Here is a 67,908-nt window from a genome sequence, read left to right as displayed (position 1 = left end):
AAAAAAAAAAAAAAAAAAAGAGTGGCGAAACCAGTCCTTGTGTTTACCATCACCCAAACCTTGACCAAGGAGGTGCCTGTGTGTGCAAGGCGCCCTTCTGAACACTGGAGACACAGTGGTGTATTCTTGCTGGGCCCAGCATTGTTGGGAAGTGAAAATGTACCCATGGGAAGAGAGCAAAAATACAAGGCTCCCTGTGGGGTGAGACCTAGAAGAAGAGGTCATAAAAAGGGATGAGTTGATCACTGAGGGATAGAGTTCTGAAGTGGAAGACCTTGGGATGGGGCCAAGCAGTGTGGGAGAAAGGGGGCAACCCAGGCTGGGGACACAGCCCAAACAAAGGCATAGGGGCAGGCACCGACAGGGCCTGTAATGACCCAGTGGTCACATTGTCCAACTGTAGTGGAGGGTCTGGGCTGAGAGAAGTTCTAACAGCCCAGGCAGGAACAGGTCAGACTTGCAGGCCCGGTCATGGAATTTAGGCTGTGCCACGTGGGTAATGGAGAGCTCTTGGTGAGTTCCGAGCAGGAGAGAAATAGGGGGGTGACGTGTGCACGGCCGTGTTTTAGGAAGATAAATCTTGTTCCTTACATCTTTGTGTATGTCAACCAGAATTAGGAAGAACAAATGTCTGATGGGGATGTATCCTCCCAATGGTATACAGTTGGTTCCTGCACTCACCTACAGTGTCTCCAGTTGGGGACATTTTCTGGCCACAGGTGAGGCAGGCCAGAAGTCATCCCAGAAGCAACCCTGATGCATTTAAGGGACAGGAGTTGATGGTAGAGCCCGCTGGCCTCAGTGGGACAACTCTGGGAGAATCCTCCCCAGAGTCTCTCAACACTCCTATGTGTCCCGGTTATAACCTACTTACCAACCGAATACACACTTTACTGGCTCTTTTCTTTTCTCTGTCATTTCTCCACTCCTTCACAGTGAGTGCTTCCTGGGATCTCCTTCCAAATAAAATACTTGCTCCCAAATCCTTGTCTCAGGCTCTGCTTTTGGGGAAATCCAAACTAAAACACCAGCCTCCCATTCTCTCCGTGTCTGCCCCCAGGCTGCTAAAAACTCCTGGAAAACACAATTCTAATAGCTCTATGATAAATTTGTGTTCGATGAAGTAAAATACTGAAACAGACCCTGAAGAAAATTCATCTGGGAGTATAATAGTCAATGGATTAACCTGAGGCAAAGCTGGAGGCAGGGAGGCCAGCAGGAGGCCGCCACCCTCCTCCTTCTAAAAGCTGCCCAGAGGGGTGCGCCTGGGGGGCTCAGTCGGTTAAGCAGTTAAGCGGTTAAGCATCTGCCTTCGGCTCAGGTCATGATCCCAGGGTCCTGGGATCCGTGGTGGGGGTGGGGGTGGCAGGGAGTGGGTTTCTCCTTCTCCTGCTGCCCCTCCCCCAGCTTGTGCACTCTCTCTCCCCCCCTCAAATAAAGAAAATCTTTAAAAAAAAAAAAAAAGTAAAAATAAATAAATAAAAGCAGCCCAGAGCAGGTTGGAGGCGGCTGTGGAAAACAGACAGGGATTGGTGATTACTTCACTACCTCCGATATAAGACCGCACGTTGAGCCCACATGTGTTTTGGAAGACAGGGCCGAGGTAAAAACTGCCTGGCTTCTGTGTGCAAGCAGAGTTCCTTGTTGAAGGAAACTAAAGCATTTGCCCTTTAAAAAATGGAAAAACCGCACGCGCTTATCTGCCGGGGCTCTTTTGCTTATAGAAGATCTAACATTAGTCCCACAGTGGAGGAGGTGACTTTCCGGCCACTTGCCTGGCCCGCTATTATTTTCTGTGAGGCACTGAACACTCCACCTATTTCCTTTTCATGTTGTCTCCATGAGGACTCTGGTTTTGCATCTTTGGTTTTTGTTTTGTTTTGTTTTACCAGGTTTTTCGTTTGTTTCTGGGTGTCCCACAGCGATATATATTAAAAGTCCTCCCTGTTACCTCGGTAAATCTATTTCTGGGAATAAACTAAACACCGCAAAGGATTTCTCCTCAAGTGTGTTCATCACAGTGTTATTTTTAAGGGTTGAAAATTGAACATACCCAGGGTCCTCTAATAAGGGAATGGTTGTGTAACTGAAGGCAAGTCACTCAAAGGAAGAGTGTGCAGTCATTAAAAAAAAAACCCACAAAAAATGAGCTCCTTCCTCTCCTCCTCAGATGGGAATGGAGAGAAAAGAAAAGACCTCGGGTGGAAATTTCAGTGTTTCTTCTTGGTACAGATAGGAAGTGCTGAGCAGAGACAGATGACCCGACAGCAGGCCCTTTTCTTGGGCCCAGGTCCTAACGAGACACTAATTGGAAGGAGGTAGTTACATGACTGACTGGCTATGTTTGGGAGGCCTTGAAAGTACCACAGTAAAGAAATTCCATTTCTCTGCTTGGAAGCTCTGACTGTGCTGTTTCTCCAAATCATGGTTCTCCTTGTGAGGTGTGTGTGTGGTTTTGCCTGACAGGACCCTGGTGGTACTCTGGGGACTTACAAAGGGTAGATGGCACCAGCGGGATGCATGGTGGTGGGGACTCAGTTTCAAGGTCCCCCCCCACCACCACCACCAGAATAGAGCTGTGGTATGGAGCCCTGAGTCCCTCCCCTCCCCCACTCCCTGGAATCGGGGTGCTGCCAACCATGCGGGAGCACCTGCCGAAGCTCCCAGGAAGTCCCCCTGAGTGAATGGCTCAGGAAGGAAACTGAGGCCCAGGTCGGGGTGAGGAGCGGTGGGCAGTGGCCAGGACAAGGTACGACAAGGCCAGTTCCAGCGGGTCAGGGTGGGATTCTCTGAAAGGTGGTTCTATTCTGCAGAATTCTTGTGTCTGGGGGCAACTGAAACTCACCCTAAACTAAGGAAAAGGGATGCTTTTTGGTTCATGTGATGGGGGAGGACGGTGATGGGGCTTCTCTGTAGTCCCACTGACTCAGGGGTCAAGCAGGGCCTTCAGGTCCCTCTCTCATCGCCCCCACCTGTGAGTGGTATTCTCATTCCCTCGTCCTACAGACAGACGCTTCCACTTGGTGGGAGACCCACCTCTGAAGCTCCAGGCAGCTTCAGACTTACTTCAGTTACTCTACACAAACTCAGAGAATCTGAGGAGAGAGAGATTTTCTTTTGTATGGATATACATAAACCCCCAGGAAGGACTATGATTGACCCCACTTGCGCCACATATCCAGCTTTGGGACCAACCACTGTGGCCAAGAGCATTGGCCAGACCTGGGTGACATGGCCATTTCCACGGCCGAGGTGGGGGGGGCGGGAATCAGCAGCCAGGCCAGAATGACATATTTGGGGTAGGGAAGGAGCAGTTTCCCCAAAGGAAGGAGGAATATTGGCATCAGGAGAGGGAGGCATTCCTTCCCCTTGGGCTGTGGGAAAAGGTCATATTTCCCATACAGCTTTGGTTTTCCAATCAGCCTTATTCCTAATCCCAATGACACCTTGTGCAAATTAGAAAAATTAGCCCTGTCCTCTAGACAGTTTGCTACCATCTGCTACACAATTATCATCTCAAATACACGAATCTATAATGATTACAAAGGTGATGGTGCCCAGAATTGTATAGTGTACAACCCAGACAACTGAATGCAACAGCCCTCCGCCCCCTTCATATGTTACCATTCCCTTCAATTACTTCAACCCCTCATTAAAGAAATTCTTACCCCATAGAGCTCTAGGCAGTGCCCGGGTAGAGACCATAAATGGGAATGACGGCTGCCTGCCCACCTCCCTCCTCCGGTGCTCCCAGACAGGGAGGAGTGAGCTACCAAGGGGACAGTAACCAGCAGCAAAGCAAACTGGAGCCACAGCAGGGCCCTCAGTGGTGACAGGGGCCCCGGGGAACAGTTCCAGGGAGACAGCTTGGGAAGGCAGACACAAAATGTGTGCTTTCCCTCTGAGAGCTAGAAGCAGCAGCTCCTTACACAGAAGAGACAGAGATGTGCAGATACCTGGATCACATCAGCAGTAAAACTATACGGAAAGTGTGTGTCAGAAAGGTGTGTGAGCCAAGCAGCATAAGAACGGTGCACAGAGAACACCAGCTTCACACCTGTAGGTTTGGGAGACCCACCTCTGAGGGTGTGAAGTGATTCCCCTGGGGTGAGCTGTGGGCAGTTGCAGGCAGAGCAGAAACTTCTCAGACCACAGCCAGGCCTGGCCCCCGAGGAGGCGCTCAACAAGACTGAGGCTGGGTCCACCGAGGGTCACTGGGAGGAGAGATGCCATCCAGCCTCAGCCTGAGGGTGACCACTCCCCAGACCTCCCCGGGCCCCTCACAAAGGCCGCCCTGTCCTGGGCTCAGCTCAGCTGGAGCTCTGGCTACCAGAAAAGACGGCGTCAGGGACGGGCATGGGACACTGGAGGGAGCACCGCAGGGAGCTCTGGGGCACAGTGACTCTGGACTCAGCCCAGGGTTCTCTTGTCTGCCTGTGGCAAGCGTGGTGGGCGAGCTGGGAGATGGGTCATTTCCCAACAGCTCCACTAGGGGTCATCACAGCCCCTGAATGGAGGGGGAGCGGGGGCTAAACCCACCTCATCCTTCGCCCCGCAGCCCACCCTCCCCTCCCCAAGCTCTGAGGGACAGATGTCTAGCCAGTGGGATGGTGGCGGGGGTTGGGGGGGAAGTGGTGGTGGAGAAATGACTCTTGAGACCTCTGTGTTGTCCCCTGACAGTTGGGTGTGTGTAGGCGTGTGTGTGTACAAGCAGACATACACTTAATGAAAATCCCGTGACCGTAGGTACACGCAGGTGGCCCTGTGCATGTGGGAACAGGAACGTGGACGCAGACTCAGACAATGGTACAGATATAAGGAACGTGCGTGGACACGCGTGAATGCCTGAGCGTGCCCGTGGGAATGGGTGTGTGCACACACAGACATGCGTGTGATAAAACTCTAGCGTCCGGGATACGTGGCGTTCGCGCTCACCTGGGCAGGACAGTAGCTACGACTATATGTATATGATAATACGAGTGTACGCACGAGCCTGATGGCAGTGCGGGAGCGTGTTTGCGTGAGCAATGAGCGTGCATGGGCACGGGGGTAACAGACAGTGGGAGGGTGTGTGTGGATGTCTGCAGGGTGACTATTGTGTGTGGCTGAGCATGTGTGAGCGCGGCATTTGTGGGGAGACGCGTCCGCGAGTGTGCACGGGAGCGAGGGTGAGTGTGCGAGCTGGCACGTGCCGCCGGGGCTCCCGGGGCTGAGTGTGAAAGGACACTGCGTGTAGAACGAGCCTGCGGAAGCTCCTCGAGGGCGGGAGAGGGCCCACGTGAAAGGGCTCCTCCGTGTGCCCCGCCGCGCGTGCGCGTGAGCAGGCGAGTGTGTGCCAGCGGCGCCCCCAGTCCCGGCGGTCCCGGGCTGAGCCCGAGCACACCCGGTGAGGGAAGCGCGGCCCAGGCTCCCACCTGAAGATTGGCCCAGTCCTCAGGTTTCACTCATGACCCTGTGACATCAGCGGCAGCAGCTGTCCCCGCCGGCCGGCCCCCCGGCCAAGTCCCCCAGAGTCCCAGCCCCAGCCCGAGGTGGGCACGGCGCTCCAGGCTCGGCCGCAAGCACTCCGCTCCTGTCCAGCAGTGAGTACCGCACCCCTGCCCCGGCCGGCACCCCGAGGGCCGGCCACCCCGAGGAGCAGGGCACCCTGGCCCCACGCCCAGCCTGGCTTCAAGGAAGCCAGCGCTTCGCTCCGGGCACCACTGTCCTCCTGCCCACACCGGGCCCTGCTCTGCCCGGGCCGCGCCGAGCTCCTTGTGCCTTGACCCTCCCCGTCCCCAAACTCGCCTCGTGCGGGGCCCCCCCCCCATCAGCTGCCCTCGGTGCCCCTGGCTGGCCGTCTTTGCCCCCAGCAAGGGTCCTCGCCCTGGTCACCAATGGCCCGGTGGCGAAGGCTCGGCTCCAGGCGAGCGCAGGGTGACCCCGGGGACGGGACGGGGCTGAGTGTCTTCAGGAGAGGAGAGCAGAGGAGCCAGAAGCCCGTTCCCAGGGGCCGCTCAGCCTGTTCCGTGGCTCCGTGGCTCGGCTCTCTCGGAAGGCAGGGCTGTGGGGGGAGGAGAGCGGCGGGAGGCCGGGTGGGGGGTGGCGGCGGCTCCTTTGCTCTGCTGAAACAGGAATCTTCCAGATGCCAGCAGAGGACACATCTCAGGCTGCACGGCCCAGGCTCTGCCCACCGCCCCGGCCTCTCCCCGGGCAGCTTGTGGCAAGGCCGGGCTCCTTTCCTGGATGAGTGGGGAAGGCAGAAAGCCTGGCCCGAGGGGCAGAAGATGGGCCCAGGGCCCTGAGGGGCCGCTGGGGGCTTCAGGAGGGGACTCGGGCCAGGGTGTGGGGCCGGGAGCGCGGTGCCAGGGCAGAGCGCAGCCCCCCACCCCCTCCCTGCTGGCAGAGCCAGGTCCCCGGGCCCGGGGGCTGGGGGCGGGTGGGGGGGGGTCGGGAAGCGGCTACGGCAAGAAGCCGAAAGGTCTGAGCGGAGGTTGGAGACGGGGTTTGGGAGGAGTGTGATGCTGCTTATCAGAGGGAGGCATTTGTTCAAAAGATTGGGGAGTCCCCATCTAGAGGGCCCTGAGGGTGGGATGGGGGCTTCTGAGGCTTTCCAGGAAGGCACTGGTGTGGCACAGAGGGCCTGGGCGCCTTCCCACTCCGGGCGGTGAAGTACCCTGTCTCGCGGCCCCTCCCCCTGCCCGGGGCACAGGGCCGGGCTGAGAGGGCTCACACTGCCCCAGGGTGGGGAGGGGGCCCTCCAGGTGGACACTAAACATGTCCCCTCCCACCCATACCACCTGCAGCGGAGGACCAGCCTGGAAAGAAATCACCCCAGAGCCTGGGATGGGCAGAGCCCGAAGCAGCCTTGAAGGCCCTTGAGTTTAGCCTCGATAGAGGAGCCGGCTTGAGGAGAGTAGCTCCAGGCCAGTTTGGGGCCAGTCTGGCTAGTCTGGAGAGGGGAAGGGGCTGACGGAGAGGTAGGAAAGAGCCAATGGTGAGCACTATTGTCATTCGTCTGTGACCAAGGCTGTGACTGCCCCTCAGGGCCCTGAGCTGAGCTAAGGAGACCCCAGGGGTGGCAGTCGGGGGGCACAGGAAGAGGACTAGTTCTCCCAGGACCCTCCAGATTCTTCTGGGCCGTCCCCAGTCCCCTGGCCATGGCTGGCGGCCTCACGCTGTGTGGCAGTGTTGTGGACCGTTGTGGTTAACACACACGTCTTTGGAGCCACATCATCTGTGCGGGCGATGCAGGGTCCCAGACATAACCCAAGGGCCCACTCCCGTGTCCATCCCAGGCATCTCTCAGGGGATCGGCTGAGATTTTTAGTGGGGTTTGGAAAGATAATTAAGGGCCCTTCCTAGGTGCCCCTGTTCTAGCCTGGCTCTGCTTGTCATTTCTGGTTGGGAACTTGCCTGACGTGGGGGCTCAGGACTCAGAATCATCTTCCCAGCTCTAGGCTGGCCTGAGTGTCAAGGCCTGCCTATGGCTTCCCTCGCCAGGGCTTCTGGGTCCCACTGCGGGGCCAGGCCACGGGGAAGCCCTGAGTTCAATGCTGAAAGCACACATCTCCTGGCCAGACAATGGGGGTGGTCCTGACAAGGTCCCTGCCTTCGGAGGCAATTCTGGCCCACAGGACAGAGAAAAGTGTAGAGAGTGGCAGGGACGGGGTAGGGGGGAGTCCAGCTGGGGATGGACTTCAGAGAAGTCTCTGGGCCAGGCACAGCCAGAGAGGAGACAAGGGATTGGACCTTACCGAGAGGAGCGGAAAGGCTCTCTCCAGGTGACAGGAGAGAGATGCATTGACCGGAAATGAAAAATCTGAGGCCTGAGGTCCCAGAGAGCAGGTGGGGAGAAGGGAGGGGACGTCAACACCCAGGTTGTGCAAGCCTTCCGTTCCTTGACTCGTCTTAAGGGAGGGTTCAGGCTCCAAGGGTCCTGTCACTAGCCTGAGGCACACAGCTAGTGAGGGGCGCTGACGCTGGTGCGGGCAGGGTGGGGGGGCGGAGTTCGCCCCTGAGACTTGGGGGCGGGGCAGGGGGTTCCCGTGGGCAGCCCGAGGGCTGGGGCAGGGGCCGGGCCTCCTGCAGGGGTCCCCAGCTCTGCAGCAGCAGAGACAGGCCAGGGTTCCCAGGGGCTCCTTTGGGAGGTGCTTATGGGGCTGGGCGAACCCCAGGTTCTCTCTACCTCCACCACCCCTGCCCCAGGCCTTTCCTGTGCTCTGGCCCCCCTTCTGCCTTGTCAGCAACAGCTATTTTTATTCCCGGAGGTTTTCAGTCAACAGCCATCGTTGGGGGGATGGGGCAGCAGGAGGAGCAGGAGGGGCTCAAGGAGCAGACAGGCAGGGGGTGGCAGAGAGCTGTGCCCCTCGAAGGGCAGGCTGCCCCTTCCCCTCAGGCCTTGCTGCCCTCTGCCAGGAGCCCTAGCATAAATGCAAAGTACAGAACCACAGTGGTCACCAGACCCCACTCCGCCTGCCCCGTCCCCCCCCCACCCCCGACCCCCCGCCCGATAGGTGCTAGAAGGACATGGTCCATGTAGACTTGAGTGGTGGTATAGCTTAGTCCTTAAGTGCCAGGGGCTCTTTCGAGAGCCCCAAGGGCCGGGTTTCCAGCCCCAGTCTACTATATAAATCACCTCCAGCAAGTGACCTACCTTCTCTGTGCCTCAGTCTCCCTCTCTGTCAAATGGAGTGATAATACTAGGATCATGGGGAGGATTAAAAGAGCTCATGAATGTGAGGTGCCCAGAACAATGCTTGGCAAGTAGTCAGTTCTACGTAAGTGTTAACTAGTAGTTCATTATCGTGCCTCTTACCAGACTCTGAAATCAAGAGCTCATCTTGTGGGGGTGGGGGGGAGGGAGCGACGGAAGGAGGGAGAGGAGCTATAGAAGGAGGGTCTGCCTGGCAGGAAGCAGGCCGAACTTACCTAGCTCCAGGCACCCTGCATAGCTGGGAGGAGGGCTATGTTTTTTTCCTGTCTGGTCTCCCTCAGGTGAGGGAGATCCTGGTATAAAGTGGATGGCAGACCCCTTCCACGAGGGTCCACGGTTGACACATGTTTGCTGTGAGGACAGTGACGCCAAAAGCCAAGCAGAGTCCCTCCGGCTTTCATTTCAGTAAGATCTGCTCGTGACCCCAGTGTCTTTTGAGGCTTGTAAGTTCTTGATTGGCCTTAGTTGGGGAGAAAGACCTTTTACCGGGGTTGTTGGTAGGAAAACATCCCTGGAGCAGTTTTTGGGGTAGAGCGAAATTCTCGGAGGTAGTGGCAGGGCCCAGCTGGCTGAAGGGGCAGAAAGAGTCCGCCAGCCTCCCTTGTGGGTTCCCGGTGATGGGGCTGGGGCTCCATAGGCAGTAAGAGGGCCACTCTTCCTGGGGCTGGTGACGGTGATCCCCAGCTCCCAGGACCTGGCAGGCATGGGGGGCCCAGGTGGGGAGGGCTCAAAGCCCACCTTACCTGGATGGTTGGGGGTTGATGGAGGAAACGGGGAGCCAGGTAGGCTCTGATAGGTTTTGAACAGACTTCCTGTCGCCTTCTTGGTGGACCCATGGCAGGGAAAGAGCCTGCCTGCCATGGTCTGGGAGACCATAAGAAGAGCACAGAGGCAGAGGTATCTCCCGGGGCAGACTGGAGGTAGGAACAGGCAGGGCAGGGGAAGCAGCCCTGTGTGCAGGGGGTGGATCTGCCCAAAGGCGGGCCCAAATGTGTACAGGAGAGGGTGTGCATGCACAAGTTTGAGGGGTGGCATCCATAGAACCCTGGTGGTCATGCTTAGGGGCTCCTTAGAGAGAGCCGAGCTAGCAGAGGGCAGGAAGCCTCAGGCCTGCGTGGAACTAATCAGCCTCTCCACCCTTTGGAGCAGCTGGGAAATGACTCATAGAAGCAGTGTGTATGTGTGTGTGTGTGTGTGTGTGTGTGTGTGTGTGTGTGTACAAGTGGGCTGCAGAGGGCCTTAGGGGGTACATGAGGGTCGACTGGTATAAGAGAAAGTCTCTTTACCAAGTTGTTGACTTGTAGCCCCCACTCCCACGATTCTCAACACATACGGCCCCAGGAGGCCCAAGTCTAGTCCTGCCAGGGCCTGCCAGACTCCCACCCCAGCTGGTGTGTTTTAGGGGTTTGGCCCAAGGACCCTGGTCTGCCTTTTGAAGAGGACAGAGAGGTGAGGGTCAGGCCAGCCCAGTCCCCCAGAGGGCTGGCGGGGGAGGCAGCGTTTGTAGGAGTAGGCACGTGGATTTGCCTCAGAGAGCTGCATTCAAATCCTGCCTCTGCTGCTTGTCAGCTGGGAGGCCGAGCCTGGAGCGGTGCCAGGCACTCAGTAAGCACCAAATGAACATATCCATGACTGCTTTCTTCAAGAAATAATTCTTCAGCCTCCGCCTCAAGGGCCTATGCATGTCAGCATGCTGGGTGAAGGGGTGAAATTTGGGGGCCGGAGGAACCAACCTCCTTCTCTCCTAATAGACTCTTCCCCATGCTGACTGAGGTCGGAATTCCACATCTTAAGATGAATTCCTTTGATTTGAGGCTCAGTCTTGGGAGGGGAAAGCCACTCGTGGGCCTTTGCTTCTAGGGAGGGCCATCAACAGATGAGCTGAGAGGGGTTGGAAGGAAGGGGGCACAGTTCACAAAACCCAAACACAGCCCATTTGAGGATTTATTTCCCATTTGTGGGTTTTTTATTTCATCGGGCCCCAAGCCAACGAGAAACACTCTGGGTGAAGGCAAAGAGTCAGGTTTGAGAGGAGGAGGCAGGTTGGCAAAAACTAACTGATGTTTTTTGAGAGCCATTGGGGGTTGGCAGAGAATGGATCTGATTGTGGGGGGAGGGGCTGCTGACATATCCTGAACAAGAAAACAAACCTGGCATACAGTAAGTACAAAATAAATGTGGTCACCACTATCATACTTAACCCTTGTGGCGGACACATTATTAGGCTGGTTGATTCAGGTGCCTAAAAAAAGGGGAGGCATGTTTTGGTCCAGTGAGCCCCATATGGAAAGCGTGATCATCATTAGCCCACCCCTCGCCCTGGAGCACCCCTCACGTGCCCCTGATTGTTTCCAGAACTCTTGGGGCTCCTGAATGTCCGGAGGTTTCCACTCCTAGCTCTAGGCCTCCCTCCAAGACCTCTTGGAGCAGATTTCCTCTGCAGAGTGTTAGATCAGGAGGGGAGGGCACCCGGGGTGACTTCCTCCAGGGCCCTGGCCTGCCAACACCTCAGCCCTAAGTGCTGGCAGAGAAACAACACAGCCACCCCTTTCCCATCCCCACCCCCAGACTGCCCCAGCTGAGAAAAAGCTGTGACTTGAGATTTATAACTAGGGGGCATGGGGATCCATTTTGCATTCTTGGAGCAGGGCCACAATGGGAATGCAGGAATTTGGGAAGTAGGCCACCCGGATGCCCGGTGCTGTCTTTGGCCAGGATAGAAAAGCTTTGATCTCTTCCAGTCTCCCAGAAAGTTCTGAGTCTGAGCCCCCACTGCACGTGAAGCTTAAGGAGGGGTCTCCACTGGCCACATGGAGCTCTGAAGTAATCTTGCTTCCAATCCACAGAGAACCAAAACAGCCTGACCCTGGACTGTAGCTCTGCTGCAGATGAATGGCATGCTTGGTTGGCAAGAGGCCCGATGATTGGGGCCTGAGCAAGGCCAGAAAGCTACCTCTGCGTCCAGAGGGATGGACCCTAGAGTGAGCAAGGAAGGCTGCGAGGGACAGGTCACATCCATTCTCAATCTTCCAGGAGAGTTTCTCAAAGTGGCTTTTATATCTCGGGCTGGTATGGCATGGCTGACATTTCTTGGAGGATTCCAGCCCCATGCAAGTGCAGTTAGGTGGGTTTCTGGATGTTTAAAGGACTGTCTTTGAAAACATGGTTTCCTAGGAGAGAAGGTTCTAGAAGCATGTGGTGGTGGGGGATGGTGGTAGTGACATCTATCCTGAGCCATGTTTGGCCAATAATTTGGGACAGTCATGATCACAGACACCCAGCTGTGAGGGTGTTGAACTGAGAGGAAAAATCAAGATCCAACAGGCTTTCACAAAAGACTAGAAGTGAAGAGGTGCAATGAATAAGAGGAACTTGTAGAATGTAAAGTCCAACACCTGGATTTATATTAGCCTTGCATCCTGAAACCATTATTAGTTTCAAGTTTGGTTTGTTTTTGTTTTGTTTTTTTTTGTCAATTCTTTCGGATTTTGTACATAGATAATCATGTCATCTGTGAACAAAGACAGTTTTATTTCTTCCTTTCCAATCAGTATACCTTTTATTTCCTTTTCTTATCTTATTGCATTAGCTAGGACTTCCAATACGATTTCCAGACAACATCCTTGCCTTGTTCCTGATCTTAGTGGAAAACTTCTAGTTTCTCATCATTAAGTACTGTGTTAGCTGTAGGTTTTTTATAAATGTTCTTTATCAGGCTGAGGAAGCTCTCTACCAATCCTAGTTTACTGAGTTGTTGTTACTGTTGTTGTTTTATCATGAATGGGTATTGGATTTTGTCAAATTCTTTTTCTGCATCTCTTGATATGATCATATGATTTTTCTTCTTTAACCGTTTGATGTGATGGATTATGTTAACCGATTTTCTCATGTTGAACCTGCCTTGCATACTTGGGATAAATCCCACTTGGTTGTAGTTATACTGCTTTTTATACACTGCTAGATTTGATTTGCTAATATTTTGTTTGGAGTCCACCTGGATTTAAAAGGGAAAAATCAATTGCACAATTTATAGGATAGGGAAGATCTAATTTGACTATAGTTCATGAGGAAAAGATCCAGGAGTGATTGCAAATTTCACCTTATGAGTAGGCTGCTGAAAGAGTGAATACTATCTTGGGATGAATGAATACAAAGGGTGTCTAGGCCAGGGAGAAAAGGCCTCTCTCTGTGGTCAGACTATGTCTGGAATTGGGTGTTCCAATCTGGCAGCCCCACAGAGAAAGACAATGCTGGGCTGGACCTGCTCCAGAGAGGAGCCGCCTCACCCTCCAACGTCCTTACTCTCGGCTCGCTGCCTATGGACAGCTGGCCCCAGCCTGGCTCCCCGACTCCTGACCCTCCTTCCCCCACCCTCATCTCTGTCTGCTCACCACTTCCAGGCCCCCAAGATGGCCTGACTTTACTCACCACTTCCGCCCCAAAGTTCCGTTTCAATGCAGGTTCCGTTGGGGCTTCTCACTTACTAAATGGGCTCTGGCCCTGGTGCTCAGGGAGCTGGGTTTTATTCTTGGCATGGCCTCTCATTTATCACTCTCTAAAATTATCTTATTTGCTTCCCTATTTATTATCTCCCTCCTCCCTCTGGAATGCAAGCTCAGTGAGGACAGGGGGTTTGCCAGGGCTATATTGTGCCTCCTAGAACAGAGCCCAGCACAGAGCAGATGCTCAAGAAATGTTTGTTGAATGAATAAATGTATGATCTGGGGGGAGTTGCTGCTCCTCTCTGGGCCTCAGGTTCCCCATCTGTGAAATGAGGGCGTTGGACTCCTTGATCTCTTGAGTCCCTGCAACTCCAACATTCTTCAATTCAGTGGGAAGAGTTTGCCTCAGTTGCCACATCTGAAGAACAGACTGAGGGTGGAGGCCAGAGTCTGATCTCTGGCTGGTGGAAGGAAGGTTCACGCTGTCACGTTGGCCCCCATTACTCCAGGTTGTAGCTGGAAGAGCCACGTGGAGATGTACCAGCATGACACCTAACCCATGATATGGGGCATTGTTGTGCTTGTCCCTCCCAGGAAGCCACCATGCACACATCCCCGACAACCTTTCACTCCTCCACTGGTGTCCACTGCAAACAATATAGCTTGTCCTGTCTATTCTAAACACATTGAAAGGGTGGGCAGAAGGCACATACATGCCAGCTAACTGTGGTCTTATCTCAACCCACTGCCCCTGCAAGGGGCTCTCCAAGGCTGCAGGGTGAAGTCCAGACTCCCAGGCCTGCCAATCAAGGCTACAGCCAGCCCCCAGCCCACCTTCCCCAAATCCCTGAATAGATTCTGTGCCCCAGAAAGACTGTCATAACTGCAGCTCCCTATGTCCTGCCTCTGTCTTTGCTCTGGCTGCCCCCTCTCCCTGGAGTGTTCTTCCCCTCCATTTCTCTGTGTTTATAACTTAAGCATCCTTTGAGGCCCAACTGAAAAGCCACGTCTTTCCTTCTCTGACCTGGAAGTAGCCATTCATCCATCTGAACTCCCATAGCACAATGACCTCCCCTCTTTAGGGCAAGCATCGCTTTCTCCTCATATCATAGTTATGTGTGCCCATGTCCACCTTCCCCCAACCACCAGCTCTCAGAAAGCAGGATGACCAACTGGTGCATCTTTGTGTCCTATTCAGGGCTAGCTCAGCTTCTGGCTTATAAACAGGATGGATGAATTGATGGATGGATGAATTGATGGATGGATGGATGGATGGATGGATGAATGAAATGTATAGGAATCCATTTTATGCCTGGAAAGGTCTGTATCCAAGTCTTTCTCCACTCATTCTTTCAGCAAACACGTATTGAGTGCCTACTGTGTGCCCAGTCCTAGGACTGGCTATAGTGAGCTAGACAGACAGCTCCTGCCCTCTTGGCATTTCAGTCTAGTGGAGGACACAGACAAATAAATTAGGCAAATTACTTGTTTAAGTAATTACCAATGATGACATATGATGTCAAGGAAAACACAGGGGACTGATAGAGAGTAAAGAAGGAGAAAGCCACTTGGAGAAGAGACATTTGAGCCTTGACTGGGGGGTGAGATGGAAGAGCCAGGTGAAGAGGGAGGGGAGCAGAGGGCCGGATAAAGGCCAAAGGCAGGCATGAGCCCAGTGGTCCAGGAGCTGGAAGGAGGTCAGCGGGCCTGGGGCAGAGGGAACAGGGAGGAATCAGGAGACAAGGGTGTAGAGGGAGGCAGGGACTGGATCGCCTGGGCCTTGTAGGTCACAGTAAGACATTTAGGTTTGGTTCTAAGCACAACAGGAAATTGCTGGAGAAATTTAAGCAGAAGAAACAACATGATTAGTTTCTTGTTTTTAAAAGATCACTGGCTGCTCTATGGAACGGATTTGCAGAGGGCAGGGCAAAAGCAGTTAGCAGGAAACAGGCTATTGCAAGAGATTATTGTGATATGGTCCAGGGGGAAAAGGTGGAGGTCATGTATATTTTGGAGATGGTATTAATGGAACTTTGGATGGGCTGGATGTAGAAGGTGAGGGAAAAAAGCATTCAGGGAGGCACCCTGATATTTGACTGGAGCAACCAGATGGATGGATGGACATTTTCTGGGTTGAGGAAGACTATGGGTTGGACCAGTTGAAGAGCGCAAATGCTTCATCCCAGATACTGTAGGTTGGGATACCTCTTAGCTATCCACATGGAGTGGTCCAGTTGGCAATTGCATACATCAGTCTGGAGTTCAAAGGAGAAGTGATGCTATTCCTGTAACACTATTTACAGTCCTAGGAATGATGCCATCCAGACCCAGACTGAGCCCTGAGAAACTTTAGAGATTGGGCAGAGAAAGAGGAACAAGCAAAGAAATTGAGAAGAAGCAGCCAAAGAGGTAGGAGGGAAACCATGGACGTGCTCTCATGGAGGCTGAGCGAATAGAGCCTTTCCAGAAGGGGGCTGCGGCCAACTGGGTTGAATGCTTCTGAGAGGTTGAGGGAGGTGAAGACAGAAACGTGTTCGGCAGACTTGGCAGCAAAGAGGGTGCCAGTGACTTGACAAAAGCCGTTTCAGTTGAGTGGGGGGATGGAAGCCAGGTTGGAATGGGCTGGAGAGTGAACAAAAGGTAAGGAAGTAAAGACAGCTGGTGTAGACACTTTCTAAGAAGTTTCTCCATGAAGGGAAACAGAAAAATGGGGCAATAGATGAAGGGAGGTGTGAGGCTGGGAGGGCGGTTTCTGTCACCACCGCCATTATTATTACGATAGGAGAGCCTGGTCATAGACAGGAAGAAGTTCACGGTGGTAGAGAGACGATAACTAGAGAATGAGATCCTTGGGAAGGCTCAAGAGGGGTCGGGGCCCAGCCCACGTGGAAGGCCTGGCCTTTGGTGATTCCCCGTCTTCCGTTTAGCAGGATGGCGGGGGCAGGGGGCAGCGAAGATGGTTTTGTCAGTGAAATGGGGTGTGATGCTATGTTCTTATTGAGGGCTGAGGCAAAGTCACTGGCTGGGAGCACCCTGGGGAGGAGTGTGGGGGGTTGAAGGAAAGAAGAGAAGGCATGGGTGGCGCCTGGGTGGCTCAGTCAGTTAAGCGGCTGCCTTCGGCTCAGGTCATGATCCTGGAGTCCCCGGATCGAGTCCCGCATCGGGCTCCCTGCTCAGCAGGGAGTCTGCTTCTCCCTCTGACCCTCCCCCCTTTCATGCTCTCTGTCTCATTCTCTCTCTCAAATAAATAAATAAAATCTTTAAAAAAAAAAAAGAAGAGAAGGCATGGGATGGTTTTGTCACCAAGTGGAGAAGTGAAGCCGCCAGAGAAACCTGCACCCCCAGGGCAAAAGTGAGGGCACACGTGGCGTTTGTAACCACGACGTCAACTGTGACCCCAGCCCGGCCCCGCCTTTGTTCCAGCAGCATCCAGCCGCGCAGGGGCTGACCCAGGAACGGCACAAGTGGGATGGGCGGGCTGCGGTTTCCCCAGATGAGTGCGATGGAAGGAGAGAGGAGGCCGGAGTTGAGAGTATTTTCGAGGAGGGATTGTGATAGATAGGCACTTATACTTGAGCTGGGCAAGTCAGAGGGTTCTGTTGGAGAGGGAGAAAGTGCAGGGACAAGGGGTGAAGGCCAGAAGAAGCCCAAGGATCACAGCAACGGGCACTTGACTGTGAGTTGAGAGGTAGGAAGTGAGGAGAGGGGATATCAGAGGAGCTGTGGTCTCTGGTCATGATTTAGATTCAGGGTGTGCTTACAGGAGAAAGGGGGCAAAGGTGGAGGGCTCCTCTCATTCATTCACTCATCCATTCATTCAACAACCTTTTATGGGGCATCTGGCTGGCTCAGTTGGTAGAGCGTGCGATTTGTGATCTCAGGGTTGTGAGTTCGAGCCCCACATTGGAGGTAAAGTTACTTAAAATCTTAAAAACACACACACACACACACACAAAAAAACCCTTTTGTTCAGTATTAGGTACTTGGGTGGTACAAAGGAGAAGTCCACTCAGCCAGGGTGCCCAGGGAGGGCTTCCTGGAAGTAGTGGTTCTTGTGTAGGTTGAGTCTAGAAAGACAAATTAAAGTTCTCTGGGGTGACAAAAAGGAGGGGTGCCCCAGGAGGCAAGCAGACCATAAGCAAAGGCCTGGGTGGGGGGGGTTGTAAAACAGCTTGGCCCATTTGTGAGGATGGAGATGGCACGGCCAGAGGGTGGGTACGTGCGGGGCAGGGGAGGGTGATAAAGTAGGGATGGGGTCGTGGCGAGCCTGGGGAGCCAGGTGGAAGGGTGTGGACACGCTACTAAGCAGTAAGAAGCCACTGAAGGAGAACGCAGGTTTGATCAGATTTGTGATTTCAGAAATGTGGATGGTGGATTACCGGGGAGCCCAGTGGGAAGTAGGGAGGCAGGTGGGGGGGATCTGGACAGAGCAGGTGAGGGGCGATGAAGGAGCAAGAGCCTGAAGGACGGAGAGCCTTGTGGGTGCTGGACCTGGGAATGGACCAGGTGTACCACCAGCCAAAACCATGCCTCAACTGGCCTAGCCAGGGACAGCACTTTCTCCCTCTCATAACAAGACAGCCAGACATGAAGGGGCTTCAAGGCCGGTGAAGAGGGTGGGAGAGGAATTTAGGAGGAAGTGCAGATTTTGAAGAGGGAGATGCAGAGTCTGCCTGGGGCCGGCTGGGTTCAGCAGGAGGAGTTCACACAGCCAGCTGTGCCGTCTGTGGGTCTGGAGCCCGGTTGGGGGGAGAGCCCAGGGGAAGGAAGAGGCGGGGGCCAGGCAGCAATCTCTAAACAGACATGTGCCAACGTGCCAGGCACCAGATTCAGTGGTGACCCCAAACCCCAGGCTGTGTGGAGTCTGGCGGGGGAGACGGATACCAACAGACCCTCGTGCAAGCAGGGCATGAATTACCGCTGACCTTAGAGCTTTGAAGACTTCGTGCGCTGGGGGCCTCTAGGGACTCCAGCCAGTGTAGCTTCCATGAGTGCTGCGGGGGAGCCAGACTGTCTCTGGTTCTCCGTCGTCCCACTTGGGGCCCCGTGAAGGGCAGAGTGGGCAGCGTCAGGCCAGAGGATTGTTGCCAAGCGAGGCCTGTGAACTGGGAGGGCGCCCAGCGGCCATGGGGTCTCTGCAGGGCCATCTTGTGTATGGGCATGTCTGTGGGGCCGGGGATGGGATGAAGGCGGGAAGGTGTGTGGCCAGAGGCAGGGTAGGATGGGGGTGTGTGTGTGTGTGTGTACATGTGTGCTCTCGCACACGCGCGCTCCCACGCCCACGACGGGGCGGAGGAGCAGCTGAGGGACGGGCTCAGCAGGGACGAGCAGAGTCATCCCCGTGGAAACACGACTCCCTGGGTGATGGTAGGGAGCAGCTGGGCCGCCAGGCAGGGGGGCGTGGCCGGCTCCGCCCAATGGCTCTGGCCTCTCCCTGGGCCGCCCTCCCCACCTGTTGACCAAGCCCGGGGAAGTGCTGTGCTGGCCGGGGCAGGGACGCTGCATGCCGAGGAAGGGCCGCCCTCACGTGGAGCCCTGGGAGCCTCTGACGGGGTCTGCCTGAGCCCCTTTGGTGGAGAGCTGGCTCTGGGGTGTCCATGCGGGCAGGCCTTGCAGTGGCTCGGGTGACTGGGCTGCCGTGGTCCCCATGTGCCTGCCTGCTGATGTGGGTCATTCCCCAGGGCCTTGTGGATAAGTGACCCACCACCTCCACGGGGAATGGGCTCAGGAGGGCTGGGCAGCAGCGGGGCCATCAGGAGAGGCCAAGGGACAGTCCACACTGTTCTCACAGGCCTCTGAAGCTCCGGGTGGGTGCGCCTTTATCCACCCAGTCCACACAGGGACCACAAGCCAGAAACAGTCCCTGGGACCTCTAGCCCTGCCCCACCAGTGAAACTCCCATGCCTTTGTCCCCATAACCTTGCCTTTGTGTCCTCCTCTTCCGCAGTGGCATCTGTAGGCTCTCCTGACATGCCCCCACCCTCCGCCCCGCACACACACAGCTTGCATCCTTTTGCTCTAGCCCCTCTGCTTGCGCATGGGTTAGATCCCACAAGTTCCGTGGGAGGGAGCTGGTGGGACCCTCTGCAGAGCCTGGGTCCCTTCCTTCTTTCCTCTCCTCGCCCAACATCATGCTTCCCCAAGGCTCAGGACAGGGTGGCCCGCCCCCACATCTTTCTTTCCCCTTCCCTCCAGGCCAGGGATGGCAAATACAGGCAGATTGGCTACATTCTCCTTTCTCGATGGGGTCTGCCCGCAGTTCTAGGCAGCCCACAGCAGCCCTTAAGACGAAATCCACCTGCCCTTCCTGCTTTAGGCTGCTCCCACCAGGCCCTTCATCTTGAGCCATCCTTGGGGCCGCCTGCACTGCCACCTTTGAGTCCTGTCCGCCTCGCTGCCGGCCTCAGGCCACTTGAGCGTAGCCAGCTGTGGTTCTCTCTGTCCCCACAGGCCGACGCCGCACAGTTCTGGAGCTTGGGCCCAGGAAGCGGTGGAGGGCACTGGGGCGTTGGCCCCAAGTCCCCAGCACCGAAGAGGACCTGGTGGGTTTGCTGTGGGTCCCAAGGGCAGCCAACCCCCTGCTGGGGAGAGTGTGGTGCAGGCCCGGGGGTGATGCTCTTGTGTCCAGCACCCAGGCCCTGCAGGCACAGCTCCCAGTCCCGACAGGCCTTGCGCGCTGACCACCCCGGCCTGGCCCCGGGGCAGGCAGGAGGTGAGTAGCAGACAGCAGGCCCAGGGCGGGGGAGCCGCCAAGCACCCGGGGGGCGGCACACTGCAGCCACCCCGGCGACCCACCACCCTCCCAGCCGCCGAGCCCAGGATGCGAGAATGGCCAGCTCATCTCTGCCCACCCTGGTGCCTCTGGGCCCTGAGAGCCTGCGCCCCTTCACCCGGGAGTCCCTGGCAGCCATAGAGCGGCGGGTGCAGGAGGAGGAGGCCCGGCAGCAGCGGAACAAGCAGATGGAGATCGAGGAGTCTGAAAGAAAGCCGCGCAGCGACCTGGAGGCCGGCAAGAACCTGCCCCTCATCTACGGGGACCCCCCACCGGAGGTCATCGGCATCCCCCTGGAGGACCTGGACCCCTACTACAGCGACAAGAAGGTCTGGGCCCGGTAGGGTTTCTTCTCCCTGCCTGTCCATCATCCGTCTGTCTGCCTGTCCCTAGACCTCACAGCACTCTCTCTGCCACAGACCTTCATCGTCCTTAACAAGGGCAAGGCCATCTTCCGCTTCTCTGCTACGCCCGCCCTCTACATGCTGAGCCCCTTCAGCATCATCAGACGCTGCGCCATCAAAGTGCTCATCCACTCATATCCTGCCCAAGTGGGGCGAGTGCAGGGGCAAGAAGGGGTTAGGGGCGGGCAAAGCCAGGTGCTGTAGGCGAGGAGGCCCTCCGCCCACCTCCCCTCCCCACCTGCTCCCTCACTTTCCTTGACCCTCCCCCTGACGCTGTTCAGCATGTTCATCATGATCACCATCCTGACCAACTGTGTGTTCATGACCATGAGCAACCCGCCTTCCTGGTCCAAGCACGTGGAGTAAGTCTCCTCCTCCTCAGAGGCCCCCTCCCCCCCTCCCCGGTCTGGGACACAGCCCACCCCAGGGGTCTGCACCCCAAGGATGCCCCAAGTGGCACTTCCAGGAAGACACACACTGCAACTGTCCCCTGCACCAACACCGTAAGACCCTAGGGTGGTGCACACTGTCACTCTCACCAATATCCTCAACCCCCCGGGCGGCATATTTCATTGTTGTGACCTCCCTCCTGGGAGGTCCATCCTCACCACCCCTGGCCCTGGGCACACTCTCCCGACCAGGTACACATTCACGGGGATCTATACCTTTGAGTCCCTCATCAAGATGCTGGCCCGGGGCTTCTGCATTGACAACTTCACATTCCTCCGGGACCCCTGGAACTGGCTGGACTTCAGCGTCATCACCATGGCGTGAGCAGGGCCTGGAGGGCATCCTGAGGTGGAGGAGGGTGAGGGAAGGGTCCCAGGCCTCAAAGAGGGCAGCTGAGTGCGCTGACCCTCTGGGAGGGGCGGACTGCGGGGGTGACGGGCAGGTGTGCGGCGAGCTGCCATTGCTGGGGTCTGGCGGGGAGGCTCTCCTGATGCCCCCTCCGTGAGCCTCCACACGCCGTGTGCAGCCACAGGCAACAGGGCTGGACCCCAATCCCACAGGCCTCTACCCTTGCCACCCCCACGCCCAGAAAAACTCCTGCACTGTCTTCCCCAGCTCTCAGGACCCAAGAGGAACCTTGGGGGGTCTGACCTGACCTTCCCCCCCAACCCCTGTGGTTACTCCAACCACAAGGATTCCTCAGCAATCCTCATTCCGGGCCTAGAGAAGCTGTGATTTCTGCCCTCACATCCACTCCCGACTCTGACACAGCCTTCACCCCAACCCCCCTGCCCAGGTACCTGACGGAGTTTGTGGACTTGGGCAACATCTCAGCCCTGAGAACCTTCCGGGTGCTGCGGGCCCTGAAAACCATCACGGTCATCCCAGGTACTGGGAAGGTGCAGGGACCCTCTGCCTGAGCCAGCGGGCCTCCCCCCACCAATGCCCAGGCCTGGAACCTGACACTCAGGTCCAGGAGCCTGACCCAGGGTCACAACACTCTCACACCAAAACCTGGACACAGTTGGGGGGGCCCCATGGCCAGGGAGGAGCAGGGGCTGGAGGCTGGAGGATGGGCGTCCGAGAGGCAGCACAGCAGGGTGGTTAGAGCACAGACTCTGAGCCAGACTTCTTGAGCTCAAGTCTCATCTCCACCACTTCCTAACTTGGACTTCGGGCAAGTGGTTCAACCTGCCTATGACTCAGTTCCCTCCTCTATAAAATGTGCATAATAATAGTCCCACTCATTGGGCTGTTACGAGGATTAAATGTGCATGGATGTGTGTTAAATAAAATGAGCAGACTGGGCAGAGCAGAGAACTCCACTAGGGAGAGACAAAGGGAATGAGTGATGGAACGTGCCGGCCCCGAGGGCTCAATAAGGAACATGCCACATACCCACTGAGCAATCAGGCCAGGGCAATTCCAAAGTAATGCAGCGAGAAGCATGAAATAAATAGAATCCTGAAAACCCAGATCCTCAAAAAAGCACATGGAGAAACCAGACAAGGTTCACGAAAGGAGAGAAAGACGGTCTGAAAAGAGATGGACCCTGGGAGGAGGGGGATTAGGTCTGAGTGCTAGAAAGTACCATACTTTTCCCCTAGTCCAATGCCCTCAAACTGTGGCTGAGGAAGGTGACACCCTGACAGGCCCTGGGAGAGGAAGTGCTTTCCGAAGGCCATACTGCTCTCTGGCCACCGAGTGAAGGCCACGGTCCTCAACACCACGCTTCCAGCATCCTCCCAGCTTGGAGGGTTTTGATAAGGCAGCTGCTGAGCCCCTGTTTTCCACATCAGGATAAGAAAAGGAAATGAACTGGGGTGCCTGGGTGGCTCTGTCAGTTAAGTGTCTGCTTTGGCTCAGGTCATGGTCCCAGGGTCCTGGGATCGAGCCCCACATCGGGCTCCCTGCTCGGCGGGAAGCCTGATTCTCCCTCACCCGCTCCCCCTGCTTGTGTTCCCTCTCTCACTATGTCTCCCTCTGTCAAATAAATAAATAAAACCTTAAAAAAAAAAGGAAAGGAAATGAACTGATATAAAAGGGAGAGACACTCTGATTAGGCCCAAAGAAAAAGTTACAGCTCTTCCATAAATGATGGGAATCCATCCCTGGAAGTCTTTAAGGGTTTCTATGCCTTTGTCTGTCCAAAGGGGCAGGTTGCAATAAGATCTCCAGCTCAGTCCAGAGCTGCTGTTCCTTGGGTGTTAATAGGCATTATAAGAAAAAGGGTTCTGTTGTCAAGTAAGTTAAGAAAATGTGGTATTAAAGTGTGTGTTTGTTTCTGCAGGACTTGTCAGAGCCTTTGATAGGCTAATCTACAGTCATGCTCCAAGAGCGGAATCTAGAACTGAGCCTTTCCCAAACATTTATCGAACCCCTTCTTTTAAGGGCACAGCTGGGGAGATCAGTGTTGTGTAGAACACAGTTTGGGAGTGTTGACCTGGTGACATTCAACTCCACCGTGGGCCTGTGTGTTACTCTACAAGTCAGGCAACAACCTGGAAAGTCCTTATAGCTTACTCTTCTAGTGGCCGAGATTCTGTGGCCATTCAAAGGCTCCACATCAAGGATGAGATGGGAGAGGGGTGGGCTCATTTGGGGAGGCTTCAGGGAAGTGGTGCCCCTCATATATCAAGCCTTGAAGGAGATGTGTAGGCAAAGGCTTGAGGGGATAGGAGAGGGAGCTCTCACCCTGCGAAACCCCTACCCTCACCCTCCCTCTGGTCAGGGCTGAAGACGATTGTGGGGGCCCTGATCCAGTCCGTGAAAAAGCTGTCGGACGTGATGATCCTCACCGTCTTCTGCCTGAGTGTCTTTGCGCTGGTGGGGCTGCAGCTCTTCATGGGAAACCTGCGGCAGAAGTGCGTGCGCTGGCCCCCGCCCTTCAATGACACCAACACCACGTGGAACGGCAACGACACGTGGAACGGCAACGACACGTGGAACAGCCATGAGAGCTGGGCCAGCAACTCGACCTTTGACTGGGATGCCTACATCAGTGACGAAGGTAAGAGCGCAGACTGGGGAGGCCGGGGGGATCGGTCCCAGCCCCTAGGGCAGCCCCTCACACGGGATAAGCTGCAGGGGGCACCGAAGCTTAAATCCATCGCTTACCAGCTTGGGGAACCTCTGACAAGTCACGTGGTCTCCCTAACCCTCAGAACCCTCACCTCTAAAACTGAGGCAACAGTGCCTTTCTCGGGCGCCTGGGTGGCTCAGTCGGTGAAGCGTCTGCCTTCGGCTCAGGTCATGATCCCAGGGTCCTGGGATCGATTCCCGCATGGGGTGCCCTGCTCAGCAGGGAGTCCGCTTATACCCCTCTGTCTGCCACTCTCTCCCTCCTCCTCCCCTCTGCTCATGCATGCTCCCGTGCACGCGCTCTCTTTCTCAAAAAAATAAATAAAATCTTTAACAAAAAAATGCCTTTCTCAAAGGGTGAGCGTGACAATGAATGCCCCATGGCTTTGAAAATCCTCCGGCTTTCCCTATGAAAAGCAGCGGCCCATCGTCCCCATTCCCTAACCGACACATCCCTTATTTTCCCCCATAACATGACCTCCTGGCACCCTGGCAGGGCCACCACCCGCCACCCATGGACTCACCTGGTCACACCCCATACTCCACAGGCACACACACAAGCCACACATTTTCACGCAGCCACCGTTACTCCATACAAGGCCTCCTGGCTAATTAGGAAAAGGTACCCCTTCTTCAACCTGGCCCCTGGATTCCAGCTCTCCCCCCACCTGCTCACCCCTCAGTCGGGCGTCCCACACAGACGTGCGGTAGCCGCGTGCAAGCGCACACACCGGCCGGCCGGCTCTCTGTGCCCCTGCTGCGTCCCGACCGCCCAGCCACACACCCGAGGCGCTGAGCTGACGCGGCTTGCAGCTGGGCTCCCTGAAGGGCATCTACCCAGTGACCTTAAAGGAGGGACAGGGGCAGCCAGAGAGCCTCCATTTGGTGCATGTGGTGCACACAGATGTGCCCCCAGGCGTGCAGTGAGTGCGAGTGTCCACAGTGTGTCCACGTGGGTGACACGTCTCCTTTGTGGCCTCTGACCCCCAAAGGGAACTTCTATTTCCTGGAGGGTGCCAATGACGCCCTGCTCTGTGGGAACAGCAGCGATGCTGGGTGAGTGATACGGGGGGCTGGGAAGAGGTGTCCCAGGGGTGTCAGGAGTCGGGAGCTGACTAGGGACAAGGACGTGGGGTGGAGGGGAAGGTAAGGAAAACCCGTGGACGTGAATGGGGGGACCCTTCCCTGTTTGGGGGACGTGGACAGAACTATAGGATTTTTCCTCTTGGGATTCCCCCCATCTTTTGCTCGGCTGGAGTTCTCTTCCCTCCCTAAAGCCAGCAGCCCGTTTTATCCACAGGCACTGCCCCGAGGGTTACGAGTGTATCAAGGCTGGGCGGAACCCCAACTATGGCTACACCAGCTACGACACGTTCAGCTGGGCCTTCCTGGCCCTCTTCCGCCTCATGACCCAGGACTACTGGGAGAACCTCTTCCAGCTGGTACGACTGCCCCCGCTCTGCTCGAAGCCCGCCCCCCCCCCCCCCACCTGGCCCCAGCCCCACAGCCTCCTCAGGGCGTGGCCGGACCTGTAACAAGGCCCCCTCCTCCCTGAGACCCCCGTCAGCGCCCCTGCAGACAGCTTCTCGGAGGCCTCTGACACTGGGGACCTGCCCACATCTGGCCACAGCCTTCTCTTCCTTTGCCACCTTCGCCTTAAGCGCCGAGATCTGGGCCTGGCACAGACCCCCCAGGCCTCACAGCAACCAGGAGGGTAGCTTAGAAATTCAACCCTGCCCCTACACAATTATTTAGCTTCTACTGTTTGCATGGTAGGCAGGTTGCGTCTGGAGCCGCAGTGCCTTCTGGTCCCTGGTAATGTTTCTAACACTGATGATATTAATGATAATAATAATAATGGCAACTATTATTTGTTGAGCTCTTATTAGATGCCAGGCATGGTAGCAACGGTAGGATTCAAGTTGACCCCAAAGCCCGTGTTCACCACTTTTTTTTTTTTTTTTTTTATCCTGGCTCTCTAATCTCAAGATGTCTGTCCCAGGTCCTAGGGCTCTCTGAGCCAGGAGACCAGGAAAGTCTGGGTCCCAAGTGTATATTTTGAAGCTCCCCAGAATGTGGCTTAGCCTGCCAAGGATGGCTATCCCCTGCCTCAAGGTCCTCAAATCGCCAGGCTCTGTGAGCGACCCTCCCTGTCTACCTATCTGGGCAGTGGGTGTGTGGAGAGGGGTGGTGGGTGAAAGCAGGCAGGGGGCCATGGGACGCTCCCTCTCCCTCTCCCCCTCCTCCCAGACCCTTCGAGCTGCTGGCAAGACCTACATGATCTTCTTCGTGGTCATCATTTTCCTGGGCTCCTTCTACCTCATTAACCTGATCCTGGCGGTGGTGGCCATGGCGTATGCAGAGCAGAACGAGGCCACCCTGGCCGAGGATCAGGAGAAAGAAGAAGAGTTTCAGCAGATGCTGGAGAAATTCAAAAAGCAGCAGGAGGAGCTGGGGAAGGTCTGGACTCAGGGAGAGGAGGCCCTCAGCCTGGGTTCTCCCGGGCAGGCTGAGGGTGAGGGAGAGGCGTGGGGTAGGGGCTGCAAGGCAGGGTGAGCACAAGGCCCCAGGCTGGGGGCTTTGCGGGGATGGGAGGCATCCAGGCAGTAGAGAGAGTAATCCGCAGCTCTGTGCCTCAGTGTCCCTATAAACAACAAGGCATCTGGAGTAGTTAAACCTGAAGTGACCTTCCAGCTCAAATATCTATGGTCTTGTGATTCTTTCTGGGTGGGATATGGGCCCATGCTGAGGGAGAGGTGGGTCCTGGGGAGGCCCTGGCGTGAAGCCGCCCATTTCCTCACCACCTCCTGGAGTGTAGGGTCAGTCCAGGCTTCCGAGAGCTGTGGGTCTTCAGGGATGAAGGTCTTCAGTCACTTTGGTCCCTACTCTGTCAATCCCATCACCCCCGAGGTCGCCCCCCAAACCGCACCAGGCTCAGGACTTGGAAAGAAGCTCTGAGAGTCCATTAGTCCATCCACCGGGCTCCAAGATGGACTCCGTGCCCACCATCCTTGCTGATCCACAGGCCAAGCCTGCCCAGGCTCTGGAAGGCGGGGAGGCAGATGGGGACCCAGCCCACGGCAAAGACTGCAACGGCAGCCTAGACACATCACTGGGGGAGAAGGGGCCTCCCCGGCAGAGCTGCAGTGCAGACAGCGCTATCTCGGACGCCATGGAAGGTGAGTGCTTGACACCCCTCTGGACATCCTACTCTGCTTGTCCTGCCCATCAGGCCACTCGGGCTCCTGGGCGGGGGGCGGGCAGGTGGGGCCTGGCTGGGCCCAGCTTCGGAAGGACAGTAACTTAATATAGGTATCGAAGAAATGGCCGTGAGAAGTATAATCCTGGCTTAGCCCGGCCCAGTTCTGGCTGCAAGGCCAGGCTGCTATGGGAACTGGGGGCTTCCGGGGGAGGACCTCGGGGGCTGCCAAGGCAATGGGGAAGGACAGGAGGATCATACTAACCAGGAAGGCCCAGTGTTCTGGAAACTGGAAATCCTGCTCCTCAAATGTCTTCTGGACAGAAGTTAAAGGTCAAAGGTCAAACTCTGCCCAGGTAGAGTCCCAGATTCCCTCAAATCCCCATACTGCCCTACAAGTGCCAGGGAAAGAACAGGATAAGGTAACAAGGACAGGGTGGATAGACACAAACACGGATGGATGGATGGGCTGAAAGATCAGTGAATGGGAAGAGACATGGGTGTGTGGATGGATGAGAGGAAAGGGGGGAGGGAGGGAAATGGGAGGAGGGAGGAGAAGGGGAGGAGGAAGCAAAGGAAGAAGGAAATCTGACATGGAAGAGATCTGGTCCCCTTCTCAGGTCCCCCGCCCCTTCCTTGTGCCAGGAAGGACTGGGAGGGCCTAGAGGACTTTGGAGACCTCTGGAGGACACCTTCTCATCCCACCTCATATGACAGGCATCCAGGGGTCTGTGCCCTGCCAGAGAATGCCACAGGGGGTACTCGGTGTCACTGGCTGAGGAGGTCACTCAACGCTGCCCTGGCTGGGACTGCTGTGAGAAGTTTTGGGTGTCAGACACTGTTTGAATCACCTGCAGTGACTTGGGGGTCACCAGCTTGGGGGTGGGGCTGTTACTATCAGACTAGAATCTGCAGCCTTTGCGAGGTCCAATTAGCTAATTTCCTGGGGTGTCCCAATCCTGCACTCGAACCCAGATCTCCATGGGACGGCCCCTGACTCTCTCCTCATCTATGAAATGGGGGGTCACTGATAGCACTTGTCTCATAAATTTCTGGTGGTAATGAAATAAGATCACGCTGAGGCTGCGGACTCCCACAGGCCAGCAGGAAGGGCAGCTTTATCCATGGGCCTGACAGAACCCCAGGACTCTAGAGCTGGGGTGGCAAGAATAGGCGATGTTTCCAGAAAGCCCCTCTGATGGGAAAGGACAGACGGGCTGGGGACAGTGTGGAGGGGTCACCTTTGCTGGCAATGGGAGGGAGAGGCCTCAGGGGGATCCTTGGTCTGCTCTGAATGGCATTGGCCAGCAGCAAGTGGAACGGGGCCCAACCCTCTGCGGTGGCCTCCCACCTCTCCCTGCAGACCCTCGGGCCCAGCCAGAGATCAGGGGTCTCCCGAGCCAGGATCACCGCCCCGGGGGCCACGGGCAGAGGGTGGGAGTCACTGAAGGGCGGGCTTTGTGAGGTGTGCCAAGACGGCCCAGCCTGAGGTGGGGCATTAAGAGAAGGGATTACAGGTAGGGCTGGCTGAGGGGGTGGGGGTTTGAGGGTGGGAGCATTAACAGGCGGGGCTTTGGGGGCGGGACACTGGGGTGGGTTGGGGCATGTGGGCGGGGTCTCCGGGGGCAGGTCTTGAGGGTGACACCCCCCACCCCCCAGAGGAGGCTTGAAGTAGGCTTGGCTGAGGGGATGGGTTTGAGATGTGGAGCTCAAGGGGCAGGCCTGGAAGGTGGGACCTAAGATCTGGGTCAGGGATGGAGGACACTTGGGGTGGCGGTGGGGGTCCTCAGCAGGTGTGTTTCTACCCTACTCCCAGAGCTGGAAGAGGCCCACCAGAAGTGCCCACCGTGGTGGTACAAGTGTGCCCACAAAGTGCTCATATGGAACTGCTGCACCCCATGGATGAAGTTCAAGAGCATCATCCACCTGATTGTCATGGACCCCTTCGTGGACTTGGGCATTACCATCTGCATTGTGCTCAACACCCTCTTCATGGCCATGGAGCATTACCCCATGACAGAGCACTTTGACAACGTGCTCACCGTGGGCAACCTGGTAGGGAGGGGACAGGGAGAGGTGTCACTCCCAGGCAGGACAGGAGAGAGAAGGGCCACAGGGCCCTATGGGGCCATCTGGGCTGTGCGGAAATACGGGGCACTATTGGGGGGCGTATGGGGACAAGCTGGGCTTATTCTCTCCCAGTATATGGGGGGCAGGAGTTGAGATACACGGGAGGTACATGGGGTGACCCATGGGATGTGGAATTTGGGTTTTAGGGTATTTGGAGGCAGAGAGAATGGGAATGAGGTGCTAGACATTTTAAAAGTAGGACTCAGGGGGTCTGGGGTCCAGCCCATGCCCTGGAGGCAGAGGTGGGGGAGTGGGGGCATGGGTGACAGGTCTCCACTTTCAGAGGTTGATGTGGGCCTAAGAGGGACCAAGGGACCTGAAAGTGGGGGCATATAGCCCTGGGCACCCAGGCCCAAGAGGCCCCCTGGGCATAGTCCCCCAACCCCAGCGCCCTGCCCACTACCATTTCTCGATCGTGGCCAGGCCAGCTCTGGGCGGCGGCCTTTCCTGCCCAGCTATTGTTGACATGCACTGATCCGCCTGCTTATCCCTGCCCATTAGGAGCATTATCACCTCGTTTCCAGCCCCGTGGAGCCTGACAAAGGGAAAAAGCCGCTTCATCCTCCAGCCCTGCCCTGCCCTTCCCCATTCCCTTAGAAATGTTTCCAGATGGCAAATGGGCCAGATGCTCCCTCCACCACCCTGAGGGTGAGGAGAGCCCAAGGAGAATAAGATTTGGGGGCCTGCGGCAGGATGAGGACGATATGGGTGGTGTGGGCATCAGACGCTGGACTCCCAGCCTGTGAGGCAGGCACTTCTATCCCATGGAGATGTCTAAGGCAGCCATGCCAGGCTGGGCTGGAGGGACAAGCGTGTGCTCTAGACTCACAGTGCAGCTGCCGGGCTGTGCGTGATGGGTCCAGCCTGCCACCTGCCCACCGCCTGCCCACCCCTGCCCGCACTCTGCTGCCGTCTGGGCACCTGCTATGGCCAGGGACAGCTCCTGGGCGGGGTTCAGCATGTGCCCGGGCAAGCTGTGGACCAGGGCAGCTGGTGCCCAGCAGGAGGGGGGCTGTGCCCAGGGAGCTTTCAGAGGCTAGGAAGCCCTTACACCCCTGCGCCCGGTTTGTGGAGGGCAGCTCTGGCCTTCTCCTGGATCCCTGATCTTGCGCCCTTTTGGCCCCTACCCTAGACTTCTGAGTCCACCAAGGTTTGCTGAGTTCTGCCAATCAGGGTAGAGAGGGTAGGGTGTAGAGACAGGAAGACTAAATTAAGCACCCCAAGACCTGGGTTTGAGGTCTGACTCATTCCCATATGGGTGGCGTGAGCAAGCACTTGCCGCTTACTCTCAGAGTCTCAACGTTTTCATCTCTGCGACAAGTGACCATCACTCCCAACTACATAGAAATTGGCATTCCGGTGAGGTCATCACGTGAACCGCAAAGGGCTGTATGAGTGCTAAATATTATGACTGGGGGGAGGCCCCCAAGAAGTGAATGACTGGCCCATGGGCCCAAGGCCAGAAGCGGATGGGTTCAGGCCTCCCTCGGGGTGGTACCCACTGTGCCCTGGGGCAGGGCCATTCCACTCACGCACGCACACATGTGGGCCACGGGTACCACTGCCTGACCCTGCTCAGGGCTCTGCCAGGAGGTGGGAGTTGGGGGGGGGGCGACCTTCAAGGCCCTGTGCTCCCTGAGGCTCTGCGATGTGGGGTGCCCCCCACCCTGCAGGTCTTCACCGGCATCTTCACAGCAGAGATGGTACTGAAGCTCATCGCCATGGACCCCTACGAGTACTTCCAGCAGGGCTGGAACATCTTCGACAGTATCATCGTCACCCTCAGCCTGGTGGAACTGGGCCTGGCCAACGTGCAAGGGCTGTCCGTTCTCCGCTCCTTCCGACTGGTGCGTGAGGCCCAGGGGCCAGGTTGAGGAGGGGCGGGGTGGGGGTACGCAGGAAGATGGGGGGAGAGATTGCCAGGAAGCCACTTGTGTATGCCACTCCACCACTCAGAGCCTTCCTTACTGGAAATGGGGAGGAAGAGAGCCCCCTCCCTTATCACATAGGGCGGCCGGGGGCCAAAATGAGAGCCCTGGGAGCTGACATTTGGGCTTGACTCCTTAGTGACCTTGGGTGAAAGTGGAGAAGGCACCATATTGCAGACCTGAAGGCTGGGGCTCAGGAAGCTCATTAGTAGTGGAATCAGGAGTCCGGTTTAGTATCCTTTCCACCACCCCATAGGAACACTTTTTTTTAAAAAACTTTATTATGGGACCTGTCATTCATCCACAAACATATAAAGTATACTGAACCTCTGTGTACCTATCACCCACTCCAACAGCCATCAACATTCTGTAGTTCTTATTCCATCTGTCCCCTACTTTTTATGGGGGGGGAGCATGTTAAAGCAAATCCTGACATATAATGTCACTTGTAAAATACTTCAGTCTGTATCTTTAAGATATAAGGACTCTATTTCTTTTGAACACAGAAAGAGGATGAGGTGGTCAGATAGGAGTATTCCCATTTAACAGAGAGGAAGGCTGAGGCCTCAGATCACTTATGGGGCGGGGATTTGAGTTGTTCTGGAGAGTTCTTTCTCCTAAGGATGGGGCTCCCTCGGGTTGGACCGGGTGGTGGGAGGGGGAGGCTGGGCCTCATTGGAGGAGGGGGGCCTGGACCTCATTGGACCCTGCTTGGCCCCTACCCTCCCCCTGCCCCGCAGCTGCGGGTCTTCAAGCTGGCCAAGTCGTGGCCAACGCTGAACATGCTCATCAAGATCATCGGCAACTCGGTGGGCGCTCTGGGCAACCTGACGCTGGTGCTGGCCATCATTGTGTTCATCTTCGCCGTCGTGGGCATGCAGCTGTTTGGCAAGAGCTACAAGGAGTGCGTGTGCAAGATCGCGGCCGACTGCAGCCTGCCCCGTTGGCACATGCACGACTTCTTCCACTCCTTCCTCATCGTCTTCCGCATCCTGTGCGGGGAGTGGATCGAGACCATGTGGGACTGCATGGAGGTGGCCGGCCAGGCCATGTGCCTCACAGTCTTCCTCATGGTCATGGTCATCGGCAACCTAGTGGTGAGTTAGGCTGGCTGGGTGGCTCCCCCCGCCCCCACCGCCAGGAAACCCAAGCGTCCGAAACATGTGCATTCAGTTATGTCCTTTAAATTGGGCTGTCCTTCAAGGGCCTTTGCCCCATGTGGTTAAACTGGATGAAATCACTGATACTGTAACGTATTCTACTTCCCCCACCCAAAAGGGCAATTTTATATGGTTTAACCCAGGGGCTCTCCAATTTTAACCTGCTTAAGAAGCACCTGGGAGTTTCTTAAAACCCAGATAGATTCCTGGCCCCACGTCTGCAGAGTCTGATTCAGCAGCTTGGGGGCCAGGGCCTGGGACTCTGCATTTCTAACCAACGCAGCTGTCGCTGGTCCAGAGAGGACGCTGTGAGTAGTACCGTTGAAACCTAGTGTTTGGGGTAAAGTAACATGATAACTGGAGTCAGACAGACCCACGTTCCAGGCCCAGCTCTGTGTGACCTTGAACAAGCGACTGCTCTGTGGTCAGCTGGGTGCGGGAAGGCGGCACGCGGGGTTGGCATCAGAACTCCCCAGCCTCCTGTCTCTCTCTCACCCTCTCACCCTCCTCCGTTCCTGGAATTGGGCCCCGGGAGAGGGGAGATGGCATAAACTGCTTTCATCCTACCACCTTCTGTGGCTCAGGGCTTCCCTGTGGGGCTGGTGCAGGGGAGGAGCTGCAGGGGGGCCCATGAGGAGCAGGGGTGCAGGCCGCCATCATGCTGACCAGCATTTCTGTGGCTGGGGCCTGGGGTGGCGTGTCTCCACATCCTGACGCCCACAACTCCTGCCCTGCTCAGGGTGGGTGACACTTCTGCTAGGAGCCCTGTGCCCGGCTGCCCCCTGCCGTGGCCGACGCTGCCCTGAGCAACGGTGTGTGGGGGGGGCGGTGCTGGGAAGACGCACGTCCCCACGTTCCGCAAAGGCCGGTGGAATCCTTAGGCTGCTGGGTCAGCGCTTCTCAGATATCGCTGAGCTCTGGCTGGGGGTAGGAGTCGGCTGGAGGGGAGGGGTGTCACCTCCACTGAGGAAGAGACCCTGGGATGAGGTCCTGAGCCCCCAGGGACAGCTAGGCAGGAGAACCCCAGCTGGCTGTCCCTGGGAGAGGGCCTGGGGCCTGGGGAGAGAGAGAGAAGATGCCCCAGCAGTACTTTGGGGCGGGATTGGGGTGGGTAGGTAGCTCTGAGTAGAAGGTAAGTTTAAGGGCCCAGCATGACTATAAAGGTCTGTTGGGTTTCCATCTGTACGTGTGTAAATTCAAAAGCACTGCAAGCCCCTGTTTTGCTGCTTACTGACCGGGAAAACTTGAGATGTTATTTAACCTCTCTCTGGCCTTAATTTTTCTCATGAGGAAAATGGGGATGGTAATGGTGGTGACCCCCTTCAGCGTGTGGTCTGAGCACTCAGCAAAGCACTTGGTCTACAAGGCCGGGGCCAGGGGGCGGGGTGGAAAGTGACGGTTCAGGTCCTCACCTTAGGTGTCACCCCACCCTCCGCAAGGACTGGGCTCCTGCCCTGCGCCCGTCCCTGCGCAAAGGGCTTTACATGCGTTATCCCTAATGCTCTCCCAACCCTGGGAGGGAGGTCAGGTCCGCGCCGTGCTCTGAGGAGCCCCTGCCCCGAACCACACAGCGAGGGTGAGACTGAGCCCGGACTAGAACCTGGGTCTGCGTCACGCCAGTAACAGCATCAGTAATAGCAGCGGGGGTGAGAATGACGGTGTCAACAGGGGCAGTAACAACGGCGACAGTTGACCTCTCTGTGCATTTGTCCAGCATTCTGAGAGCTTTCTGTGTATCCATCTCCCGATGCTCACCACCGCCTGACCGCGACGTGCTGTTTCTTCTCTGGTTTGTAGATGAGGAAGCCAAGGCTCAGGGCAGGAAGCTAGTAACCTGCACAGGATTGGAACCCAAGCAGTCTGGCTCCAGAGTCTGGAACCCCTCCACTGCCTCTGTGTGCCTGTCACACATGTGTGTCACTCCCCACACATGCATGCACACGCGTGTGCACGCACACACGTGCACACACACACACACCGCTGCTACTCCTTCCCAGCCCACTCTGCCACTCTGCTCTCTTGCTTTGCTCAGAAGGACTGGAGCAGCCCGGGGAGGCGGCACTGGCAGCTCCTTGGGTGCTGTCCCCGCCCACTGCCCCCCCCAGCCCAGGCCTCACGGAAGCTGGTGTCTGCCAGAGGGCACTGAGGCATCCTGCCAAGGAGTGTGGCGCCCCATGTCCCCTGCATGTGGCACTTGGGCACTTCCCCTGGGTTACTATGAAGAAGAGGAAATGACAAGGGCGTAGGTAACCCACCCCTCAGAGCCCCTGGGGGAACATGATGTCCATCCCCCTTCCCTCCAGGCCTCCTCCCTACGCCTTGCCTGAGACAGCTATTTCTGTCCCAGGCAGGAGCCGTGTGCAAACCCTGCTGACCCAGAGAGCAGTTAATTCCCATCTCAGATGTGTTTCTGGCAACTGGATGCCTCTCCCCCCCGCCACCCCCGACAAAGGGAAAGAAAGACCAATAAATATTGGTTGGGGGCAAAGGCAGAAAAGTAGCTAGGGGGCAGAGAGATGGGGAGGAATCGCCCCAGCACCTTCTCCCCCAGTGTGTATATATAGATACACACACACTTTAAAGACATTATGCTAACATGGTAGGTAAGGCGATGGTAAAAAGACCTTGGAGGGCCCCCGGTAGAAGCCAGGCTGCAAGAGGCACATAGAGAAGTTAGTCAAAGGTGGACACATATAGGCTCCCCTACTCCTTCATGTCCACTCACACACCCAGCCCTGTCCCAAGGTCCCCAGAGTAAGACCTGGCCCTGCCTCTGGCTGACAGGTGCCAGGACCCCGCACCCAAGCTGGGCTTCACCTTCTTCCTCGTTCCCTGGTAGAAGGTACAGCCACCGTACTGTACAACCTCTGGGGCTGCCATTCACATTGTAGTCTAAATGAATGATATCCTCTAAAGTTATGCAATGACTGGACACCTGGATTCTAGTCCTGATTGTGCTGGATGTCATAGGGCACGTCCCTCTACCTCGCTGGGACTCAGTTTCCTTATTAATAAAATGCTGAGCTGGCCTCAGAGTTAATCGTACTCTTTCCTGTACCTTGTACCTTCTGTCCTTGCACACGGAACAGCCAACATGTTTTGAGTGCCTACTGTGTGCTCTACTTACATTGATCTTTTAATCCTCACAACAATGCAAGGAGGTGGGTACTGGAATCATCCCCATTAATACCCATGAGGAAACGGAGGCACAGAGCAGCGATATGATTTGCCTCAGGACACATAGCTAGTAAACTGGGGTTCAAGGCCAAGCAGCATGTGCACCCCAGTGTCTACTGCCATGCAAACCCACTGCATTGTATCTGATCAAACGTCTGTCTCTACTAGGTTGGAGCTCCCTGACACCACAATGGGAGAGGCTCAGCAAACATCTGCCTCTGGAAAATAAGGCTGGAGACTGGAGGGGTAGACCAGTAACCTCCTAAGTCTTTCAGTAGGGAAATGGGAAGAAAACCAGGTGGAGCAGGGAATCCCGGGGAGAGAACAGAGGGTGAATAGCAGTAGGGTATGCCCTTCCCAGAGCAATGGGGTACATGCATCTGAGCACCGGGGAGCACAGGCTCTATTAACAGATAGGAAAAGAAGGCTCAGCTGATTCAGGGTCCCAATAAGTCCTGGAAACTCAAGACGAGAGCCCTGTTCTTTGTTCTGCCTTCCTCAACAGTGGAGATGGAAGACAGAGTCCTGGAAAGAGCCCCTGTCACCCAGTGGGCCTCCCCAAACCCTGCCTCTGCCATGGTCTTGCAGACTCCTATCATGTGCCTAAGTCTCTACTTCTTTTTCTGCAAAGTGGGGGTGATAGTAACACTCCTCACCTCCCCGAGCAGTTGTGAGGATCCCAGTAGGTGATATCCTTTCAAATGCCCCACATGTGGTAGGTCTGATCTGGAGACCTAAGGCCCCTGGTGCTGGCTGAAGGTGACACCCTTGGGGGGGGCCCCCGAGGCTGAGCTGAGGTTCCTCCCAACCCCTGTTCCCCAGGTCCTGAACCTCTTCTTGGCCCTGCTTTTGAGCTCCTTCAGTGCCGACAGCCTGGCCACCTCAGATGAGGATGGCGAGATGAACAACCTGCAGATCGCCATTGGGCGCATCAAGTGGGGCATTGGCTTTGCCAAAGCCTTTCTCCTGGGACTGCTGCATGGCAAGATCCTGAGCCCCAGGGAAATTATGCTCAGCCTCGGGGAGTCTGGGGAGCCCGGGGAGGCCGGGGAGAGCGCCCCAGAGGACGAGAAGAAGGAGCTGCCGCCCGATGAGGGCGACAAGGACCTGAAGAAGGACAATCACATCCTGAACCACGTGGGCCTGGTTGACGGCTCTCCCCCCAGCATCGAGCTGGACCACCTCAACTTCATCAACAACCCCTACCTGACCATTCACGTGCCCATCGCCTCCGAGGAGTCCGACCTGGAGATGCCAACGGAGGAGGAGACCGACACTTTCTCAGAGCCTGAGGATGGCAAGGTGAGCCCATCACAGGACCTGGCTTGAGGGGGCCAGGGGTCAGATAGACATGGCTTCAAGTTTTTGCGTGACCCTAGAGAAGTCAAATGCTCTCTGAGACTCAGTTTCTCCATCTGTAAAATTGGGGTAATGGCACCTACCTCAGAGCCTGGTCAGGAACATCAGGTGAGATGCTGTGTGTAAGCACATAGAAGGCTCTCTGTGCATGGTGACTGACGATTATTATTCCGATGGGCCCTGCCTGTCCTTCCCCAGTGTCCCTTCGCTCTGGCTCCGCACCTCCACCTGGGTTCCTGCTCACCAGCAGGTGGTGCTCTTGGACAGGATGTTCCTACCTGTGGCACCTTAGCTCCAGGGTGGGGACCCGAGAGGCCTCTCTTAACCCCGCTCTGAACTTGAAGTCGCTCCCACTATCCCACTGGGGCTGGTCCCAACCTCCCAGTGTGGGCCAAAGTGCTGGGTCTGGGCTGGGGACTCTGAGAGGTGGAGGGGCTTGGGGGGCCAAGGGGGTTGGGTACAAGGAGAGCAGAGAGCTAGGCATCTCAGCAGTAGCCCTGACCCACCCACACAGGAGATGCCCCCTCCTCCTGCCCCTTCCCTGCGAGGGTGACGGAGGCACTGGTAGTCACCCCCAGAAGCTCAGGCTGAGGCCAGACCTTGCCTGAGCCTCTCAGGGGAGCGGACTCTGAGCCGCAAAGCCTATCCTCCAGCTCTGGCAGAAGAAGGACTAGCACCTCAGGTAGGGCAGGGCCCCCGCCCATCTCTACCCTATCGGCCCTGGGCCTGGCTGGGCACTGGAGTCTCAAAGAACTTTGCTCTGAAAGCTCCTGACTCCTTATTCCCCCCAGATATGTGTCACGCTGACTTACCAGGGGGCCAAGTGCCTGCCAAGCTATAAATACCCAGGGAAATGTGGCACTGACCTCGGTATGAGGAGCGGAGGTGGGGGAGGGCTGGAGAGCACCCAGGGCCAAGGCTCTGGGGACTCTCAGGGGGGCAAACAAGGCTCCAAGGGGGACTGTGGGAGTTGGGACACACAGGCAGGGCAAGTGGCTTAGTGGGTGCCCTGGCTGACCTAATGCCTGCCTCGGTTTCCCTTTCTGTCAGCTGGGCACAAGGGGAGCTCCGTAATTTTCTGGTGACCATTCCGGATCCAGAGGCTGCCCCCCAAGCTGTCCTCTCCATCTTCCCCTTCAGGGACCTCAACTCCAGCCACGAAGGGGTCCCCTTGAGGAGGGGGGCTAGGGCCAGGAACCTGGCTTGGGACAGCACCAGCTGAGGTGGGGGAGGCCTGGCCAGGCCAGAGCCCCAGCCTACCCACCCTGCCCCACTCCCATCGGGTTTCCTTGGCCCCAGGCTGGAGCTTCTGCAGGGGAAAGTTTTCCATTCCTTCTGGGCTCCTCAGCCCAGCAGCCCCTGGGCATGGGAAGGCTCAGAACTTGACACTGCACACCATCCCCTGTGGGCTATGGCAGCCCTGGCTCCATTCTGACCCCTTTCATGCTCCCTCAAAAGTCCCTTCAGGCCCTCTTATTCCTCCGCTGCCCCCACCCCACGCTTCCCAGGACCCCCAGCCCAGCTCAGCCACGCCCAGCCTCCTCCCTCACCTGAGGCCCTCACCTGCCTCCTTGTGTCCTCACATCCCTTCCCAGGCCTTGGCCTGCCCTGCTCCAAATCGAAGCCCCGCGAGGGCAGAACCATGGCTGCCTTGGTCACTGTGGTTCTCCTGCAGAGGCCACAGTGCTGGCTCCATAATCCGGGGCTCAGGGAATGAATGAATGATGAATGAACGAGTAGGTCAGCTCCACCCCCTCTTTCTCCTCTCCCATCTGGTCTCCCATCCTGCCCTCTGCTGGTTCACCTGGTGGGAGGACCCAGGGCTCACGTGACCCCGTGGTCCCCTGCAGAAGCCACCGCAGTGCCTCGATGGGAACTCCTCCGTCTGCAGTACCGCCGACTATAAGCCCCCCGAGGAGGACCCCGAGGAGCAGGCTGAAGAGAACCCCGATGGGGAGCAGCCTGAGGAGTGCTTTACGGAGGGTGAGGGCGAGTCCATGTGCGTGTACCCCTACCACCTCGCCTGGTGCCTCCCCCAGCCCAGCAGCCCCTGGAAGGGACAGACCAGGCCAGGGCCTTTGGGGCGCAACAGCCCTGACCCAGCCCCAGCCAAGTGCCTCCTCGAGGACATCTCAGGATCATGTGCATCACCGAAAGCATGCAGAACTTCCCGTCCCCCCGCGCCCCCCCACCCCGCACCAACATGCTGCCCTACCCTGACACAGCCTGGGGGAGATACAGCCCCAGGGAGGGGCACCAGAGCCCGGATGCCTCCCAGCCCCTGACCCCCTGAGCCTCAAGCGTGTGCGGTGGGTGCACACCCGCCCCTGAGGACTGCCGTGCGGAATCCCCACAGGGCCCTGAGTGTGACCCCGTGCTTGGGGATGGCCAGTGCTTGGGAACGGCTGCTCTGAGACCGTTACCCTCCTCGGCTTCATCTGCAGAGAGAGGCCAGCCCAGCCCTTCAGGAGAGAGCCCTGCGGACACACCGTTGCCCCCAGGGCCTGGGCTGGGCAGCCTGAAGGCCATCAGGGAGAGGTGGGGAGGATGGGATCAGCCGATCCCCGGGAAGGCGGTGGGCACACGCTGGCTGCACGTCCTGAGGCAGCCCCCAGTCCTGTGATGTGGTGCCCTTGCCCCTTCCCTCCCCCAGCCTGCGTGCAACGCTGCCCTATCCTCTACGTGGACATCTCCCAGGGCCGTGGGAAGATGTGGTGGACACTCCGCAGGGCCTGCTTCAAGATTGTCGAGCACAACTGGTTCGAGACCTTCATCGTGTTCATGATCCTGCTCAGCAGTGGAGCCTTGGTAAGCACCGCCCTGGGGGACGGGCGTGGGCAGAGGCAGGTGCCAGGCCCAAAGGAGGCCCTCCCAGGCTCTCTCCTTCCCACATCATGGGAGGGACAAGGCCCGGGCAGTCTGGACCCCAGAGAATCCTAAATGGATTCACTTGTGGTTGCAGGATATGATGTAGAAAATGTTCATTTTCTTAAAGCGACAGGCGGGGTCCCACTCTGTGTGCACCCCCAGTGAAAGGTGCCAGCCAGGGCAGGAGTGGGAAGGCCCTGGGAATGTTGAGTTGCTTGGGTGGGGGGGGCGGTCAGGGTTGAAGATGTGTCATGGTGCTGGCCCCCAAGCAGATGACTGTCACCCCTGGGGAAGGGCTGCTGAGGGGTTTCTCCCTAGGGGTCTGGCACCCATGGGCCCTGGGGAGTCTGGGAGAAGCCAACAGCCTGCCCCTGGCCTGGACCCAGTGCCAGACCCCTGGGAAGCCCCAGCGGCAGGCAGGGTGGGGGACGTGGTTGCTGCCCCGGCCTCCCGGGCCCTGGCCACCCCTGGCCATGCTGGCGTCCCCAGGCCTTCGAGGACATCTACATCGAGCAGCGGCGAGTCATCCGCACCATCCTGGAGTACGCGGACAAGGTCTTCACCTACATCTTCATCCTGGAGATGCTGCTCAAGTGGGTGGCCTACGGCTTCAAGGTGTACTTCACCAATGCCTGGTGCTGGCTCGATTTCCTCATTGTGGATGTGAGTCTGCCCCGGGGGATGTGAGCCAGATCCAGAGGTGGCCCTGAGGCCGAGGGGCTTAGAAAGCCCTGGCCTTGAGGCCCTTCCTGCCCTGACCAGCCCACCCTCCCTCTGCAGGTCTCCATCATCAGTCTGGTGGCCAACTGGCTGGGCTACTCGGAGCTGGGTCCCATCAAATCCCTGCGGACGCTGCGGGCCCTGCGTCCCCTGAGGGCGCTGTCCCGATTTGAGGGCATGAGGGTGGGTGCCGAGGGGGGGCTCTGAGGAGGGCTAGGGATTGGGGGAGCAGCCACCGCAGAGCAAGGTGCAGGGGGCGCAGGTCTGTACTCCAGCCACCACGGGGGGGAGGAGAGGCCTCAGACTCTGGGCCCCGCTGAAGGCAAGATCTGAAGGGCCCCGCTGAAGGCAAGATCTGAGGGCCCCCAGACATCATCCCACACCACCCAAGGGCCCCTTCCGGCCCTCAGCCCCTCCGGAGCTCCTCCCTGCCACCGCTGGGGGACAGCAGAGGCTGCATCAGCTCCCAGGGGGGAGCTGTGAGGGCACGGGGGTAGGGAGGGAGGAAGGGAGGCAGGTCGATGGGTGTATAGGCATCCCTCCCCAGCCTCACACCAGGGCCGCCAGGGCTCTGAGACCTGGGTGAGCCGGCGGGTCCTGTGCCTGGCCTCTGAGCCTGCCCACCCTTCCCTCAGGCCCTTGAGAACAGAAGCGACAGTAAATAATAGAAGCTTTGGCTGAGACAATTGGGACCTCCCCAGCCAAGAGAGGTCTGTTGGGAACAAGACCCACTTGGAGGGACAGCTGGTCACAAGCCAACAGGGCACGCAGCCGGAGGGGCTCCCTCCTGTTCATGCAAGGGGCCAGCCAATGCTGGGTCCTCCTGCCCCCAGAACCAGGGACCCCTCCTCCCCGAGGGGAAATGACCTGCCCATGCAGCTGGTTGGTGCCCCAGCCAAGAATAGAGCTACCCCGGGCCTTACCAGGTCTGTGCCACCCACTCTGTCTGGAGGTCATGAAACAGCATCTCCTTGAAAAAGCACAATTCTCAGATTTGGCCCAGCCTGACAGAGTGAAGCTGGCCTGTGCAGCCAGGGCTGGGGAGTGGGGCACAGGGTCCTGCCGCTTTGAAGACCCACGATGGCTTCTTTTCGGTCTCTGTGTCTCTAATACTGGGAGCAGATGAGGAGGGGGCCGGGTCACAGGGGCTGAGTTTCCTATGGGGGCCGAGGTAGGAGTGTTTGTCTCCTGCCTAGTGACCCGTGGCCAAGCTGCTTCCAGAGAAGCCTAGTGCCCCGACTCTGGGCTGATGGCTCCAGCCAAGCAGAGAGCTCTCTTCAACCATAGGCCAGCAGCACCCCCAACCCTACTCCTCACTTCCCCAACCCCCAACCTAGAGCCCAGCAGACTTCTCCCCCAGGCCTGGCTCAGAGTGACCCTCCTCCAGGAAGCCTTCCCTGAATAACAATGCCCAGCCTTGTCTGGTGCCCTGGTTAGTGTAGGTGGGGAGCCCTGTCCCAAAGGGGCCTGGGTAAAGACGTGGGAATGACCCCTCCCCCCCCCCCCCCCGGTGGTAGTGAATGCCCTCTTGGGAGCCATCCCCTCCATCATGAATGTGCTGCTTGTCTGCCTCATCTTCTGGCTCATCTTCAGCATCATGGGTGTCAACCTGTTCGCCGGCAAGTTCTACTACTGCATCAATACCACCACCTCTGAGAGGTTTGACATCTCCGAGGTCAACAACAAGTCCGAGTGTGAGAACCTGATGCACACAGGCCAGGTCCGCTGGCTCAACGTCAAAGTCAACTATGACAACGTGGGTCTAGGCTACCTCTCCCTCCTGCAGGTGGTAAGTGTGACCTGCTGCCCTCGCACAAAACTGGGAGCGCTCCCAGATTCGTGTTGTACCTGAACCCACCGTTACTCCTTGTTAGGAGGCCCCCACCTGCTCCCAGTGCTGGGTAGTATCTAGACCTCTCTGGTCTCTGTGTGACGCCTGCCCCGTGGGGCCCTGGGGAGGCCCAGGCTGGGGTGAGGAGGGAGACTCATGGATGGTGGAAATGGCAATCAGCCCCTCTCCTCACACCCAACCACACTCTCCCAGGCCACCTTCAAGGGCTGGATGGACATCATGTATGCGGCCGTGGACTCCCGGGAGGTGAGTGGGCCTCACCGAGACGTGGCCGGTGAGTGAGCCCGGGGAGAGGACGCAACCAGAGACACAGTGGCAATTCTGCCCATCCCCGGCCCCACGCCACCTCCTCAGAAGCCCCCAGACTCGGCAGCCTGGGGGTGGAAGGGCCCACCTCTGGGCCCAGGCCCTCCTTGCTCACAGTGAGATGGGGAGCAGTGGGCAGCCAACATGCCCCCCCCAACCTCCCCATCCCACTCCGTCCCAGCCTGTCCTGTCCTGTGGCCTCTGCAGAAGGAAGAACAGCCCCAGTATGAGGTGAACATCTACATGTACCTCTATTTTGTCATCTTCATCATCTTTGGGTCCTTCTTCACCCTCAACCTCTTTATCGGCGTCATCATCGACAACTTCAACCAGCAGAAGAAGAAGATGAGTATCCACCCACCTTCCCTGGGCTCCATCCTCCCTCCTTCGCTCATCCGTCCCTTGGGATAGTCCCACATGCTGCCTCAGCAGCTACTGTGCTGTGGCTGGTGGCATGACTGAGGCAGCAAGCCCGGGTTCAGACCCTCCCCGGCGACCGTGAGAGAGGGACTAGGCCTCTGTGAACCTTGGTTACCTTGTTAAGAAACGAGGCTGATGCCCCCTACCCAGCTGGGTCATTCAGAGGACCCATCGAGATACGATGGCAAGTGTCTGGCCCCAAACAGGCTATGAGCCGGTGCTGGTCCTCTTCCAGACTCTGTCACCCCGCACCCCTCCCTCCTTTCTCTGGACCCCACAGACCCCCATCCCCTTCCTCCCTCCCTCAGCCCCCATCTCTGGCCCCTCCGGGTCCCCTGCTGGGGTGCGGGCTGCTTTAAGGGTGGGGCCTGAGGTGGGGAGGCCCTGGAGGCCGAGAAGAGGGGCCTCTGGCCTTACAGACACCATCCTACTATACTTCGGAGGGAAAGACATCTTCATGACGGAGGAACAGAAGAAATACTACAATGCCATGAAGAAGCTTGGCTCCAAGAAGCCTCAGAAGCCAATTCCCCGGCCCCAGGTACCGGACCTCTGAGCCCCTCCTCCTGCAGCCTGGATGAACGTTCTGCCCAAGGGGGCCCATGGGGGCAAAATGCAGGCTGTCCTCCGCCCACCAGGTGGTGTCCCTGGCGTGAGGCTGGGTCCCCATGCTGGAGAGCTTGCTTCTTTGTAACCGCCCTGAGGCACTGTGTGGGGGGGCAGCAGCAACCTGATAAACCCCAGTTGCTGGTTTGCCCCCAGTGTCGGCCCACCCCTTCAGCGGGTGGCCTCTGGGGCAAGGGCCCCTGGAAGCGGGAGGAAGAGGATGTCCAGACACCCTCCCCCGTGAGCAATGACTTCGGGAGAAGGATGAGAGGTTGCCGGGGGACCTTGAGAGGAGGAAGCGTCCTAGAGTGAGGAGGAAGCCCACGGACCCCCCAGAATGGCTTGTCCGGATGGGTCTCCCCTCCCTGCCGTGGCCGACTCTACCACAAGCCCTAACACCTCTTCCCCCCCCGTCTCTGTCTCTCTCTCATGCTGTTGTGTCTTCCTGTGTCTCCTGCCTGTCCACATCCTGTGTGGGTCCTGACCACTGCCCCCCCAAAATCCACCCACTTGCACCCCCACACCCCTCCCACGCTGCAGAACAAGATCCAGGGCATGGTGTATGACTGCGTGACCAAGCAGGCATTCGACATCACGATCATGATCCTGATCTGCCTCAACATGGTCACCATGATGGTGGAGACGGACGACCAGAGTCAACTCAAAGTGGACATCCTGTACAACATCAATATGGTCTTCATCATCATCTTCACCGGCGAGTGCGTGCTCAAGATGCTCGCCCTGCGCCAGTATTACTTCACCGTCGGCTGGAACATCTTCGACTTTGTGGTCGTCATCCTGTCCATCGTGGGTGAGCGGGGCCGGGCCGGGCAGACTCACTCAGGGAGGCCTACTGCTCCCGTCCTTGCGTTCATGCACCTGCTCTTGCACGTGGAAAGCTCACACATGCATGTACACGGACACATGGGCTGCCTATGCACATCACACTTAATGCACAAAAGGCACATGGGCCGGGCTCACAGGCAGTCTGTCACCTGCACACCCACGAATACACTTCTAGAAACCAGTAGATGCACACTCGGGTGCCCGTGAGCCCAGTGGAAGACAGAAGATGGTTCCAGTCTCCATACACACAGAAGTGCACAGACGTGTGTAATCACGATAGCAACTAACCACCATTTACTGACCATTTACTATTTGCCTGACACTGTGCTATCCCAGGAGGTAGGCACTGTTACCACCACCTCTGCTTTACAGATGAGGAAACTGAGTCACAAACAAGTCACGCTCCGAGTCACACACACAGCTGTCCTCCCTCTCTGTCTCATCTGGGGCATCTACAAACAGCCTTGGGGGTCGGCTTACCCTGAACCCCATCAGCTTGGGCACATCTCACCTCCTTCCGCCTGTGTCAGGGCAGAGCAGAGCCCCTGGCCCCAGGACCCTGGGGGAGCCCAGCCTCACGGGTCAGGCCATTTGGACTGTGCTTCTCTTGCTCGCTTCTGGGGAGGAGCATACCAGGCCAGGCCCCCTTGAGCCCTGCATGCGCCCCACCACCGCCCCCCCGCTCCCTGACCCCGCCTCCTACCCCAAGGACAGTGCTCCTCACACTTGCTCCCTACAGGCCTCGCGCTCTCCGATCTGATCCAGAAATACTTCGTGTCTCCCACACTGTTCCGAGTGATCCGCCTGGCCCGGATCGGGCGTGTCCTGCGGCTGATCCGTGGGGCCAAGGGCATCCGGACTCTGCTCTTTGCCCTCATGATGTCCCTGCCGGCCCTCTTCAACATCGGCCTCCTCCTCTTCCTGGTCATGTTTATCTACTCCATCTTCGGCATGTCCAACTTTGCCTATGTCAAGAAGGAGTCAGGCATCGATGACATGTTCAACTTTGAGACTTTTGGCAATAGCATCATCTGCCTCTTCGAGATCACCACGTCGGCTGGCTGGGACGGGCTCCTCAACCCGATCCTCAACAGCGGGCCCCCCGACTGTGACCCAACACTCGAGAACCCGGGCACCAGCGTCAGGGGTGACTGTGGCAACCCCTCCATCGGCATCTGCTTCTTCTGCAGCTACATCATCATCTCCTTCCTCATCGTGGTCAACATGTACATCGCCATCATCCTGGAGAACTTCAACGTGGCCACCGAGGAGAGCAGCGAGCCCCTCGGCGAGGACGACTTCGAGATGTTCTACGAGACATGGGAGAAGTTCGACCCCGACGCCACGCAGTTCATTGCCTACAGCCGCCTCTCAGACTTCGTGGACACCCTGCAGGAGCCGCTGAGGATCGCCAAGCCCAACAAGATCAAGCTCATCACGCTGGACCTGCCCATGGTGCCGGGGGACAAAATCCACTGCCTGGACATCCTCTTTGCCCTCACCAAGGAGGTCCTGGGCGACTCTGGGGAAATGGACGCTCTCAAGGAGACCATGGAGGAGAAGTTCATGGCCGCCAACCCCTCCAAGGTCTCCTACGAGCCCATCACCACCACCCTCAAGAGGAAGCACGAGGAGGTGTGTGCCATCAAGATCCAGAGGGCCTATCGCCAGCACCTGCTCCAGCGCACGGTGAAGCAGGCATCTTACATGTACCATCACAGCCAGGACGGTAGTGGGGACAGTGGCCCGGAGAAGGAGGGCCTGATCGCCACCACCATGAGCAAGATGTACGGCCACAGGAATGGGAACAGCGGCATGCCGAGCACGGGTGAGGAAAGGGGCTGGACAGGGGACGCCGGACCTGCCATTGGGCTCACGCCCATGAGCCCCTCGGATGCTGCCCTCCCTCCCTCCCCACCCCTGGGGCAGACAGTGCGCCCGGGGGTCAAAGAGTCTCTTGTCTAGTAGCAGCGGCGGCGAGGTAGCCAGCTGAGCCTGGCACGGCCCCCCAAAACTCACTCATGGTGCCTGCTTGCTGAGGGAGCAGGCTTTGAGTCTACCGCTGACCGGCTCCCTGTCGGGGACAGGTTGTGGCCACGCTGGGGCCGACACCCAGGCCATGGAAAATGGGAATTGCCCTCGGAGGCTCCACCCTGGGCCTGAGGCTCCCCCCACCTCCCCCCTGCTTCCCTGGTTTCTCACTTCAAGTTGCTCTCACCCCCTCATGGGCCTCTCCTCTTGGGGGAGGTTGGAACACCAGAGATCTCTGCCCCCCACACGGGGGAGGAGCCAGCCTACAGTGGAGGGATGAGCTGTCGTCTTGCCACCAGAGTCTTAAGGGCTACAGGCCCCCCCAGGCCTCTCCCGGATAAAGATGTCTTAACTCAGTGAGAGCGGACACCTGACCCAGGGCCCGCCAAGCCTCCCCTGACTGCGATACAGCTTCGTCCTGCCAGCTCACGAATTTCCTGGAGAAGAGAAACGTCACTGGTCCACAAGTGGCTCCCCGAGTCCGATTGGCCACTGGATCCTGATGCATCTGGCAGGGCTTGTGGCCCCTGAAACCACATCCCGCTTTGTCCATTGTGCAGCCCCTGGCTCCCTGGCTGGCCCCTGGGGGAAGAGCTGGAGGGAGGAGTCCACTCAAGAACCGTCTTCTTCTAGGAAGCATGGCGGGTTGATAGAGGTGGGGTCCCGCCAGCCGCATCACTGCACGGGAGGCTTCCTTGGCCAGAGCGCCCAGACCTGGGGCGGGGGCAGGGACCCTGGAGCTCAGGAGGTAGATTTCTGTTCCCTCCCTCCCCGATCAGCACCACAGGGCTCTCTGTAGCCTCACCCAGCCTCATCCCCCACCACACCCATCTCTTCCTCCCTCCTCATCCTTCTCTCCCCCTCCTCAAAGTGGTCCTAAGAGTGTTGTCGCCGAGCCCATGTTAGACATTTCAACCCTGGGACGTGCACAGCTCACCTGGCTCCGGCCCAACCTTCCAACTTCCCGCTGCCTGGCACACCGGGCAGCATCTTTGTTGGTACCACTGGTCCGGGTGTGGCCGTGCCAGGCCTCTTCTGGCGCTCGGAGAACAGACGGAGGCCGAGCTCAGAGGGGACAGTGAGACACCTGCTCAGGCGTCACTGGATTTACTCACTTGCGCGTGTGCCTTGTGTCTGCTTCACGCCTGTGTGTACAGCTGTGTGTGTGCTCAAGCCCACGAAGCACTGTGTCCCACCTGTGTGTGTGCGTATTGTGTCAGTGTGCCCCTGTAGTCTGGTGTGTGTGTGTGTGTGTGTCCTAGGCAGGTGTGCCTGTGCTGTGTGGATGAGTGTGAACGTGTCTGGTAAGGCTTGCACGTTGAGTCCCCGTTGCCCTTAGTTCCTCTTCTCTCTCTTGTTTCTTGTGAACAGTTTGATTAAAACTCAGGAAGCAGCGAAACCTCCAAAACAACGTGGGTGTGTGGGTGTGGGTGTGTGTGGGTGTGTGTGGGTGTGTGTGTGTGTGCGCACGCGTGCCCACAGGCTGGAGCCTTCCTTTCTGTCTGCCCTACTCTCTGGCCTCCTTGCCACCCATTGTCCCTTCTTCCTATTCCGTTCATCACACCCATTGCCCCAGCCCCACTCCCCGTCTCTTGCCTGTGTCCTCCGTGGAAAGGAGGCCCTACTCCTTCTACCTTCCTGCAACCGTCTGTCTCTTGCTTCAGAAGATGCGCCCTAGAGAGGGCAGCCTCCTCCCTGACCAGCACCCTGCCCCCTGCCCTTCCCTCAAACTGGGGCCCCAAACTGGGGTGGCCCCAAGAGCCTCCACATCTGTTGGACTGGATACTCACCACTGGACTTCATACAGACTGCAGAGCCTCCCCTGCCTATGGCCCCCTCCCCCGCACACCCACACCCATTCCCACTCTGTCTGGGTGGGAACAGACCCAAGCCAGGCTGGCAGGCAGGCTCCTTTGTACAGTTCTTATAATAAACCTCCCCCCGCCCCCGGGTGCCTCTCATGTGCGGGCTTCTTCCTTCTGCACCTCCTTGTGTGGACGTTGACAGGGTCTGAGGGCTGCTAGAAGCAAGAAGGGCTGGTGGGGATTGGAGCCAAATGGGGAAGACTTGGGGAACCTCAGGGTGGGTAGAGGGCAAGATAAGGAGGGCCCCAACTCCCTTTCTGGCCCAGTCCGGCTCTCTCCTGCCCCCCCCTCCAAAAGGAGGCTTGGGTTTTGAAAATTAATAAAGGGAAGCCTCACTAAAACGGAGTTGGGAGGTTCAGCTGGGGGAGCTGTCAGGCTCCACCACTCCTCATCAATTGCAGACCCAATAGGAAGAGGCGGACCTTGCAGTGGCTACCCTTTACTATCTGGCAGGGAGAGGAAAGGCTTTCCTCCTGCCCTGGCAACAGCCTAGCCAATGAGAGACACACAGAACTCAGCCAATGAGAAGCCACCATACTCCCTACTCCCACTTTCCTCCAATAGACTTTGCGTTTACAACAGCCTTCCCAACGTCCCCCTTTCCTCTATAAAGGAGCCGGTCCTCCTTTTCGTGGCGGTGTCTCTAGTTTTGCTTGGCTTGCTTCTTTGGTATTGCAATTCTCTGCTCTTCCCGAATTAACCCGTCTTTTGCCGGTAAGATAAGTGGCAGTTTTATTTTTAAGGTTACAGCTCCAACCTCTTAGCTGGAGTCCAAGACGCCAGGTGAGGTCAGGGGTCGTGGCCCCCTCCCCAACGGGCAGTGCCACGCCCCCCCCCCCCCCCGCTCCATGATGGTGCCCAGGAAATGGCGTTGGGACCCAGTGGCCCCAGCGCCTCCTCTCTAGAAGCCTCCTTCGCTTCTCTGCATCCCCCAGGGGCCCCGAGGTGCCTAAGGGACACCCCTCCTCACAGATACTGTCCCCCCAAGGACCCTACCTCTGGCCTCTGACCTCAGAGAGCCCAGGGTCCCGTGGACCTGTGACAATGAGTAGTATGATGTCGTGAGCTAAGTCCACAGTCCTGGTGGGTGAAATATAGCTTTATATATACTTCTGTTTTCTACAACTTGATTTCTGACTCCCAGGGCTGTATTTGTCCAAACTAGGAAACACTTTGTCCTTTACAAGATTTCTACACCCTCTTTTCCTGGCTCATAGCACCTATGCGGGCTCGGGAGGGCCACCACAGGCTACCCTGACGTCCTTCAGCCATATTCCTGAGGCCCCTTCCCTCCTTGCTGTTCTTTATGCGTGGGGAGAGGGATCCAGCATCCCTGCAGGGTTCTGAGCTCTCCCACCGGGGTGCTGACCTCCCTCCCTGGGGCGGGGGGCTCCTTCTCACTCTGTTTCTCCACACTGCACCTGGGGCTTCTCCAGCTCCAAGGACAGGAGAGCTTGCAGGGTGCCCTGGCCCACCCTTCCCCTGAGCCTTGACTAGTGCAGGAAGAGATATATACTAGATGAAAAACAAAAGCCAATATTTCAAAATCATCCCCTCCATCAGCTATCAGCTGGCCCCAGTGCCTTTGCCAATGCCCCCGGGGTGGGGTGGGACCACTCCTTACTGAGAACCACCAGGTAACTTGGGGCGGCTTTCTGGCTGCTGCACTACAGGGCCAGGAATCAAGCCTACCTCCTTCTTAGCCAGCGGGCCTCCACCCTCTGCCACAGAACAGCAAGCCCAGCAGGGCCAAGCAGAGTGGATTGGGGGAGGGGCGGAGGTCTGAGCCCCTCCTTCCAAACTGAGGTTCTGCCCTCTCCCACCCTCCCCAGGGGTGCTGGGGGTTCCTGACCTCTTGCTTCCTCAAACTCCTAAGCCCCTTGTCCCCTCTCCCTCCACCCCCATCTCTTGTATCGAAGCTGCCTTCCTGGAAAGGGGAGGTGGAGGCTGCCAAATGTTGGGGTGTGCAGCCCAGGGTAGCCGGGGGCAGAGGCGGGAGCGGGCTTATGGGGCCTCCTGTTCCAGGAAAGAAAAGGCGTCACAACCCGAGACAGAACTCTGTGCTGTTGTCACCGGAGAAGGAACAGCACAGCCCCGGCTGTGACAAATAACCCTGCAGGCGGTGGGGGCCCCACTGGTTCCACCCACTCCTGAAAATGGATCCCTGCCAGGCATGAATGGGAATGAAGTCCAAAGGCCACATCTGCATGCCTGCCCACAGGGGATGTGGGGGTGTGGGTGTGTTTGGAAGATGCCATCTGCCCCCCAACCTCCGTGCCCCCTGTAGTCACCCTGGGTCCCGGGCCCAGCTCCTGAGCAGGACCCACACCACGCAGCCGAGGCAACACATCGTGTGAGCATACACGTGCATGGGTGCGCATGCACACACACAGACGTGTGTGCCCCAAGTCTTCCCCAATTATCTTCCCAACTTTGGGGGGACACTAGCTCCAAAGCTAACCAAGGTCTCCATCATGAGGAAGTACTTTGCTAAAGGAAGAAACCCCTGGATTTTCCCCCCATTCCTCTGGGGGTTCTCCAGTCACCCTCCAACCCCAGCACAAGGGGCCTGTGGTCCCCAGGCTGACCTCAGGTGATGTTTATATTCCTGGGCTGTTTGTTCTGTGAACTGAACATCTGACGCCTTTTCAGAGAAATGTTTTTTTTTTTTTTCCATTTGGAACATCTGGAAACAGCCAGAACATCTGGGACTGCCAGGAACGAGCTGTTCCTTGGGTGAAACCTAAACCCTCCTGTCACTGTTTTCTATAGCTCTGGTCCTGGCCCGCACTCCTTGGCGGTGGCCCCTACCATTCAGGTGAGGCCTGTGTCCACAAGGATTGAGGGGGTACCACCCAGACCCCTGCCTTTCTCATTGCCAACCCTGGCATGGAGCAGGTCCACGTCTCTCTAAACCCAAACAGACCCACCACTAATGTAGGCTGTTTGAAAAATGGAGAGTGGCAGGGAGAACGAGATATAGGCAGAAGACACATAGGATTCAGCATCCTTCTTCCCCTCCTGGGAGTTGGGAGAAAAGAGGGATTGAGGGGACAAGAGAGAAAAAGGGGGAAACATAAAACTCAGAGTGGGCTTGGCTGTGGGGCTGAGGTATGCAAGCCTGCCATGTGTGGTTGTGCAGGTTGTGCACTGCACAAGGGCAGCCCTGACCCCCCCCCCCCCGCCCCCGGCCAAAGGTGCAAAAGTTATGTCTGACTCAGGGACACAGACAGGAACTCAAACAAGTTTCTGGACGCTATGATTCCATCCACTGCTCTACTGACTGGCAAGATAAAGCCAGAGAGCTTTTGAGTGTCAGAACCTGGAGGTTTCCCCGCACTAGGCTCCTGTCCCCTACCCAAGACCGGGGAGCTATGGACAACTCCCTGGAAGTCCCCTGATTCCTGAGTGGTGGGTTTTTTCTAAGCTGTCTCTACCTAAGTCCACCCCCTTTGGCAGCTTCTAGCAAATTCTCTCACCAAGTGAGGGAGGGAGGCCTCTTGCCAGGGTCTGGCCAAGTAGCTGCCACATCTGGCTCTTGCTCAAGAACCTCTGTGGCTCCCGCCTCCACAGGGACAAATCTTCATCAAGCCCCAACATGGCTGCCTGCGCTCCAGCCGAGAGGCTGCCCGCTGGGCCCCTCCAGGTGCCAGGCCTGGGCCCAGTACAAGTACCCCCACCATCCCCAGCACCCCTGCACCATCCTTCCTTGGTGCCTCTCTTCCTGCAGAGTGCAAGCCGGCCCAGAGCCGAGGAGCTGGGCTCGCATTCACCCCCAGGACCCGGGTGTCTTCAGCTAAGGGCCTGGGAACCTGGACTGCGCAATGGAAGCCTGGGGACCCCAGGACAGGACCGTCAGTGGGGTGGGGGTGCGGGGAGGGGAGCACAAGATGCCCTCGGATGACCCAGTGGCCCTTGCCTCCCGGAGTCATCCACTGTGGTGCCCTGTGAGCCTTAGCTGCACAGCTGACGAGAGAGCCCGCCCTCCCCAGGGTCCCAGGAGAGCTGGTGCCTCCCCTGGGTCCCAATTTGCATGGCAGGAAGGGGCCTGGTGGGGAAGAGGCAGGGAGGGGACGGGCTGCAGCCCAGGCAGTTACACGTTTCCCCCCAGGAGCCTCTGTCCTAGCCACCAGCTTGGGGTCCAGGACGGAGCGGTGAGCATGGCCGGGCTGCTGCGCCCTGCGCCTGGCACCTGGCTGGTGCTGTTGCTACTTTCAGGTACGCTGCCCCCTGAAGCGGGCCCCCACCCCACCCCCCACCCCCACCCCCGGGGGCTGTTCGGCCTTTCTGTTCTGTGTCCCGCTCTCTCCAGCCCCCACCTTCTGTCTCTCCCACTTTCTGCCTCCTGTCTCCCTCGGACCGCCCTGGGGCCTGGGTCTGTGGGTGTCACCCCGCTCAGTAGCTCTGGGCTGTGGGGCCCCGGCCCCTCTTCTGCTTAGAGGGTGTCCGGCTGAGCTGGGGGCGAGGGGCTGGTGTCTAGGACGGGGACGGAAGAAAGGAGTATGGTTTACCCCAGTCCCTCGGGGGCTGTGTGTGTGTGTGTGTGTGTGTGTGTGGTGGGGGGGTGGGGGACACGGGAGAGAGGCTGCCCCCAACCAGACCCTGGGATGTGCATGTTCCAGAAATGGTCCCCTGGTCTGGAAGACAGTTGTGACCTTCCTCCCATCTCATCCCGGTGTCTGCTCAAGGCCAGCCGACAGGCCCAAGGCAGGAGGGGGACTGGGAGGTGGATTTCTGGTGACTCTTCCCCACTCCAGTCTCTCCAGAGCAGTGCCAGGGAAGGGTGAGGTCTCTTGACCTTGATGTCCTGGGAGGAGGAAGTGGGTCTAGGAATGTAGGGGCCGCAGGGGTGGGGCAGCCAGTTTCCAGTGGAGAGCCCTGGCCCAGTCCCGCCTACTTCCTCCCACCCAGCAGGTGTGCCTGCAGCCAAAACAGAAGACAAGTACCCGGATCCCAAAGGTCAGCAACTTCCCCTGCCCCTTCTGGGGGCAAGTATGTGTGTGTCCAATGCTGGTCCTGGTCCCAGGGGCTGTCCCATGGTGGCCCCTGTGCTCTTGTTCCCCCGGATGTCCCCAGCCAGGACACCCATCTCTAGGCTACCTTAGGGTCTCCATCTCAGAGGCCTGGTTCCGAGGGCCCCCCCAGCACCCCTCCTGCCAGCTGTCACCCTCATTAGACATAAGCGCTCCAGTCCCAGCAACTAAGGGGTGTGGCTCAACCCAGGGTGGGAGGGGGGAAGCCAGAGGGAATTGCACCGAGGACTCAGGCTGGGTCTGTCTAGCTGGGTCAGACTCAGCCTGGGAAGGAGCCTGTAACCCTAGGGGCTCCGACAGGCCACAGGGCCTCAGAGATTCCCAGGGGTCTCTCACTGGGAATGCTGGGAATGATGCAGGAAGGGGGCTTCTTGGAGCAGGTGGGTGGGAAGAGCTCGCCAAGCTGAGAAAGAAGGTTTAGGAATCAAAAAGTGGGAGCACCAGGCCGGGTGGGAGGCTGCCCTATGGGCCTCTAGGCCCCAGTGGGTGAGGCCTAGATCACGCTGCTGTATGGGCATGGAAAGGAATTGGAAGGTTCCAGAGGCCTTCTACAGGAAGATCAAATGTTGGGGTGGGGGCAGTCGGCAAGGGGCGGGACACAGTGGTTTGGCCTGCGGCCACTCATGGGGCTCAGCTCCCACACACCTCTGCCTCATGACTGTCCCATGCCCAGGAGCAAGGACAGACGAAGGGGGCAGAGCTGGGGTAGCGGCACGAGGGGAGGGGCCCACGGTGGGGCAGGCAGTCAGGAAGATGCCCCGCGGGATGCTGATCCCAGCCTTGGCGCCCACAGGAAGCGCTTGCTCCAGCATCTGGCAGAACCCACGCTTCATAGCCCGGAAAAGGGGCGCCACAGTGGAAATCAGGTGCCACGCAAAGGAGTTGGAAATCGTGAGCTGGCTCCGGAAGCAGGGGATGGACTTGGAGCCCAAGCCGCTGCTGGACAAGGGCCGCATCCTACAGAGTCAGAACGGCTCCATTGCCACCCTCACCATCAAAGGCATCCAGTTCCAGGACAACGGCATCTACTACTGCCAGCAGAAGTGCCTGAAGGGGTCCCTCAGCAAGGGCTGCGGGACTGAGCTGCGAGTCATGGGTGGGTTTGGGACCTGCCTTCCAGCCGGGGTGGGGGGCAAGGGCGACGGGGCCACGGAGCCTTTGTAGAGCCATCTGCACCCCGCCCCGGCCCAGCTTGCCACCTGAGTGGGGGGGCCACACTGTGAAGGTGGCCGCGGCCGTAGATGGCCCAGGAGAGCCGCTGAGGAGGTCCTGAGGGGCACAGGCCCAGAGGGGGCCCCCAGCCTCACTGCCCCTCGCCGCCTCCCCACAGGGTTAAGCACCTTGGCACAGCTGAAGCGAAGGAACACACTAAAAGATGGCATCATCATGATCCAGACCCTGCTCATCATCCTTTTCATCATCGTGCCCATCTTCCTGCTGTTGGACAAGGTGACCGCGGCAGCCAGCGAGGCGGCCATGGGGCAGGCCAGACGTGGGCAGGGTCTCCATCTCCCCGGCCCCAGAGCCCACCCATTGACTCACCTATGCAGTCTCTCCTTCATCCATTCAGTTGTTCTGAGTGCTCCTCACCCCCTGACGCCTGACCCCTTGCCCCCAATCCCTCTCCCCGGCCCAGTCTCCCCGGCGCTCCCCAGCCTGGCCCAGCAGTGGATGGGGTGGCGGGAGCTAACACTCTGCTCTCCATCCCCTGCCCCGCCAGGATGACAGCAAGGCTGGGATGGATGAAGATCACACCTATGAGGTAAGGAAGAGGGGGGCCCCACAGCGCTGAGGGCTGTGGGGTGGTTGGCGGCCATCCGCTGGTGTGGTCAGAGAGGAGCCAAGGCCTGAGCGCCATCCCGTGTCTCCAGGGCCTGAACATCGACCAGACGGCCACCTATGAGGACATAGTGACTCTGCGGACAGGAGAGGTGAAGTGGTCAGTCGGGGAGCACCCAGGTCAAGAGTGAGGGGCCGGCCCTCCCCATGCCCCTGGGCCCAGCCAGCCGGGCCCTCATTGGCTGTGTGAGAGCCGCCTCCAGCTCCCAGCTCATCCCCACTTCCCTGGACCTCGGTCAGCCTCTGAAGCTGGCCCGCCACATCTGCCTGCCGCCCCCCCGGCCCCTGGTCCCCAGCTCTTGGCGCAGAGACTGGAGTGGAAGGGCCGCAGGGCAGGGCAGTGATTTGGAGTGGGGACTTCTCTGGGGATAGACTGGACCCAGACTTCTGGGGGTGCTATGTGGGGATCCAGCCCATGTTCGGGACGGGGAAGGCAGAGGCTTGTCTGGAACCTGCAAAGGGACTCAAGCAGACCAGCTTCCTGTAGAGCCCGGGAAAAGCCGTGGTCCATCCCACTTGGCCACAGATGGGCCGCAGAGGGCTACATGCCTCTCCCACCCTCTCCCACCCTCTTCCACCCTCTCCCACCCTCTCTCATCCTCTCCCACCCCAGGGGGCTCCTAGCCTTGATCCCATTCTCCCATGGAATAAACAGTGTGTTGAGAAACCACACACAGGCTTGTGACATCTATGGGTATGGGGTGGGTCAGAGTATCTCTCTGGGCACAAATGTTTGGACCTCTGTGGGCCCGGAGGGTGTGGGAGAGGATCACTGCCATGGATCTCATGGGCCTCTCCTGGGCTCACTAGGGCTTCTCTCTGAAAGCCTGGCTGGGATCTGTGGTTACGCCCTTCGGGTTTTCCCTGGCTGGGCCCAGATCAGAGAAAGGCTGGTAGCCCTTTTTAGCAGGAAGCCTTCATCCTGCATTCCCTTTAGCCCTTGGGTCCTGCTCTGTAGGGCAGGGGTCTCAGCCTTGAAGGAGCTTGCCCTTGCCCACCCATTCCCAATCCTTCTGTCCCTGAAGGCCCTCCATCTGCAAGAAGCCCTCCCAAATATCCCCAGTCCCTGCCCAAGCCCCGTTCCTGCCTTGTGCTGCCCATGCTGGCCTTCGTCTCCAGTTAAACTACTCCCCACCATGCCTGACCCAGAGCCACGCAAGAAAGAGATTCCTAAAGAAGGAGGCTTTGCGGTGGTGAAGTTTGGGGGTCCTTAGGTGACTCCCTTCAGCCTTTCCCAGCACCACATTGGAGGCCCCCTAGAGCCCCAACATCCCCACAAAATGATCCCTAGGGCCCTACAAATTAGGCCCCAGTGTGCCGGCTGCAGGAGGGACAGGAGCAGTTCCCAGCTGGGAGCTTAAGGGCAATGAACCTCCGTGTGCAAAGCCACTTCCTATGGACCTTGGGGGGGGGGCGCCCTGAAACACCTCTTTGCCACTCATGCTCTAGATTCAGGCCAGAGAAATCCCTGCCCCCAGGGAAGGGCCGATTTAACTGGAGAAGCAAGACCAGCGTGTGGGGACCAGTAAGAACAGCCACCAGTTGTTACCAGCTTCCCCGCTGGACCAGCAGGTGGGGTGGGGCAGGGGGCTAAGCTTCCTGCGCCTGGGGTTTTCAACAGTCCATGTGTGCGTGGCTCAGTGGCGCTCACCGGGAGCCAGGCTGGGCAGGCCAGGCAGGGCCCACTCCCTCCGTGGCCTCCGTGGCCTCTGTGGCCTCCGGGTGGCCCTGAGGAAACTGGTTTGTTTTGGCATCTGCCTCCACTGAGCTGGAGCCCTTCCTCTCCTGCTGCTTTGCATAGTGGCGCTAATTCTGTCCTCCTACCTCCGCCAGGGACCCTAGCAGCCGGGCTGGGGGTGGGAGGGTGTCTTCACTTCTCCCCCCAGCAGGGTCTCCCCTGACCTGGGGCTGCCCTGAGAAGAGAAGCCCTGGCTTTACCAAACGACTAATACTTTTGGATCACTGAGTTTTCCTAGCGCTTCGCAGTGCTGTTGGCCGAGAATTACTTGAGCCGCAAGCCCTGCCTCCTACCCTGGACACCCCTAGAGGGTATTAGCCCTCATGGTCATGATGTAGAAGCCCTCCCTGGTCTGTTTGTCTTTTTTTTTTTCCTTTGTTTTTGTCTTTCTGTTTTAGGGGCTTATGCTCTGGTTATTGTCCTATCTATATTAGGGGCCCCTGGCCCCCAGAACTGACTGAGGCAATGCCGATGAAACTGCGTGATGCTGGTGGGGGTGATGAAAGTCTCAGGTCTCAGTTGCTTTATCTGTAGAATGGGAATCATAAAAACTTGTCTGAGGGAAGGGAGTTGAACCAGATGCTCTTCTTTTTTTTTTTTTTTGCCATACAGTAAAATTGACTTTGTTTTCTTTCAGTATACAGTTGGATGAATTTTAGCACATGTGCAGATTTATATACCCCCCCCACCAAAATCAGGATACAGAACATGAACCAAAATCTTTTATTGGGCCCCTAAAATACTTACATATTGAGCACCTCTGAAATGCCAATAAAATTGTATCGAACAGCCCCATATTCATGTACATAATCTTGCATAAGCCCCAGCATAACCCTGGAAGGGGGCAGCATCATCCCCATTTGATAAATGAGCAAATCAAGGCTCAGGAAGATAACAATGGGTCAAAGTCATAGCTTCTGGGGGATTGGATGCCTGCTGATGCCAAACCCAGCATTCTTCCTGGTACCTCGCCTCTGCCTCCCTCGGAGGACTCTGCAGCATGGAGGCATTGAGGAGGAAGTAAAGAAGGAGGAGAACCAGGGAGGAGAGAATCCTGGGACAACACTGGCCATCTGCAAACATTTCCCATTGTTCCCAAGTCCCAACACACAAGGACACGAGTCCCAGCCTGGCTGGAGTTCGCGCCACGGGGCCATCCTTCTAGGGGTCCCGCTCTGGCCAACTCCCCCAGGCCTCCCCTTCCACAGAACACAGCACTGAGGTGCCTTGGTGGGCACATGCCCCACTGCCCACTGGGGGAATCCAACCGGGTCCCTCGGGGCCCTGCTGTAAGCATAGGCTGGTTCCTTCTTTGTTCTAGCTTGACTTCCGGCCCCTTCGATGCAGGTGCTGCCAGGCCTGGGGTGCTCTCTGACCTGAGGGTTTGGGTGTTTTTTCCAGCAGAATCAGAGGTGACAGAAAAACAAAACAAAATGTCAAAAGCTGCCGCTGTGTGGGTGTCACTGGTAGGTAGTGTTTGTCCCTTAGCAGGTGTCTGAGTCTTCTGCGAAGGGGCTGCAAAAGGCCATCTTGGAACACAGGGTTTGGGATTCCCAGATTCTGTCTGTGAGCGTTCTGCTCTTTAGATGACCCTCAGGGCTGGATTCAGAGCCCACATCTGTGAAATTCCTGGGTGAGTCTGGCTCTCCACGGTGCTCCTGGTTCCGGCACCCTCAGAATCTGCCGGTGACTCAGCTGCAAACAAAAAAAAACACACCTTCTACTTGGGATACCTCAGCAACCTCTCCAAGTCCAAAGCCTCTACCTGGAAACTTAGATGACTCCACAGCACACAAAGATTAACTAGCGTTCAATCCTGAGTTCAAAGTGTAGTTTGTTAAAGTACATTTAGATGGATCCTAGTGCGTTTCTTAAATTAAAAAATAAATAAATAAATAAAGACCTCTTTCTCTCCAACTGAACACCACTTTCTCTGGTGGTGAAAGCAGGGGGGAGGGGGGCGGTGCCAGACACCTCGGGAGGTCCCGCTTAGGGCTCAGGTTCTGCAAGTCACGAGTCCGTGTAGAATATTTGTGATCAGCATCTGCATACTGCCTTGTCTATTTTTTTTTCATTTAAATTTTTTTCATGCACATAGTGCCATGTATCGCAAGATCTTGTACTTCTTATGATTTTTTGGGGGGTACTTCTCATTTTAAATTCATTCTGAGAAGGACATGGAGACACAAGGTGGCCTACCTTATCATTTCTGGGTGGGTGGGTATTTGAGTTCTTCCCTTGGCATCGTCCTCGCATTTGCTCGCCCCACCTAGCACGTGCTGGTTGAGTTCCTGGCTCTGGGACTGTGCCTGCTGTCTGTCCCCCCCTCTTCCCAGGCTTTGCTCTCACCTCTCTATCTTAGCTGTTTCTTTCATGGCATTTTTGGCAACGTGAAATTTCCTTGTATATTTTGCCATTATGTATTTGTTTGCTCTTGTCTCTCTTCCCCGTAGACCGTAAGCTCCAGCAGAGAAAAGATGGTGTCTTTTTTTCATCCGGGTATGCCCATCTCCTGGGTACGATATCCGGCACATAGAAAGAGCAATGACTATTTCTAGAACCAGTTAATGCATGAAAAAGAGAATGAGTGAATGAATGAATCGATGAAAGGCATGAATCCAGCCTCGAAGGGTTTACAGTCCCACAAGGGGCATAAAATGTCCACAAATAAGCACAGAATTAGGTAAAAGGAGTCAGAGGTGATTTCCAATAAAGGGCACCAATCAGAAAAGCACCCCAGACTTCCCACAGCTGCTGGACACACCTGGGTACTCACTACTTCTTTTTCTTTTTCTTTTTTTTAAAGATTTTATTTATTTATTTGAGAGAGAAAGAGAGAGACAGAGAGAGCAGGAGGAGGGGCAGAGGGACAAGCAGACTCCTCGCTGAGAGGGAAGCCCCACTGACGGGGGTCTCGATCCCAGGACCCCAGGATCATGACCTGAGCCGAAGGCAGCCACCCAACCAACTGAGCCACCCAGGTGCCCCTCACTACTTCTTTATCCATGGGACTGTCTCCCTGGGGAATAATCCCCAAAGTGGAAATTAATAGGTCCAGTTATGGAGGCTGTTATGCACTTGTAGATGGTTCAGAGATTCTCAGCCAGGGTAAACAACACCCTTATCAACCCACAGGAGTGCCTATCCCTATGCTACCCCCCACCCCCAAGCCCTCCAAGGCCCTTCCTCCCTGCTTGAGCCCTGTGGCAAACCCAAGGGTCCAAAGAGATAAAGGAAGTGAAAACATGATGCACACTGAAACGTGCAATTCACATGTGAAGGATGATGTGATTTGGTTCATTAAATTGGGTTACATCGGGTTGTTTTTTCTGCAGCTTTTCTTGGTGTCCGTGGACCTCATTCTGGGGTGAAGCTCCTTCCGTTCAATTCCCCCCAGCTTCACTGAACATCTCCTGAGCGGGGATTTGACCCTCCTCTGCTAGCTTTGTGCTGAGGAAAGTTCTGTCCATGCCCAACAGCGCCACTGTCTTTCCCGGATGAGGGTTCTAAAGAGTTCCATGTGGTGGGAAGATGGGGGCCTTGGGCAGCTATCACTTAGGAGCCAAGAGACTGTGGGCAAACTACTTTATTTCTTTGAGTCTGAGTGTCCTCCTCTGAAATGGGCCTCCCACCCCAATCAGCCAGGACGGAGCCTCGCACGTGGTGGGCACTCAGAAATGTTGATCTCCTTCCCCACCTCCCCTGACGAAGCCTTTGGGAACCCCCACATAACATTCTCTAGAGACCTTGACCCGGTGCTGGATGATTGACGTGGTGCTCAGACTCCTGCTGGAAGCAAAGGGGAGGCGGAGTTACATCCCAGGGGTAATCCCAGCCTCGGGCCTCAAGGAAGACAGCACAGAGTTCGTGGTGGGAAATGTGGGCCTCAAGTGACCAAGGTGGGGGAAGTGGGAAGAACGGTTACCAGTCTCTCTGAGGCTGGCCCTAAGGCTGTGGTAAGTATGACTCCAAAATAAGTTGGCCCCAAACCCCGCGGATTGAACCTCAGAGGGGTTCCTGAAGCCTGAAAGAGGCCACTTTCTGATCAAGAGCAGATCCATGAGCTTCCATAATAGGTACAGAAAACCCCAGATTTCAAATCTGAAAATATGAAGGGCTTCCAAACACACTGAATTTCATGGATTCCAAGATGATGGGCAATTCATCTCGAGTCTTTTGAGGCTGACCCCAGAGATGCTAATCACAGCCTCTTCCTACCGGCCACCATACGGAGGCCATGGTTTGACAATCTCTGAACCTGGAGAAGCCAGGGGTCTGGCCCTTTGGTGCCCCAAGAAAGGGTGGATGACTCCCCAGCACCAGAGGGAAAATCCCAAGTCTACCTCCACACCCTTCCATTCTTGCTGCCACCATGGTAACCCTAAAGGGGTACCCTCAGGGACCTCCAGAGTCCTGTGAGCCGATCTAGTTCTGGGGTCAATGGAAGTGGGTCTGGTGAGAAGAGAAGAGCCCCTCCCCTGATCTGGCCAGTTCCATCTGTTCTTGGCAGTACCCTGCCTGTGGGGAACCTCAGCCACACTTCCCCTGTGCTCACCTTGTGTGGTTCTCAAGCAGTCCCCAACTTGGGCTCCTGTACCCTCAGTCCTAGGGCAGGCCTGACGCTTCACCCGTGGTCCACAGTTCACATACAAGTCCCCCCACCGTGAGCCAGAAACTGGTCATGAAGGGTTCCACATCAGTCCTCCTCCACAGGGTGGGAAGAGGGGGGCGGGGAGGTGGAAGGCTGTGTGGGCCTCAGAGAGCTTCCTCCATTTTGCTCCTGGCCCCTCCTCTGTGGTAGAGCTGCAGGGAAGAGAGGAAAGTCTTCCCCACGCTCCCCTTTTCCTCAGGCCTCCATCTTTAATGATAGCCCACTCTGATCCTCCCTCAGCCCCCCCTGGGGAACAGCTCCATGCGTCCAGTGCCTTCCCCAACAGATAGTGAATCAGGGCATGGTTGGGCAATGATTCCAGAATGATGGGAGAAAAGGAAGCTGTATCCTAAAAGTGGGAGGTGGCAAGACGCCAGTACTCCTGTCCTGGACCACCAGGGTGTGACTTTTCAACGTTGGTTGTCAACACCATAACCAATGACCTCTAGAAGGGTTTGCTGGTTCATTTGTTTGTTTTCCCACAGGGCAAGTGCTAAATGTTCTTAGACTCAAGGGGTGGAAGGTTTACACGGAGGGGAATGTGTTCTTTCCTGCTCTTAGCCCTGGGGGTGATCTGTGGCTGGTGGCCTGCAGATGCCACAATGTCCCCAAGCCTGGGCACCAGGAGGCTGGAGGGCGGCTGTCCTACCCAAGCCTTCCCGGCCCCCGCCTTGCAGGGCTACCTGATCTCCGACGTGCACCCTGTGTCTCTGGGCCAGTCTCGCCTCGGAAATGAGGAACAAAAGTCTGCCTCATAGGGGAGGACAAAATGAGGCAAAAGGACCCTCGTGATGAGGGGGCAACACAAAATCCCTGTGTTGAGGGGGATTTAGAAGATGAAATGACCGAGTGGCCCACCCACTCTGCTCGGGAGAAAGAGTCTGGGATGATCAACAGGGGAAGAGCAGGGTTTTGGAGGTCAGCTTCAGCCGAGGTAGCTGGCGCGAGCAAGCCTCTCTGAGCCTCGGTCAGCTCCTCTGTAAAATGGGAGGTAATAATACCGCCTTCACGAGATGGTTGTGGGGGTCAAACGTGTCACAACGTGACGAGCTCTGTACGAATATTTAAAGGGGAAGAAAGACTGGGAGGAGACTAGGGTGACTGGAGAGAGCATCTGTGGGGGTGCTGTACCCGGAGTTCCAGCGCTGGGGACGAGACCCAAGCCCTCAAGGCCTCTTCCCATCTTGAGATCGTCTGGCGGTGCCTGGGCTTGGGGGGCGGGGGGAAGCATTTGGGGCCTGGGTCTGTTCACTTCTCTCCTTGGTTTGCATCTCTGTAGCAGGTCCGAGGAGCAGGGGGGATGCCTCCAGTTTTGGTCTTTTGCCCCAGCCACCTGGGGGTGCCCCCACGTCAGGGAAAAGGGGGGGAGTTGGTGGGGAGTGGACAGTGTGGGGCTGGGGCCCCCTGGAGGTCGGTGTTCAGCACCAGCTGCCTCAGGCCCGACCAGGTGGTGGGATGGCAGGAAAGGGTCGGGGATGGTGACAGCAGCAGAAGTGGAATCTGGGGCTGAATTGTGCCCAGAAACCTCAGGATCCGTGGCTGTTCTGGGCTCCCTTTCCCTAGACACACATTCTCTCTGGTGGACAGAGGGGAGCTGTGCGGGGCGGAGGATCGGGAACAGAGGGCGAGGAAAGGTGGCGCAGCCCTCCCAGCACAGCCGACCTGACACAGCCCCGCTTTTGGGGACCGGTTTGGGTCCTCCTCACCTGGGCGGACCACCCCATGACGGTACCCGAGCAGAGCGCACCTGCCACCTCCCCCTTGAAATGAGGACCGATTGGGTGGTCTCTCAAGCTGAGACCCTATGTGCAGGGCCGGTGACATCGGAGAGGGGAAGATGGCAGGGAAGGCCTGGGGGACATGACCCCAAGAAGAGCGGGAACAGGACAGGAGGGAGGAGGCTCTAAATTATCCATCAGTACAGACCGGCCAGTGGCCCGATGCATAAATGTATAGAGAAAATAGGGGGGGTGGAGGGGGAGAGAGAGAAGGGACCAGGGTATAAAAAGGGCCCACGAGGGACCAATTCCAGGATCCCAGCACCCAGCTCCCGAAAGCGCTCAAGGTCCTGTGGACAGCTCACCCGGCTGCGATGGCTGTAGGTAAGTTCCCTCGGGCTGGGCGAGGCGGGGGCCCTGCCAATGGATGGGGGCGCTAAGCCTGGGCTCTGGGGCTGCTGCAGGGGAGCACAGAGGTCTGTGCCCAGACGTTTGGCCAAGCGTTACATGTTCTCAGTCCTGGGGCGGGGGCAGGGGAAAGGCTGGAAAGAAACAGGCCTCTCTCCGCCTGGGCCCCAGCCTTGCCCTCTATGTCCCTGTGTGTCCCTGTGTGTCCCTGTGTGTCCCTGTGTAGGCCCTCAGAACTCTGTGCTCCTGGCCTTCACCCTGCTCTGCCTGCCCTGGCCTCAGGAGGTGGGCGCCTTCCCGGCCATGCCCTTGTCCAGCCTGTTTGCCAACGCCGTGCTCCGGGCCCAGCACCTGCACCAGCTGGCCGCCGACACCTACAAAGAGTTTGTAAGCGTCCCAGGAATGGGGGGGGGGGGGGGGGGGTGTGCAGGAAGGGGTGAGGAGTTCAGGGTGATTTCATCAAAGCGAAGAGGCTGTCTGCTGAGCACAGCCTGAGGGGGCTTCCGAGTCAAGCAGTGGGGCGGCCCTGGGTGGGTGTCCTTGCTGCAGGAGCGTGCGTACATCCCCGAGGGCCAGAGGTATTCCATCCAGAATGCGCAGGCCGCCTTCTGCTTCTCGGAGACCATCCCGGCCCCCACGGGCAAGGACGAGGCCCAGCAGAGATCCGTGAGTAGGCCAGGGTGGGCCGGCCCAGGGGCAGGGGCCTCCCTCCTTCCAAGAAGGCAGCCCCTCCTCTCCACAGGAGTCGGGCCCCTGGGGCGGGAGGGGGCGCAGGGTGGCAGGGTGGCAGCGGAAGGCCCCCAGGCCCCCAGGCCGAGGCCGGCGCGCCCACCGCCCCCTCCGCCCGCAGGACGTGGAGCTGCTCCGCTTCTCGCTGCTGCTCATCCAGTCGTGGCTCGGGCCCGTGCAGTTCCTCAGCAGGGTCTTCACCAACAGCCTGGTGTTTGGCACCTCGGACCGAGTCTACGAGAAGCTGAAGGACCTGGAGGAAGGCATCCAAGCGCTGATGCGGGTGGGGATGGCGCCGTGGGTCCCCTCCTGGGGGGCCGTGCCCGCCCTCTGCTGGGCCTGGTGGCCCCGCTGGCTCAGACGAGGGGTGCGGGGCTTCCAGGGGCGACGGTGCCCCTTCCTTTATAGTAAGCAGTCAGGCCTTGACCCCTGAGAGCGCTTCCTCGGTCCCCCCACCCCCCGTGAATCCTCTGTTCCCTTCCCTGAGCCTGGAGGGGAGGGCCGCACCCGGAGGGACCGGGGAGGAGCAGCAGCCGAGGCCTGGGTCTCTCTCTCTCCCTCCCCGCCTTTTGCAGGAGCTGGAAGACGGCAGCCCCCGGGCCGGGCAGATCCTGAAGCAAACGTACGACAAGTTTGACACAAACCTGCGCAGTGACGACGCGCTGCTCAAGAACTATGGGCTGCTCTCCTGCTTCAAGAAGGACCTGCACAAGGCCGAGACGTACCTGCGGGTCATGAAGTGCCGCCGCTTCGTGGAAAGCAGCTGTGCCTTTTAGTGGCCGGGCCTCCCTTTCACCCCCTCCCCTGAGCCTCCCCTCACCCTGGAAAGGGCCACTCCCGTGTCCACTGTGCTTTCCTAATAAAATGAAGTTGCATCACACCATCTGAGTAGGTGTCATGCTGTTATGCGGGTCAAGGGCCAGGCTGGGAAGACCACCGCGGGCATCCCGTGGGATCTGCTGGGAAGGGTAACTGACACGATTCTTCCTGGGCTAGAAAGAAACGGACACACTCACTCCTGTCCGTCGCACATCAAGTCCCCTGCCCAGGCCCCGGGTCGCAGCTCTCTGGGCAGCCGTAGGTCAGGCGCACCCCCATAAAATCTCTGGAGGTGTTCCTTCCTCCCCCATGGGCCCCACAACACCAAATCTAGCCCCCAAGAGCGGGAAGAAGTGGAAAGCAAGACAAGCTAGTAAGTACAGAAGCAAAATGCCCCAACATGGGAGAAAACAATGAGAGAGATCAGAATTACTTTTGTGCAGAAAGTACACATTAGACGCGCCTACTTTTGGAAAACAGGAACGATGCAAAAGGCTTTGGGACAAACAGACCCAGAATATTGGGGATCTGAACGGTGGCAAGGGAAGTGGAGGAAAGACACTAAATCGGGGTTGCAAATTCAGCACCAGCAGGTGCCAGGTAGATAATTAGGAAAGTGAGGAGGGCTGGGCGTGAAGGGATAAGTCCTGACTGACACTCCACTTCCTCATCCGGGGTACAACACAGAACATGGGGACCAGAGCAACCTGGAGAACTCAGGCCTTGGCGCCATTCAGGACCACAGGGCAGGGCTTCCAAACCTCCTGATTTTTAAGACACGCAGGACATCCAGACTTTCACGTGAAATCTGATTTTTAAACATTGGTGACTAATTCACATTGAAAACATTTTTAAAAATATTTTACTTCTTTATTTATTTTAGAGAGAGAGCGAGCGAGAGTGGGGGAAGGAGCACAGAGAGAGACAGGATGGGGGAAAGATCTCAAGCGGACTGGGCACTGAGCCCGAAGCCTGACGCGGGGCTCGATCTCACGACCCTGAGATCATGACCTGAGCCGAAACTAAGAGTTGGACGCTTAACCGAATGAGCCACCTAGGCGCGCCCATATTGCAAACATTTTTAAGGTCAAAAATGAACCCAAACGCATTTGCTCTTCGAGTTGTCAGTGAGTGATTTGTTCTAAGAGCAGTGGATTGGAATAACTTGTGAGGGAAAGAATCAGAAATATTTGGACTTGAATTTAGGCTCATAAGTAGATTACTTAACCTCTCCGGGACCCAGTTTCCTCACCCATAAAATGAGATGATAACATATCGCCTTGCAAGGCTAATGTCAGGATTAGATAAAATGGTGTTTCCGAGGTGTTTGACACATTACAGCCCTCAAGAAATTGCAGCTCTTTTGCACTGAATTTTGGAGCGTCCCGTGTTTTCTGATGGAATGTTTAAATATTTGTTATTAAATCAAATTCTGTTTTGCTAATCGCTTCTCAATTGTTTCTTTCTTATTTCCACATAAACTTACAAGGGCAGTGGTTAACACTTTAGAATGAAGTCTTTGGTCACCCAAGCACCTTCGCTAAGTAGTGACCTATAAATCAATACTTAGATGCTCAAAGTAACTCTATTATCCAAACATGATTTTACAAAATCGATGATTCTTTTATAATACAAAAGTCAGTGTCCTAATTAATCTTGAAAAGTTCAAATTTGTATATGCTATGATGAATTTTCTTTAAAACAAGACCCACGTGTATTCATTTTGGATACTTGACATTTAGTAAGTTCTTGGGGAGTGGTTGAGAGCTGGGATAATCAGAACCCAGAGCTCCATTTCTTAGCTCAGAAACCATTCGCCTGCCGTAGATCATTCTTTTAGTGTCCGGCTTAAAATCATGGACTTTGGGGGTTAGAAGGGGCTCATGGGTCATCCTAATTCATTCTAATTTAGGAGTCTTACTCCATAGCATCGCCTAGAGATAGCACTCACTGTGTAGCACTAGTATGAGGGAGTTACTATTTCACAAGGCATCTCGCTCTATTACACCGCTCTGGTTTCAGAGAAGTATTTCTCACATTAAGCTGAAAAGCAGTATTCCTGTATTATCCCTCATTGGATCTTAGAATTATTTGGAAAGCTCATATTCTTCAGAAGTTGAGGTAATGAGCATAAATATAAGGATCTCTTAGCTTGGATAAGTGTTTTAGAAGGAAACGTGACCATTCTTTAAAAAGTACGGTGTTTGTTGAATGAATGTGGCAGAAGTGTGCCTTCAGAGCCGTGTTAACAGCTGCTAGGGAGAGGGTTCTACAGTGGGCTTGTCATGACAGCAGTAGACTGCAGGGGGAGCCACAGGCCAGGGAGCATCCGCTCAGCTCCTTCTGGGTTTAGCAGAATCCACTCCACCAAAGCTTGTTGAGAAATTCAAAGATACTGGTTGATTTTGCAAATTTTAGAATTTAAAAAGACCTTAAAGACCATCTCCCCTAAACTTTTTGATTTGACCAATGTTATTCTGCCTTTCAGCTTTTCAATTAAGCAGTGGAGACCACGCTCCATTGCAAATTAGAAACACCTGAAATGTTTTCTAAACAACTCTGGCAGTAGCCTCCACTCTCTGCAGTTCTGATTTAATTGGTCTGGAAGGGATCCAGGAAGGAGTCATTTTAAAAACTCCCCAGGTGAGTCTAATGTACAAAC

The 67,908-nt window shown here is 57.1% G+C and overlaps 3 protein-coding genes across 4 annotated transcripts; all 3 read left to right on the top strand.

Moving 5' to 3' along the window:
- Window positions 1-19,965: 19,965 nt before the first annotated feature.
- Window positions 19,966-46,380, top strand: SCN4A (sodium voltage-gated channel alpha subunit 4). Its single transcript, XM_021678411.1, has 24 exons — window positions 19,966-20,238; window positions 20,329-20,447; window positions 20,586-20,675; window positions 20,955-21,083; window positions 21,560-21,651; window positions 23,495-23,773; window positions 24,837-24,900; window positions 25,145-25,286; window positions 26,095-26,304; window positions 26,870-27,023; window positions 28,860-29,098; window positions 30,847-31,020; window positions 31,842-32,198; window positions 36,261-36,740; window positions 38,648-38,780; window positions 39,451-39,605; window positions 40,155-40,328; window positions 40,446-40,572; window positions 41,903-42,174; window positions 42,430-42,483; window positions 42,751-42,888; window positions 43,400-43,504; window positions 44,110-44,380; window positions 45,155-46,380. The coding sequence occupies exons 1-24, from the start codon at window positions 19,966-19,968 to the stop codon at window positions 46,378-46,380; spliced, it is 5,457 nt and encodes a 1,818-aa protein (XP_021534086.1).
- Window positions 46,381-52,447: 6,067 nt separating this feature from the next.
- Window positions 52,448-55,832, top strand: CD79B (CD79b molecule). Of its 2 annotated transcripts, XM_021678410.1 has the most exons (6): window positions 52,448-52,529; window positions 53,223-53,270; window positions 54,138-54,440; window positions 54,675-54,793; window positions 55,065-55,106; window positions 55,216-55,832. In XM_021678410.1, exons 1-6 carry the CDS (start codon window positions 52,472-52,474, stop codon window positions 55,312-55,314), a joined length of 669 nt encoding a protein of 222 aa, XP_021534085.1. In that variant the 5' UTR covers window positions 52,448-52,471; the 3' UTR covers window positions 55,315-55,832. The 2 variants fall into 2 exon arrangements, with proteins under 2 accessions (XP_021534085.1, XP_044777606.1); XM_044921671.1 differs by lacking the exon at window positions 54,138-54,440 and having other exon boundaries at window positions 55,216-55,487.
- A 7,785-nt stretch (window positions 55,833-63,617) lies between these two features.
- Window positions 63,618-65,305, top strand: LOC110570393 (somatotropin). The gene is made up of 5 exons (XM_021678409.1): window positions 63,618-63,674; window positions 63,925-64,085; window positions 64,248-64,364; window positions 64,549-64,710; window positions 65,003-65,305. Exons 1-5 carry the CDS (start codon window positions 63,665-63,667, stop codon window positions 65,201-65,203), a joined length of 651 nt encoding a protein of 216 aa, XP_021534084.1. The 5' UTR covers window positions 63,618-63,664; the 3' UTR covers window positions 65,204-65,305.
- The last annotated feature ends 2,603 nt before the right edge of the window (window positions 65,306-67,908 follow it).

The sequence above is a fragment of the Neomonachus schauinslandi genome, chromosome 15, assembly GCF_002201575.2.
Source record: "Neomonachus schauinslandi chromosome 15, ASM220157v2, whole genome shotgun sequence".
Classification (NCBI taxonomy): Eukaryota; Metazoa; Chordata; class Mammalia; order Carnivora; family Phocidae; genus Neomonachus; species Neomonachus schauinslandi.
This window is presented reverse-complemented; position numbering and strand designations above follow the sequence as displayed.

Bases quoted from the DNA above. Each gene is read 5' to 3' on its own strand.
- SCN4A (XM_021678411.1), top strand. From the start codon at position 19,966: ATGGCCAGCTCATCTCTGCCCACCCTGGTGCCTCTGGGCCCTGAGAGC. The intron at 25,287-26,094 runs GTACGACTGCCC...CCCTCCTCCCAG, and splicing joins GGGAGAACCTCTTCCAGCTG to ACCCTTCGAGCTGCTGGCAA. The intron at 26,305-26,869 runs GTCTGGACTCAG...GCTGATCCACAG, and splicing joins AGCAGGAGGAGCTGGGGAAG to GCCAAGCCTGCCCAGGCTCT.
- CD79B (XM_021678410.1), top strand. From the start codon at position 52,472: ATGGCCGGGCTGCTGCGCCCTGCGCCTGGCACCTGGCTGGTGCTGTTG. The intron at 53,271-54,137 runs GTCAGCAACTTC...TGGCGCCCACAG, and splicing joins CAAGTACCCGGATCCCAAAG to GAAGCGCTTGCTCCAGCATC. The intron at 55,107-55,215 runs GTAAGGAAGAGG...CCGTGTCTCCAG, and splicing joins ATGAAGATCACACCTATGAG to GGCCTGAACATCGACCAGAC.
- LOC110570393 (XM_021678409.1), top strand. The intron at 64,086-64,247 runs GTAAGCGTCCCA...TCCTTGCTGCAG, and splicing joins CCGACACCTACAAAGAGTTT to GAGCGTGCGTACATCCCCGA. The intron at 64,365-64,548 runs GTGAGTAGGCCA...CTCCGCCCGCAG, and splicing joins ACGAGGCCCAGCAGAGATCC to GACGTGGAGCTGCTCCGCTT.